We start from the raw sequence: 53,720 nt of genomic DNA on the forward strand, positions 1-53,720 counted from the left end.
TCCCTTTGGACATTTTTCAGCATCCCTAAAAGAATTTTTTAAAAAATAAATCATTTTATTGGGGGCTCTTAGCACTCTTGTACCAATCCACACACCAGTCATATCAAGCACATTTGGACCTATGTTGCCATCCTTATTTTCTAGACATTTATTTTCTATTGATCGCTTGGTGTATCCTCTTTCTTCTTCCCACCCTCCCACCCTCATGGACCCCTGATAAACCCCTCCCTTCAGAAGGGTCACAAGGAAAGATTGAGACAGCCAGGGTGCAGCACACAACTTTCCTCTAGTTCTTTAATGCTCCCCTACCCCCCACTATCATGACCCCAGCTTTACCTTACAAATCTGACTAGACCGGAGCATGTACACGGTACAGATATCTCACAACATAAGGAATCCAGGACAGGTAAGCCCCGCAGGCACAGCAGTGGGAGTGGCGATACCATGAGGGCAGGGGGACGGCGGGAGAAGGGGGAGAAATGGTGAACGGACTACAATGACGTATACCCCCACCTGCCCCAGGGGATGAACAATAGTGATGTGGATGAAAGGAGACCGCGGGCAGTTTAAGACCTAAAAGAATCTTGTAACGTGTTCCTGACTGAACTACTGTATCCTGAGCATTTCTTACTTGCATTGCAACCTGCTAATGTCTGTCATAAACCCTTCTTGTGGAGTGAGCGCCATGTGTCCTGAGATAGGGCTGGCTGATGAACACAGGTGGGATTAGTTGAAGGGCGGAGAGATAAGTGGCTTGGTGAGCCTCACCCTTCTGGTTCTCTGGGCTCTTGCTCTCTGATGGCTGGAGCAGGGTGCAGCTGCCTTTGCTGGCAAGGCTCAATTCCTTCCAGACATCCCTGAGGAGCCACATGGATCTACCCCGATGCAGCCCTGGGTGCTGGAGCAGGGGTGTGGAGACCCCTGCCAGCGCTGAGATACTTACACCACGACTGGATTCAAACTCTTTCTACCCACTGGCCCGTGATCCTCCTGCATTTGGTGTCATTGTGTGTTTTGTGAGTTTGAGGAGGAATTTGTAGATCAGTGTTGGACATACGGGCTTAAGTTGGACTTCTGGGCTTGGACTAGACTGGACTGGGATGCTTTCTGAATGTACAACTTACCCTATATATAAAACTCTCATACCTATGTTTCTGTGGATTTGTTTCTCTACCCAGACTAACACATGTCCATCGCAAGAACCCAGAGTAGAAGGCAGAGCATGTTATGACACAGGTGAGTCATTGGGAGGGGGGGAGATTGTGGGGCTGCCCAGCCTAAAATATTCCCTCTCCGGGTGTTGACGACTGCTTCCATGCTTCCATTGGAGCAGCAGTGCAGAGATTAGCCAGTGCATTGCCCCGGGTAAATCTGCGGCCCACGGCCAAGGCTTGCCTTCACGTTGAAAAGCACGGCCCTTTGAGGACGAGGGTGCACTTGCCCTGAGGTGTGGGGTCCTCATTCCCGCTGTGCCTGTGTAAGTGGGACCCTGAAGACCAGGAGAGAAACCAATGCACGTGGATGGTGGCGCTGATGAAGGGTATTGAAAGTACTATGGACTGCCAAAACTGTGGGATTATAGAGACTTTTCCCCAGTTTTGTCTCCCCCAAAGATATGCCAAACATCAGAGGCTGTTTGCCAGCACAGGGTGGGAGGTCAGATGCTTAGAGACGTCCTCCCTGAAGGCAGTCAGTTGCCAGACTATTGTCTGGTCCCACCACGAGAGGGGTCCACTCCTGGCTGTTAAGGACAATGGGCTACTTCTCCCTCAAGGCCTGCAGCCATCAGTCTGGCCCCTGCAGATGAGGTTTACACCCTTTTGATAGTGGTTTCTATAGTGAGCCAGAGAACAGATCCAACCTGCTCAGTGACATCCAAGGTTAGGTTGTCATCCTGAATCTAGGATCCGCCCATCCTGTCACGTGTGTCCCAATCCCTCCCCTTTGTATTGCGTGTATGTCCCTAGATTGTCCCCCTCTCATTGCTGTATAACCTATAGTGCAACCCCTTCCTGTGATGTACGTCTTTACCTGTATGTAGTGGGCTTGCATGCCTCCCAAAGATATATAAGCCTGGGTTAGCAATACAGATCCCCTTTGGCCTCTCTCCACTCCTCCATCCTCTCCCCCCAGGTCCTCGCTCCCCTCCCCCTCTACTGCCCTCCGGTGTCTCATCTCCACGTGGACCACCAAGCGGGGCTGAGGTGAGCACGCTACCATGAAATGTGTCTGACTCCTTTATTTCAATCTCCCCTCTACCTCTCATGCACTTTAGGAGTTTATTATAATCTTTATATATTTTAACTGTAAACTGCGCCTATCAAACCTGCGACTAGTTGCGGGGGGGGTGGGGGGGGCTGGCCTTTCCCCAACACAAAAGCAACCAACCAACCTACCAACGAACCCGGATCTGTGTTGGAGGAAGTACAGCCAGTCTGCTCCTTAAAGACGGCAAGACTGTGTCTCGTGTACTTTAGACATGTCAGGAGAGAGCAGCCCTAGAGCCGGACGTCAGGTCTGGGTAAAGTGCAGGGGCAGCGAAAAAGAGGAAGACCCTCGGCAAGATGGCTCGACACAGGGGCCGCCACCGTGAACAACTGCGAGGAGGGCGCAGGACTGGGGTCCCTGTTTTCATGGTTAGTGGACCCCCATGAGTCGCTGGGGGAGGGGAGGGGAGGGGTGGGAGGGGTGGCTTAGTTGACCTCCAGCACAGGCTGGACAGTCTCAAAGCACGTCTCCCAGACACCCTCACAGCCGGGAGTGTGGGCAAAGAATCTCAAACTGGCCAAAGCAAACTCATAGCCGCAAGTGGATTCTGATTCACAGCGACCCTGGCGGGCAGGGTAGAACTGCCCCTGTGGGTTTGAGACTGTAACTGTTTTTGGGAGTAGAAAGCTGGTATTTGACCCGAGGAGCGGCTGGTGGTCTCAAACTGCCAACCTTGTGGACTGCAGCCCCATGAGGAACCACTATGCCTCCGAGGCCCACAGAATAGCTTCCAAGAATTAGACAGTCTCCTGTGAGACACGGGTGGTGCAAGGAATACTGGGATCCCGGCCATGACGGGCCTCCAAGGCATGATGCCCTGGTGGGTCGGTCCAGGGCTGTCAGGTCCTGAAGGCTCAGCCTAGAGTCCACTCCTCCAGCCTCTATCCATTTTGCAAGCCAATATCCTGTATCAAATTCCTTGTTTCCATCACCTGGTGTGGCTGTCCTTCTGCAGTTCCCGGAAGACTGGTGGCGGCGCTGCTGACCTCAAGGTCTAATGGGAACCCAACAGCCTGGGATTCGCAATCAACTGGAGGACCTGAGACAATGAGGCATGGACTCCTGAGAAATACTTATTTTAAAATGCTTTTCGGGATTTCCATTACAGAATGAAAGCTCCATGGCACAGACCTCTTGGGTGTATTTGTCAGAGGAAAATGAAAAACACGGCGGTCCGGAAGCACGGCGGGGCTTGAATCACTTTCCAGTGCTTCGTGCATATCGACGTCGTTTCCAAGGCAATCCAGGGTTCTTTAGATCGGAGCCAGGAGTGGACATCAGCAGCTTGCTTAAGTCACCTCTCTCCTCCGCGGAAGGGGCTGGCCCACGGTGAGCCGCGGTGGGGCATGGGGTGGGGTGGGGGGTCCTTGGCCCCAGAACCAGTCTGGGGGCAGCCCCCCTCCCGCGTGCGGTTCACGTGTGCTGCTTCCGATGCCGCAGCACCTCGGTGGGCGTGAAAAGAAAGTCCTTCCCGCAGGCCTCGCAGTGGTACGGCCTCTGCAGGGCCGAGGTCTTCTGGGGGGGCTCAGCAGCTGCCTCCTCAGCCCCTGTGGGGGGAGAAAGGGGGGTGTGGGTATGTGTGGGGGCGCTGCCCTATGAAGCTCAGATCTCAGGCCCCTGGGGACTCGGACTTCCCCCCTCCTCCTGGAAGTCTTCCTTGGTTACCCCACAGGCCGGCCCCTCCTGTGTGCTCAGAGGCAGAGCACCTACAGGTTGCCCCAGCCAGCCTGGCGCCTCCAGAGGTTGGGGTGGGGGGGTGCCCTGTGGTGGGAGCTGTGTCCAGTCGGTGTGGCCAAAGCAGAGGCGCTACAGAACGGACCTAACAGTGAGCCCCCCACGACCGAGACAGAGAAACGGGCCCAAGGAAAGGCGTGGAATCAGGAGCAGACATGGGGCGCGAGCTCCTGGGGGGAGGGGTGTCGCTGTGGCCCCAGCAGGGGATTGAGGTCGTCAGTCCCCACGCACCTGGGGCGCTGCCCTGCGGGGCGTCGGGACAGGTGTTCTCGTGGGCGATTCGCTCCAGGGGCGTCAGGGGCATGTGCAGGCCGCAGTGGGGGCAGGTCCAGAAGGTGCGGAGGCAGTCACTATACAGGTCAGTGTCACTCTGTGGAGGAGCAGGAGGGCAGGGCTGGGCTTTCGCCTCGCCTCCCTGCCCCCAGCCTGGGGCCCTCCCAGAAGTCCTCGGGGCTGACAGGCACCTCTTCGTGAAAGGATCCTTCAAAGCCCACCCCCGGGGGGCCCTGGGGTTCGGCGCTCACTGTGAGGCAGTTGTAGGTGAGGAAGTCCGTGACTGTGTAGCCCCCCTTGGTAGGGTGAGGAGATGAGGTTGAACTGCCGAAGAGGCCAGGCAGGCTGGGGGCAGCAGTGACGGTCTGGGGACCCACATAGAGGTTCTGGACTTCCAGCCCTGTGAGCCGTCGGAGTCTGTAGGGAACCTGAAGAAAATGGAATGGGGTCAAACCCGGGCTCTGGACCCCGTCAGAGCTCCTGGATCCAGCAGAGCCTGAAGTCCTGCTCTTTGCTATCTAGGTATGGGCACATGGGCTCAGATGCTGACGGACACTGTCGAATGTCCCTCCTCCTCCATCCCGACTGCCTTCCCCAGACCCCGCCCTCATCCAGGACCTCATCAGAAGCTTGGACTCTGGCCCCCTGGCTCCTCCATCCCAGCTCTCTGGGCTGCCCTGTGCCCCTGCCTGCTCCCCACCTGTCTTCAAGCCCTGTCCTGCCTCCAGTAAGTCATCCAGGATTGCACCCTGACCTCCACCCAGTTCTCTAGTCCACATGTAACGGGCTTGCTCTGGCTAGGCCTTTCCACTCTGTCCCCAGGGGTAACTCCCGACCCCCTTCTGCGTCCTGCAGCCCCAACTGCACTGCGGGGCTGTGCTCCACTCCCACAGAAGAGCCTTGAATCTGAGGGACACGGGACAGGCTGGCTGTGTGTCCTGGGAGGACTCACTCAGTCACTCTGGCTTGAAAACCCCGGAGGTGCTGAGGTGGGGAGGCACCCACAGCCCTTGGGTCTTAAGTGGTCTGCGGGTACGGGCTGTCCCGCTGGCCAGTGGTGGGCACCTTGGAGGCCGTGAAGTGTAGCAGGTCCCTGCTCAGGGCTGCCACCTCCTTGCGGTCCACAGTCGGGGACTCCTCCTCGTCGTCATTGTCCTCCAGCCGCCGCCGCCGCTGCCGGGTACAGTGGGCCAGCTGCCGGTCCAGCGCACTTTCCCAGCGGGTACGGAGCCGCAGGGCAGCAGCCAGGAGCCGGGCAGCACTCTCGGGGTCTGCCAGTTGGAGCTCCAGCCAGCCATCGGCCACCAGACGGGAGCAGTCACCATTGGTGTCCAGGGACCGGCTGAACAGCAGGAGGGACTGGGGAGGAGGAGGGAAACAAGTGGGTGTGAGGGCAGGATGCCTTCTTAGAGAGGCCCCACTGTGCATGGGTTCCTGGCCATTCATCCTCCCCCCGCTCACTCAGCCAGCCAACCCTACCCTTCTGTTCATTCATTCACCTACTCATCTACCCACATCCACCCATCCACCTACCCACCCACCCACATTCATCCACCCACATTCATCTATCGACCCACCTACTCAGCCAGTCAGTCCCACCCATTTGTTCATCCACCCACCTACCCCCATCCATCCACCTACTCATCTACCCACATCCATCTATCTACCCACTCATCTATTCATCTGTCTATCCATCTACCCACCCATTTATTCATCCACCCACTTATCTTCCCATTCACCCACTCACTCATCCAACCATCCACTCATCTAGCCACCCACCTAGGCTCCTCAACCACCCACACACCTATCCAACCGTCCATTCATTCATCATCTCCCTGACCATTTACCAATCTACTCAGGGTAGCCATCCGGCCCCCATGGCAACAGGCACCCAATCCGTCAGAGTCCTGGGGGGCGTGCGTGTGCGTGTGCGTGCACGCACGCGCGCATACCGCCTGGCACTCCGGAGTTGAGTTTGAACTCACAGAGGCCCCACACGGCCCGGCAGGACTACAGAAGCAAGATCACCAGGTCTTTTTCCCGGGGAGCTGCGTGGGGGTGGGGACCTCCAGCTCGGGGGTTCAGAGTCGAGCACTTAACCATTGAACCATCTGGGCTTCAAACAGTTCACGGGAACATGGGACTGAACGATTATCCAGTCTTTCCAAGGGCGTTTCGAAGCCCCCTTGTGTCACAGACCAGCAGTCCAAGGCTAGGCCTGTGGCCAGCCCAGTGGAAGGCGGCTCCCACCTTACTCAGCCCCACAGAGGGATGGGCACTCACCTGGAGGGCGGGGATGCGGACGCAGTTGACCAGGTACGGCTTGTTGGTCTCCAGCAGGGAGACGAAGGTGAGGAGCTGGTGTTTGCTGCTCATCTTGTCCTTGTCCTCTGGGAGGTTGGGAAGACCAGTTCAGTCCCCCAGGGGCCACTGGACCCACCCCCGCTTCATGTACACGTCCGATGAAGACGGCTTACATCTCTCCTGATAAAGACCTGTGATCTGGTTTCAGAAGACCCCCCCCCACCCCAAATGATTATGCATCAGGGCAATCTACGATATGCAGGTGCCAGTTTGCTTTGTTAGGGATCAGAAGGCACGGTGGTGATGTCAAGGTGGGACTCCTCGCTGTTCTTCCTGACTGACATGGTGTCTCGGGTCTGCTACAAAATGCTCCAGTAAAGCCCCGGGGGGGGGGTGTGTGTGTGTGGACTGGGGTTACACGTTGGGCTGCTAAACACGAGGTCAGCAGTTTGAAACCACCAGCTGCTCCATGGGGGAAAGAGGAGGCTTTCTGCTCCCGTGAAGAGTTAGTCTCAGAGCCCTGGGAGGGGGGGGGGAGAAGAAGAGGGCGCAGCAGTCGTACATGGTCCTTCGGGGTCGCCATGAGTCAGAATTGACTTGAGGGTAGTGGGTTAATGGGGTTTCTTTGAAAGCAGCAGAGGGGATTCAAGAATCAGGAGTAGACTCAGCCCATCTGGAGGCAACTGGACATCCCCTCACAGAAGGGTCACAAGGAAGCGATGAGCCAGTCATCGTGCAGTGTAGCACCGGTGAAACACACCTTTCCTCTAGTTGCTGAATGTTTCTTTCCCCTACCCCCTCCAGTATCATGACCCCAATTCTACCTTACAAATCCAGCTAGACCAGAGCATGTACACAGGTACAGATAAGAACTGGAAACACTGGGAATCCAGGACAGATAAACCCCTCAGGACCAATCAGTAGGTACCAGGAGTGTAAAGGGAAGGTGGGGCGAGAAAGGGGGAACCCATCACAATGATCTACATACATCCCCCTCCCAGGAGGACGGACAACAGAAAATTGGGTGAAGGGAGACATCAGTGTAAGGCATGGAAAGAAAAAATAAATTATCAAGGGTTCATGAGGGAGGGTGGAGGGGGCAAATGAGCTGATACCAAGGGCTCAAGTAGAACGATAATGTTTTGCGAATGGTGATGGCAACACATGTACAGATGTGCTTGACAATGGATGGATTGTGATAAGAGCTGTACAAGCCCCCCAAAAATTTTTTAAAAGTCCAAAAAATGGCAACCTAGATACAAATGTGCCTGACACAATGGATGTATGGATTGTTACGAGGGCTGTGAGCCCCCAATAAAATGTTTAAAATCATGAAGTAATTTAAAAGTAATTAAAGGAGCAGAAAGCCTCATCTGTCTCCAGCAGAGCGGCTGGTGGTTCTGAACCGCTGACCTTGCGGCTAGCGGCTCAGAGTGTAACCCGCTCCCTCCCTGGGGCTCCTTGTGGGCAGGCAGCTATCAGTTTAAGGAGGCGCGTTCCTTTTCGCTACAAAGAAGAGGGCGGACGAGCTGCGTCCTGAAGCAGAGCCTGACGACAGAACTCCGTTTGGGTTGCAGGGTGAATGGGACCTGGTTTCTGTGTCTTTTAGTTTCTAGTTCTTTTGCTGCCTTCTGGACCTCGGCCCAGAGCCTCCCCTCACCCCCCGCACCACAGTCATGCCACCCACACAGCCGGCAGTTCATCAGCCCACAGGCCAGGCCTCCTGCAGACGTTTCCCAGCTTGCCAAACACAGCGCTGAGTGCACGGTCAGCCAGCTCCACCTGTGATGGTGGACCAGCCCAGGGGGGTGGGGTGCAGGGGTCCCTGCAGTCCCCAGGGCAGCAGCCCTAGCAGAGGGGGGAGTGTGGAGGGAGCAGGAGGGGTCTCCTGGCACGGTGATCGCTGCACCCCGACACTTAAGACTCCCAGTACCTTGGTTCCCGTCGCCAGCCCTGCTCTCCGGCTCCCTGGGATGCAGCACCTCGGGGTTGCTGGCGAAGACGCTGGTCGGGTGCAGCACGGTGCCCTGCTTGGTCTGCGTGTGGAAGAGCTGGGGAGGCAGAGTGGATGCTGGGCGGGCAGACTCAGACCTGCTCCCCCAAGGGTCTTCCACCTTTAGGAAGCCCTCCCTGACCTCCATGGCCCATTCCCCCAGAGTTCCTCCTTCCCCAGGCCCCTCTGCCCCTCCTTAGTCTGCTCCCCATTCTGGAGGGTGGGGCCAGGCTGCGTTGGTCACCACTGTGCCCCTGGTCCGGACTGTGGACTGGTGGGAGGGGCCGGCACCTGGTCCGAGTCCTTGCGGCCACTGTTGAAGGGGTCGGGGATGGCCAGCTGTGGGTAGAGGCCGCGGCCCAGCACCAGCTTGAGCAGGGCCAGCTGGTCTCGGCTCAGGTCCTGGGCTGAGTTGGCGGCTGCCTGCAGCTGCTCCAGGTTGTGCCGGAGCTTGAACTTCACATCCTGGGGGAACACGGGGGGTGGGGAGGGTGGTGGGTGTTCCTGGGTAGCCTGCCGGAGTCTAAGCCTATCCACCCACTGATCTGTATCATGAGGACAGAACTGTGTCCCCTGGGAACCCAGGGCAGGGGGGTGCTCCACAGACCAGAGCCATGTCCCATCAGACCCCAGGGCAAGGCTGCTCGCCTCTGATCCGCAGGCCTGTGTCTTCTTAAAACCCAGGGCAGGGGACTGACCCATAGACCAGGGCCAATGGCCCTCGGGCCCCAGGAACAAGGCCATGTCCCCTCAGATCCCAGGGCAGGGCTGTGTCCCTTCTGACCACCCAAGGCAGGGCTGTGTTCCCCTCTGGTCCCCCAGGGCAGGGCCATGTCTCCCTCTGACCCCGGGGCAGAGCCAGGTCCCTTCTCCGTAAGCCCCTCCCTGCGCCCACACCTGGATGTCCACGCTGTCACCGGCCGTCCGGCCTGTGCCGCTGTCCTCATCGCTGGAGCCGCCGTCCTGTCCCTCCTGCAGCCGCAGCACCTTGGGCCTGCGTCCCCCGGCCGCCTCGTGCTGGCGCTTCAGCTGGAACAGCTCCCGGCGCTCCCGGTGCTGCCGCAGCCGGCCGTAGCTGTCCCCTGGCCTTGTCTGGGGCCCGGCCAGCAGCCCGTGATCTTCCAGCAGGTCCTGGGGCAGAGGCATGCGGTACATGTACTGAGTGAGGCACCCTCACCCTCCACCTCGTCACCTGCCTGAACCTCCATCCTCCTCAAAAGGAACAGAGAACGTGACCCACCCTTTTCCCCACCCCGCGATCCTGGAGCCCTGGTGTCCCCATGGGCTCAGGGCTGGGCTGCGGACCATGAGGCCGGTGCTCAGGGTCCCTGAGGACTAGGAGGCGTCTGTCTGCTCCTGTAAACACTCTCCTTCTCAAGAGCCCCCTGGGGGCCGTTCCCCTCTGCCCACGGGGTCCCTCTGGGCCGGAAGCCACTCGGAGGCAGTGGAGGTGCCCAGCGGCACGGTGGCCACTTGCCACAAGGCCGGCAGGAGGAAACCAGTAGCCACTCCATGGGAGAGACGTGAGGCTTTCCACTCCTGTGGCCGTCCTGGAAACTCACTGGGGTGGCTCTGCCCTGCCCTGCAGGGCCGCAAGTCTGGAGAGCATGGGGGGGGGTCTGAAGGCCCGAGCAGTGCAGCCGTGAGGTGCTGGGTCCCCGGTTCAAGGCCCCCTGTGGTAGCTCCCCAAAGAGACCCAGTGATTGGCTCCTGGAAACTGGGCAGGTCAGTAAGCGCTCTGGGGCAGTCCGTCTGTCCTGCCCTCCCCCCGGATGTTGGGGTATAGGGAGGGGCTTGGCACACCTGTGCTCTCACTGCCCCTCCCCTGCCCAAGCCCCGCTCACCTTGAACTGGCGCCGGAGGTTGGCCATCTCGTACAGCCGCTGCTCCTCGATGCCCCGGCGGCGGCACCACTTGCGTGAGTTTCCGCCGCGTTCCGATTTCACCTGCATATGCCGGAGGTGGGGTGGGGGTGTCAGTTCTGGGCGCTGACCAGCCGACCTCCAGGCCCAAAAGCAGGAGGGTGACTGCTGCTCGCTGGGAGCAAGCCAGGCAGGGGCAGATCCAGCAGGCCCTCCTTCAGGGAACCTCCCTTTTCCCCTCTCTTCTGGGGGCTGTGTGCTCAGTCCTTAGACCCCTCCTCCAGGAAGCCCTCCCTGCCTGCTCAGTGGCTTCTCTGGACTCTGGGTCTAGGGCCATGCCCACTCTGGGTCACTATGTCCTGGGGACAGCTGTCTCTTTCACTGGACTGGGAGGCCACTGAGGGCAGTCAGGCTGTTTAGCTCACCCCTGGGTCCCTGATACTGCCTGTACAGGACCAGGCTCAGAGCAGCGGGCTGGATTCTGGCAGGGCCCACACTCCTGGTGCCTCCTATCCTAGACCTCTGCACGTGCTGCCCCCTGGGCCCAGAGTGTGGATGGCAGACAGTCTGGGGAGGGCTCGGTGGCCCTCCCGGTGCCAGGGGACCACCGGGGGAGGAACCATGGCCTCGAGGCGGCCCGGATGCCACATGGGACAGCAGACAGACGGACGGACGGACCTGCACCCAGGCATTGAAGACGTTGAAGAGCGTGAAGGGGTCTCCCTGGTCGCTGTCCAGGGGCCGCCGCGTGGCCGCACACTCGGGGTTGTTCTGGGCGCTGCGGGTGAAGGGCGACTGGACGCTGAGAGCGGCGGCGATGGTGAGCACGGGCTCAGCCAGCTGCAGCACGGAGCCCAGGATCAGCATCTTCCCTGGGGGTGCACGAGGGGGGTGCTGAGCCTCGGGGCCGGGGGTCCCACCTCCCTCACCTCTCGGGAGTCCCGTGCCCACCCCCCTCTCCCTCACTATTAAGTTTCCAAGGCAGTAGTGGTCAACACGCTGGGCTAACTGCCAGGTCAGCAGTTCAAAGCAACCAGCCACTCCTTGGATGGAAGACTTTCAACTCCTGTACAGAGTTAGTCTGAGAAACCCACAGGGGCCGCCCCGCCCCGCCTTGTAGGGTCGCTGTGTGTCGGAGACACTCGCTGGCTGGGAGGGAGGGGCATTCTCTGGTAGGGCCCTGATGGCGCTGCGGGTGATGAGCTGAGGTGCTCATAGCAAGGAGACAGCGGGTAGCCAGGGTGCAGGGGAGCCGCCAGGGGCTGGGTGAGCGGCATGGGCGGGGTTCTCCCACAGGCCCTCGGAGCCTCAACAGAGCAGTCCTGATTGGGCTCTGCATGTCTGGCTGTAAGCTGCCCACCTCTGGCGCTTTGCCCCGGGAGCCCACGCAAGTTAACCCCAAACCAACCAAACTCAGCCATCCAGTTGATTCAGGCCCACAGCGAAGCTGCAGGACAGGGAAAGATTGCCCCTGTGCCCCTCCGAGGCTATCAGTCTGCATGGGAACAGACGGCCCCCCCTCCCTCTCATGCCTGGGGGGTTGGAAGTGCTGACCATGCGCTTAGCAGCAGAGGTCCTTCAAAAAGCCACCCCTGGGGCCATCGGCAGCCCCCACCTCCTCTCTCACAGCCTTCCCCAGAATCTCTCTGTTTCTGAGGGCCCCCAAACCACTGCCAGCGAGGCGGTCCCCACTCTTCGTGACCCTGTCAGGCAACGTCTTTTCGGTAGTGGTGGGCGGTCTCATTTTCCTCTCACGGAGCTGGTGGGTTCAAACTACCGACCCCAAGGTCAGCATCGCAGCGCGGCCTGTAACCCACTGCGCCACCAGGGCTCCCCACCTGGTTCTCTGTAAAACCCGCTGCCCTCAAGTCAATTCCCACTCACGGTGACCCCACGGGGCAGGGGGGCACGGCCCCAGCGGGTCTCCGAGGCTGCTGCCTTTATGTAAGCAGGCCGCCTCGTCTTTGTGCAGCCGAGCGACCGGCGGGGCTCGGACCGCCAACCTGTTCTGTTAGTAACTGAGAACGACTGCACCCACCCCAGGACCTCCATCGAGTCGGACCTGACTCCTAGTGATGGCAGGTACAACAGAACACGACACGGCCCGGTCCTGGGCCGCCCTCATGGTCGCTCTCCCGTCCGAGCCCACGGTCGCAGCCCTCCTTGAGGGCCTTCCTCCTCCTCGCTGCCCCTCCACTTGCCCCAGCATGACGTCCTTCTCCAGGGACACATGGACTTGGACCTACCCTGTACACGGTCTCAGTGACTGTCGCTCTTCCTGACTGCAGGAGTCGCCGGGTGGGTGGCAGAAGCCATACACACCACTAGGTTGTTAAAAGAAAGGTCGGAGGTTCCCGTCGCGCCCAGAGGTAAGCCTCTGAAGAAAGGGCTGGCGATCAGGTTTCAACGAAACCAGCCACTGGGAAAACTCCGCACAGCACAGGCCTCTGACACCCTCGGGGGCCCTGGGTGTTGGGACGCGAGTTCCCGGAGGGCAGGGGGCTCCCGTCTGCTTTATGGCTTCAGCCTCAGCACCTGGGGCCGCGCCTGGCACAGAAGAGGCGCCCACCAAGTATCTGTGAGTGAATGAGAAGAGGGCCCGGAGAGGTGAGTGGTGCCCACGCCCTGCCCCAGGCTGCTCACCGATCACCACGTCCACAGGCAGCTGGGCCAGCAGGGAGCCGATGGGGGTGAGCGCCTCGGTGCTGTCCAGGGCCCCCTGGTCCCGGAGGTAGAGGATGGCCGTCTCCAGGCTGGCTGGGGGTGGGGGCTCAATGAAGGGGAAGGTTCGGGGATCCCCCACATCCATGCTCTTCATCTGAAAAGACCACAGAAGATGGGGTGCACATGAGATCCTAAGGGGCATGGGAGGGGGGGATTGGTTAGAGTGCACATAGTTTTGATCCTTAATGCCAAATACCAAGGTAGTGGGATTAGTCCATCACGCAGCATGGGACAGACTATGATCTGTCTGTCCACCCAGCTCCCTGCTCCACGCCCAGCTGGACAGCAGTAGGCACATGATGTACAGGATACAGGACACGGGAGGAGAAGTCCTGGTGGTGGGGTGCTTACACACTGGACCGTGAGCCATTTGAAACCATCAGCCGGCCGCTCCTTGGGAGGAAGATGGGCCTTCCATGCCCGTCTGGGAAACTCACGGGGGGCAGTTCTCCCTTCCTAAGGGGTTGCTAAGGTTGAATGCACTCGATGGCAGTGAGTTTGGTTTGGTTTGGGGCTTGCAGGCTGGCTACGCGTTGGACTGCTACCCGAAAGGCCAGCAGTTCGAAGCCACCAGCCGGTCCTTGGGAGAAAGGAACGACTTTTTTTTTTTTAACCTTCAAGGACATGTATTTATCAATCATGTGCCTATACATTTAGCATTTATCTTCATATAAATTCTTTATTATTAAAATATCTTTTTATTGGGGGGGCTCTTACATGTCTTTTAACAATTCATACATCAATTGTATCAAGCATATTTGTACGAAAGGAAAGACTCTTTACTCCTGTACAGTCTCAGAAACCTGCAGGGCAGTTGTCGCTTGCTCTACAGGGTCGTGAGGAGTCGGAACCAGCTCAAGGGCAGTGGGTTTGGTTTTCTGTTTTCCTTTAAAAAAAAATAGGCTGAACCAATCACAATTCCTCAGCCCTTGTTGCGGCTCTTGACTGTACAGGACGAGCAGGTGACCTGAGCTGGGCCAATCAGAGCCCTTCCCTGAGACGTCTAGCTGGGAGAGGATCCCAGCAGGCCGCCTGGTTGGGTGTGGCTAGGGTGGGTGCTCAGAGCTGCTGCCAGGGAATTTTTTCCCCCTTACCTCCTGGAAATTGGTGCATCCAAAGCAGATCAGGTCCCCGAACTGTTCCTAAGCCGGAGCCCCCACCCGCCCAGTGGCTACCCAGATCCACAGAACCCCTTGTTCTGTTTAAGAAAATAGTGTGTGAAATGATTACCCTCCCACCCCAGTTACAACCAAAAGGATCCCAATTCATTTAGAAAGACAGAGGGGCAGTGGGTCATGGGGCAAAGGGGGTGACATCAGGAGCCCAACTTAGGGCCGGGCCTGGTGGCTCCAGGGATGTGAGGACGAGAAGAAAACACGAAGGGCCTGGGGGCTCCACCTGCATGCGTCTCCCATGTTCTCCCCCCAAAACACGTGTGCAGTGAATACTGACCCTATACGCCAGGGCATGATCCTGGGTGAGATCGTGCCAGGGATGGATGGGGCTTCAGCCAATCCCCTTTGAGATACTGAGAGACCTGTGGAAGCTGGAGCCTGTGTGTGGTGGGGAGAGGGCAATGGCCAAATGCCGAGGCCGGCAAGGACAGGGCGGTCCCATCCGGTCCCGGCTCTCACAGGTTTGATGGAATACAAGGAGCAGGGTAGTCCTGGAAGCAGGGAAGGCATGTGGAGCTCTCTCCATGAGGGTCCCCAGGGAAGCAAGGCCGAGAAGCGGCAAAGAGGCAAGGCTTCCCCCCTCAAGGAGCAGAGGGCACCTCCCACTAGAGCCAGGGCTCTGGGTGCCGACTGCCAGCCTCCCCAACCGAAACAGACCCAAACAGAGGGTCTATGGTCACCAAGGACTGAGGTGCCCCTGACTCAAGCCATGGTATTTTCAATCGCCTCATAGGCACACAAAAGGGAGGTGCTGAAGAAGGGATGCCTGTGGATCCGGGTTTGAATCCCACCTCTCAGCCTGGGACTCGCTTAATCTGGCCTAGTCTCACCACGTGGACACGCCAAACTCCCAAATTCACTGCCATGGAGAACGACCCGTACGTATGACAAGACAGAGCTGCCCCTATGGGTTTCCCAGATCGTTAACTCTTGGCAGGAGTAGAAAGCCTCATCTTTCTCCCAAGGATCAGCTGGCAGTTTCAAACTGCTGGCCCGTGATTTGCAGCCCAAGGTGTAACCGACCCACTACATCTGGTCTGTAGTACCATGTCTTTTGTTGGTTTTCATTAAGAACACGCCCACAGACAAAGTATGGTGTGGTCTGGGATGGGGGTATGTGTGGTTGGCAAGAACACTTAACTGGCACGTTAATTTGACAAAAGTAGGTGCTAGATGAGGGTACTAGGTAGGATTCTAGGGGATCAGGACATCAACAATATTGAGAATCCCGAATCTGGGGGCTACTGCTTGTTGGGGTGCTGACCACATTCTGGTTGGGTGGCAGCCTTCTCCCCCGCAGCCTTGGGGAACAATTCTCCCCTCCACAAGGAGGCTGACTTTGGAGGTGAACTCAGCCTCACCTTTCCCTGCTAACCACCCACCCCCACCTGTGCATGGCTTGGCCTCCCCTGCTGTGGCCACCCAGTAACCCCGGGCCTGGCTGGCACTGGCGGACAGCCCTGCTCCCTCTCACCTGCTCCTCACCTGCAGCACCAACGCATCCAGGGCTACCCTGCGGATCTCCGGGACGGGGTACGGGGCGAAGGCATCGTAGTCCGATTCAGCATAGAGGCGGAAGCAGACGCCGGGCCCAGTGCGGCCAGCACGGCCCTTGCGCTGCTCCGCGCTGGCCTGGCTGATCCAGAATTCCTGCAGCCGCTGCAGTTTGGCCTGCGGGTCGTAGCTCATCTCCTTCACCTTCCCTGGGACCAGTCACAGCGTCCATTCAGTCACCAGTCACTGACTCCCTTCCACCCGCAACCCCCGCAGTGACCCCCACAGACCCCACACCACATGCTTCCTGCCTCGATCTCTGGACCATCTCCGGGCCCACTGGGTGGGGGTGGGGGCAGTGGCAGGTGGGGGAGCCCTTACCGGAGTCCACGACGAAGCGGATACCATCGATGGTGACCGAGGTCTCTGCGATGTTGGTGGACAGGATGCATTTCCGGACTCCCGGAGGCGCCACGTCGAACACCTGTGGGAGAACGCGGGCTTCACTCATCTCTGTCTGAGGCCTCCTGGGCACATCCTGCACGTCCCCCACCCCCACTCCGGGGACACCTCATGCCCAGGTGCCCACTACAGCGTCCCAGGACCCCACTGCTCACCCCCTTCAAGGTGCGCTCCCCCCTCCACTGGGGTGAGACACCTGAGCTGTCCTGGGCCCACCCTCCATGTACCCACACACCTAACAGCCTCAGCTCCATATAGATAGCGGCCCCGGAGCCCCCAGGGGCAGTGTACTGTCACCCGGGGTCACTATGACTTGGAATCAGCTCACCAGCATCTACACCAGGTCCCCAGGGGGCTCAGAAGCTCCCTCAACACCTGCAATGCCTTCCTCGGTGGCTCCCCCCACCCCACATCATCTTCGTCGGTCAAAGCCCCAGCCTCAAGGCCTTCTGCCTCCCCAGGGAGTTCTCCCCGCCCCAGTGGAGGTGGGTGACCCCCACCCGTGTGGTTATGCCGGCCCCCTCATGGGCGCCGGCGGGGCACCTTGTCCTGGCTGGCCACAGAGAGCGTGCTGTGCAGCGGCAGCACCACCCAGCGCTGCGAGTGGGTGGCGTAGGTCTGCGCCGCCTCCAGCACGGCGCTGATCTCCGCCAGGCCGCTGAGGAAGACCAGCAGGTCGCCGCGCTCCTCGGGCGGGTACTTGTTGTCGATGGCCTCCAGCACCCTCAGGAAAGTCCGGGGATCCAGCTTCTCCGACTTGGCCGGCATCGGCTCCACCTCCGGGGGCTGGTACACCACCTGTGGGCCAGGCAGGGCAAGCTGGTCACCCCTCCAGCTGCTGGAGGATGGCAGAATGGTGGGGAGGGTGTGGGGCCAACAGAGATCAAGTGAGAGCCCTGGCAGCGGGATGCTTATGTGTTGGGCTGCTAATGGCAAGGTCAGCAGTTCAAAACCATCAGATGCTCCTCGGGACAAAGGGAAGGCTTCCTACTCCCGGGGAGATTCCTACAGAGTTGATATGAGTCCCGAGTGGATGCCGGTTGGAAGAGGAGGGACCAGCCCCAACTTCCTAGAGTAGTACTTGACTTGATGGCAGGAGGTGTGGTTCGGCTGCCTGGAGCTCTCATTCTGCTTGGTAGTTGGTCCTTATCAGAGGACACCAGCCTCTGACAACCGCAGGGCCAGGAGGCCCAACTGTACAGCAGTGATAATGATGACAGTGAAGTCAGAGGATAGGAAAGAGGATGAAATGATGGAGGCAGACACAGTCCATGGAAGCATGCTCACCTCAGCACCTCTCGATGGACCACGTGGAAGTGGGAGACGCGAGGGCGAACCTTTCCTAACCTGGGACATTTATAAGTAGCCATAACACGTGCATGTTCAGTAGGTGCATGCACGACAAGGTGGGTGGGAGCTACATTAAGGTCTCTGAGCTCACAGGTGAGGAAACCCAGTACCTGTATTGAGGGAAGGGGTGAGGGGGGGTAGGTGACACACGGCGGGAAGAGAGAGCAGCAGGCTCATGTCTGCTTCTCTAGGGAGATGGAGTCAACCACGTGCTCACTTTAAGGCAGCATCACTGTTCAGGGGAGAATCTTAAATGGCAACGATACTTAAAGCGGGATCATGTACTTGGATTTTGCCTCTAACTGACCCAAGAGGAGGCTTTCCTACCGTGGAATGCCGGTTGTCCAGGCTGCCTCTGTGAACAGTTGGGAATGTAGTAGGGTTGGTTTCCCACAGGTGGGATAAGTGTCGTCTTAATGAGGCAGGATTAGGGCAGGGCCCATTTCGAGCCCATCTCTGAAGGGGCTTCTCTGCAGTGTAATCCCGAGTGCGGCTCGGGGTCACCGCTTCTGACAGTTCACATTCACCCTGAGCCACACTCGGGGTTACCGCCAGGGAGGTTGAAAAATGTAAGGCAAAACCAGACTCACTGCCGCCATCAAGTAGATTCCGACTCACGGCGGCCCCATGAGGCATGGCAGGGCTGCCCCTCTGGGTTTCTGCCACTGGAACTGCCGCCTCGTCTTCCTGCCAGGGGGTGGCGGGTGGCTTTGAACTGCTGACCCTGTGGCTAGTGGCCTAACGCACAACTCACTAGGCCTCCAGGGCTCCTCGTAAGGCATCAAAGGAACCAGGTTAAGTGAGCAGAGATATAGAAGAGAGAGGTTCAGCCATGGGGAACTCTCCAAGGAGGTAGGAGCTGAAAAGACAGAGACCTGCTGGTGTGGGGACCTAACACTGAGGGAAATAGGATGAGAATTATATTCCCTAGCTTATGACAGAGGGACTCTAGAAAGCTGGTATTCCAGGGTAGGAAAGTCTCCGCCACTTTAATAAGTTAGAGGTCAAGTCCAAGCACACGATCCTGCTCTACTTATGCCCAGACTCTCCCCTTAACAGCTCTGCTGCCTTAAAGTGAGCACGTGGTTGCTTCTATCTCCCTACAGAAGCGGACATCCTTTTCTCTCTTCCCACCGTGTCACCCAGCCCCCTCATACCTTCCTCCCATGCAGGTATTCCGTGTCCTCACCTATAAGCTCAGGGACCTTAATGTAGACAGCACCCACCTTGTGGCATCTGAATATGCGTGGCTACCTATGAATGTCCCAAGATAGTCCAGGGGCTGTCTCTTCCTCCAGTTCCACGTGGTCCATCGAGAGGGACTGCGGTGAGCATGTCTGCCTGCTTTATGTAATCTCTCTCCTATCTTTCCTATCCTGTATGACATTACTATAAGCTTTATATACTGTTGCCATACAATTGCGCCTCCTGGCCCTTCTGTCGGAGGCTGGTTTCCTCTGACACGGCTGGCATCCTGAATTAGACTTCTAGCCTCCTAAACAAGGAGAGAACCAACCCTGGTTATGAAAACCACCCACTGTGGCCTTTCTGTTACAGCAGCACTAGAGAACTAAGAAAGTCAGGGCATCAAGGTAGCTGGATGGGGGACTAGGGGTGGTGGTTGTGGGGTGCTGGCATTGTTTAATTCTTTTAAAATAACATTTCATTGACTTACCAAATTAAAAAAACAATCAAATGTCACCAGCTAGCAATTACTCTAAACCAAAGATGAGAAGGTAAGGGGGTAGGGAAGCTAGATGAAGGGAAACGGAACAACCTGAATGGTGATCATGATGGGAACCACTTCACCGACCAACTTGCGAGGCGCTGCTGAACGGCGAGCTTAAATGGCTGTGCACACCTCCACTGAGAACGCAAGATGACTTTTCAAAGGACAGAGAAAGATGAAAACAGCAGCAGAGGGCAGAAGGGCTATATCCAGGCGGGAGGCAGGGTGCGTGTGGGAGAGGTGACTGGCGCGTATGCATGTGGGAGGTGGCCAGATGGGAGATGGGGGTGGAAGGTAGGTGTCTGCAGGGGTAGGAGGCAGGCGTAGATGTGCAGTGTGGGAGGTGGGGCATGCCAGTGGGCAGTGAGGTGTGGGGTGTTGGGGAAGACTGTGTGTGAGGCATGAGCGGGGAGTGGAAATGGGGTATAGGGGGAGAGTGTGGGTTTATGGGGAGGGTGTGCAGTGCAGGGGAGCATGTGTGGGAGAGGCAGTGTGTGTGGTGGGAGGTACGGTTTAGGGGAGACAGTGTACAGGGTAGGGGTGTGTGTGGGAGGCATGGGTGAGGAGGAGCTATGGGGCATGGGAGGCGGTAGGCACAGGGGTTGAGAGGTTGGGGGGTTGTGTGGGGGGGGCAGGAGGGTGGAGGAAGAGTGTGTGTGAGATAACTGGTGTGAGGACAGAGAACTGAATGTACGGGAGTCAAGGGGGGGTGGTGCGCGCACGCATGCGCACCCAGCGGGATAGGTGTGCGGGCGTGTGCAGGAGCCAGTGGGTAGGGTGGGAGTACGGGGTGAGTGGAAGGCGGTGGGCACCGGGGTTGGGGGTGTGGCGGACGGGAGGGGGGGCCTGGGAAGCACTGACCGTGATGGGAAAGAGCCTCCCGGGCACCTGTACCACGGGGGCGCCGCCGAAGTAGCTGGAGAAGAGGGCGATGTTGATGGTGGCCGACATGAGGATGACCTTGAGGTCGGGCCGCCGCGGCAGCAGGCGCTGCAGCACGCCCAGCAGGAAGTCATTGTGCAGGTGTCGCTCGTGGACCTCGTCCACGATCAGGACCTGGTACTGGGGCAGGCCGGGCTCCCGCTGGATCTGCCGCAGGAGCAGCCCCACCGTCAGGAACACGATCTTGGTGGCTGCCGAGCGCGTGCTCTCGAAGCGGATCTGGTAGCCGACCTGCCATGGACGTGGGGAGGGTGTCTCCGTTACCTACCCGTGAGTCCACTCGGCGAGTCCACACATACACACACGGACACTGGGGTGGAACTGCCCCGCAGGATTTCCAAAGCTGTCTGGTTTCTCCTGTGGCGCGGCTGGTGGGATCGAACCGCCCGCCTTTCCGTTACCAGTCCAGAGCTTTGGAAACCCTATGAGGCAGTTCTCTGCCCTGTAGGGTCGCTAGGAGTCAATATGGGTCGCGAGGACTGCACAGGAATGGTCTGTGGTTTTATCTGCGGCTGCATTTTGGGAATGGGTTTTCTCTGCTATGCGAACGAGGCCATCTTCCTGCAGTGTGTATCTTAACTAATCTCTTCTGAGATACAAAAGGAGCAGGCAGGAAGAGGGCAATGGAAGGCCACACGGAGACGACCCAGGAACCAGGGCATTGCCTGGAAGCCGAGGAGAAACCAGGGCCTTCCCTGAGAGCGAGCCTGAAGGTTGGTGTTTATGATCTGCAGAAGGAAGATGGGGCCCTTTGCGCCCGTGCAGTGGGCAGCCTTGGAGAGCCCCGGGGCAGTTCTCTGCTCTCTAGGCTCCTGATAAGTCAGCCGTGGGCCTATTTGGTTTGTTCTGAAAACCAATTTCTGTTCTGGTGCTGAAGTTACAGTAGTGACTAAAGAGCCCCAGGGTTTAAGTATTGGGCTGCAAGGTCCACAGTTCGAACCCACCAGCCGCTCCACCGGCGAAAGACCAGGCGCTTTCTACTCTTGTAGGGAGCTGCAGTCTCAGAAACTCACAGAGGTGATGTTACCCTGTCCTAGAGGGTCACTATGAGGAAGCAGTGCCTCGATGGCGGTGAGCTGGGCTTTTGGTTTGGTCTTACCTTGAGACGGCACAGTGGGTAAGCTCTGTAAAGTCAGTGACCCCCCCTGCCGCTGCTCTGCTGGAGGAAGATGCACCTGTCTGCTTTCGTGATCATGTCGGCCTTGGAAACCCCACGGGCCATGCTGCTCTGTCCTACAGGGTCACTGTGAGCGGGGAGTGGCTCGGGATAATAGGTTTATGGACCCTGGTGAGCATGACCCCCCCTACCCCCATTTGCAAACAGGAAGTTCTTTTGCTATGTGTAGCAAGGTCAGACCTGGAGCCGGTGGGTCCTAGACCCAATCACTTCTGAGCTAGACCAGGATCCACAGACAGACACAGAGACAGGCAGACATCTGAGTTCTGTCAACAAGCAGAGGCACAAACAAGGGTCCCGGCGGACCGAAATGAGGAGAGAGTCCCACAGGACGGATGGACACACAGCCCCCTATGTTGGCGTTTTGGTTACCAGAACTGCGAGAAAAATGCCTTCCTGTTCATTCCAGCCACCCTCCTGTGGTACTGCCCGGTGGTGTCTCAATGACCTTATGTTGTGTGGCAGAGAGACCGCATGTGGGGCTTTCCCAACCAGAAATGTCTTCTCTAAGTTTCAGCAGCTGGAAGTCCACATTGAGGGAGCTGCCGTGGGGCTTTCTCTGCCGGAAGGGCCTGGTTTCTAGGGAGTTTTTGATCCTCGGCAAGCTTCCTGTCTCTGCCTGCTGGCTTGGTTGCCTGTTCAGCTCCTTTTATGCCTCAAGTGTGACTTCCTACACTATCAGTATATTAGTATGCTAATATTAGCCTATGATTATACTGATATTCTTAGCTCACTGACATATGAAGCAAAAATGCCCACGGCCTACAGGTCGATTCCTATGCGGAGCGATCCTGTGAGACGGAGTAGAACTGTCCCGGGGGTTGCTGGGGCTGCCGCTCTTTACGGGAGCAGACAGCCTCATCTTTCTCTCTCGGAGCAGCTAGCAGGTTTGAACTGCTGACTTCTCAGTTAGCGGCCCAGTATGTTACTCTCGGGCCACCAGGGCCCCTTGACCACCAGAAATCCCATTGCCAGATAGGGTTCTAACCACAGGTATTACACAACGTAGTACAGGTTTGGGATTTATGACCTAATTCAATGTCTGGCAAGGTGTCCAACCCTGGGAAGGGGGAGCCCTGCGTGTGTCCCCCTCACCTGGGAGCCGTACTGACTGAGGCTCTCAAAGCCCACGCGCTTGGCCAAGGAGATGCAGGCGATCCTCCGGGGCTGGGTGCAGGCCACGTGGCTGAAGCCGGCCGCCAGCAGGTACTGGGGCACCTGAGTGGACTTGCCACAGCCCGTGTCGCCCGCCACCACCACCACCTGGTGCTGCCCCAGCGTCTGCAGGATGCGCTTGCCGTACTGAGCGATGGGCAGCGCCGCCCGCTCCCGCTGCAGCTTGGCCAGACGCCCGAAGGCCTGCTTCTGCCCAAAGTCCAGGTAGTGGAGCAGGGCCTGGCGGAACTCGGCCACCCTGTCCGGGGGCAGGCGCCGGCCTCGCTCCCGAGAGGCCCTGGGGTCTGGGCCCAGGATGGAGAGGTTGATGCGGTAACGGGGGTCGTAGGTGTGGGGAAGGTCAGCCAGGGCAGGGAGACCCGGCTTGGGGTCCCCAGGTGGTTTCTTCTCCTTCTCCTCCTCCTTCCGGGCTGGTTTGAGAGTCTGGAAGCGCTGCAGGCGTTCAAAAAAGCTCCAGAATTTCTGGCACTCCTCGGAACCCTGGCGGATATAGTCCTCGTCCCCAAAGAAGGCGTCCTCAAAGAGGCGACGTGTTTCCGGGCTATTCCAGTCCCATTTCTCCGGCGCCTCTTCCTCACGGGGCGCCCGGTGGTGGTATCGGGGACCCTTGCCCTCCCTGGTTCTGGGAGGCGGCATCTTTTCAACTCCCCGCCTCAGTTCTCACCAGGACCGGGTGTTCTCCATCCCACACCTGAAAGCTGGCCTGGAGAGGCCAGCATCTGCAGGTATGGAACCACTTCTGCAGACAGCCAGGCTTTCCTCCTTGCCGAGGTGATGGACCACCAGAAAAGGGACTCAGGGGCCAAGCGTCTGGGTCAAGCTGGCGACACCCAGAGCACCTCAGTATTTCTGGAGTGAATCTCGGGGTGGGGGCGGACACAAGATCCCCAAGTGCCTGGGGAAAGGGAAGAGAAGGCAGTCATTCCTTGCTTCTTAGGAATCTTCACTCAATGCCTACTCAAGCGCTGGGCTGGGGAGAGGACCAGGAGTGGCCCGCAGAGAGCTCATGGCCCAAAAGGAGAAAGACAGGCCACCAGAGTATGACAATCCAGACGGAGTAGGTGGTGAGGGAGGAAAGCCCAGGGAGGGTCCCTGGAGGAAGGGATGTTTGGTGTTTGTCCTAAAGGGAAAATGGGAGGTGGCTGGGGCTCCTAGCGAGGGGTTTTGGGGAACTCTTTGGATGTGAAATGTAAAATAGGGACATCAGGAGTTAAAATGGACTTCACGTCAGCGAGTTTGTTTTGTATGCTAATATTAGCATATGACTATACTGATATTCTTAGCAGTCTTAGCTCACTGTGGTTTTTATTGGTCTGTGTACGTGTGCATGTTATGAATGGGAGTCCCGGTGGTGCCCGGAGTTGAACGGTGGGCTACTAACGGAAAGGTCAGCAGTTCAAACTCACCAGGTGTCCTAGAGGTGAAAAAAAGGTGAGCTTGTGCTCGAGCCAATGGATGTATGGATTGTTAGAAGAGCACCCAATAAAATGATCTTTAAAAAAAAAAAGAGGTTGTGTTTCTGTCAAGATTCATCGTGTTGACACCCTAAGGAGCCATTAGGCTCATCCTGCAGGGTCTCTCGGAGTTGGAATTGACACCAGTGTCTTTGGGAGTGTCATGTATGTGCCGTCTTCACGTGCCTGGCACACGCCGTCTCCCTTCTGATGACTGTACTCACATTCCATCAGAAGGCAGTCCTTTCCCATGACTCCGATGGCCTACAAGGCCAGAGAAGCCCTACTGGCTGGACAAGTTGACACCCTCCTCCCAAATTCAAGGCAGCCCCATGCACAACAAAACGAACCCCCACCCAGTCCTGTATGTCACGGGGGTTGGGGTTGGCTGATTTTTAGAAGTTCGGCACAAGCCTTTCTTTCTAGTTTGCCTTAGTCTAGAACAGTGGTTCTCAACCTGTGGGGCCAGACCCCTTTGGGGGGGTCCAACAACGTTTTCACAAGGGCCGCCCGATTCGTCACGGTAGCAAAATGACAGCAACTAAAATAATGTTATGGTTTGGGGGTGGTCGCCACCACATGAGGTACTGTATGAGAGGGTCACGGCGTGAGGAAGGTTGAGAACTGCTGCTCTAGAGGCACTGATGAAATTTTCAGAATCAAAGCACCATGTGAGCCTCTGCAGACACATGGGTGGAGCCTGTGCACAAAAGGCACATTGGTAGGGAATCGAACCCTCTCTCCACATGGAAGGCGAGCATTTGATCAGTAAGTTACCACTGCCCCCCGTCTAAAGGAGTGGACACATGACCCAAGCTGGGACGAGGGCCCGTGTCTGACATTTATACTTGGACATGGAAAATCGTACTCTAATTGTATCCAATGTGGTTAGGCACTGAACTCCAAAACCAACCTCTAAGCCAAGGAGTCGATGCTGACTGACAGTGGCCCACTGTGGGTTTCTGAGAGTGTGATTGTTGCTGGGACTAGAAAGCTGCTTGGAGCTGCTGGTGGTTTCGAACTGCTGACCGTGCGGATTGCAGCCCGGTGGAACTACTGCACCACCAGGGCTCCGTGACTAGACACAGATGGGATAAACGTGGAGCTGTCTGCCGTAGCTCTTGAATCTGACCGTCTTTCCAACAAATCCACCCCAGAGACACCGACCCGTGGGCACAGTGAGGTGCGTTCAAGGACAAGACGATGGAGAGACGTGGAGGGGGGAGGATAGAGTCCATCACACAGGCCTCGAGTCTTGGTTCGCTCCAATCCTCCACTTCTCAGAAAAACGTCTTTGCACTTAGAGTGGGGTTTTGACCCAAGTGAAAAAGTCCTATCAAAGAGCACCCCTTTGTCTGTGCCGTTTTCTGAAAGTCTAAGGGGTGATGACTTTCAAAAGAGTCCCGAGTGTTCCTTGGTGCTTGCGTCAGTCACAACGATCGGGCTTGGAATAGCAGCTGCCCCATCCGTCTACTGCGTGTCTGACCACCAGTAAGTTGCCTGTCTCTGAAACGGGGCAATACCCATCTCAAAACACTGCAATGCGTCAGCCAGCCCGGTCCAGAGAAGCTAAATGGTCACCCATATTCTAGTCCAGGAACGTCCCCACTGTTAGCAGGGGTGGCAGAGAAAGTGGTGAGAGGAATGAGGGCCTGTAACCTGGAAATAGACTCAAAGTCCCCAGTTCTACTTCACAATGATATTAATAGATCCAGCCCGTGGCTGTCGAGTTGATTCCAACCCATAGGGGCCCTATGGGTTCCGTTCTGTTTTCTTGGCTATAATCTGTATGGGAGCCGATTGGCAGGCCTTTCTTCCACAGTGCTACTGGATGGATTCAAACCACCAACCTTTAGGTTAGCTGTGGGAAACAAAGATTTCTCCCAAGTCCTCTCCCCCAAATATGTTAGACCTAGGACACTGCTTGCAGCTAATAGTAAATGATTGTCAAGTTACCTCCCTGAAGACTCCGGCCATCCAGAGCAAGCAGACACCATTGTCCCTCCCACAACAGGCAGGGCTCACTCCCTGCTGTTAGGGACAGTGGATGGCTTCCTCTGAAAGCTCAGGCTAACTAAAGTCTCCAGCTCTAGGGCAATCGAGGTTAGGCCGCCATCATGAATCTAGGGTGTGCCCATCTTGTCACATGTATACCCTTAATCCCTCCTCTTCCTATAGCGTATGCTCCCCTAGATCATCCTCCTCCCATTACTGTATCACCTATAGAACAACCCTTTCTTGTGACGTATGTCTTCACCTGTAATTAGGGGGCTTTCACGTCCCCAGAGTATAAGTTGTGGTTAGCAACAAATCTCTCTCCACGAGGGCCATCAGTGAGGCTGAGGGGAGCATGCGACCATGAAATACATCTGACTCCATTATTTCAATCTCTCATGCTCTCTGTGACTTTACTATAATCTTGACTTATTATCGCTATATAATTGCGCCTACCAGACCCGTAATGCTGTGTTAGGGGCTGGCTCCCCAGACACTCAGCAGCTGATTGCAAACCACTTGTACCAGCCACGGACCTATACTTTGATGCCTTTGAACTGTGGTGCTGGAGAATATTGAATACACCATGGAGGGTGAGACGTGGTAAATTAATACAGCCCTTTCCGCTATAATCCCTGGTGTTACAGTGGGTTATGCACTGGGCTATGATCCACAGGGTCAGCAGTTTGGAACTACCAGCCCCTTTGAGGGGAGACACAGCTTTCTACTCCTGTAAAGATTTACAGTCTCAGAAATTCATAAAGGGGCTGTTCTACCCTGCGCTATAGGGTCACTTTGAGTTGGAATTGACTGGACAGCAGTGAGTTTTTGCGTGGAGCCATAATCCCTGTATTGTAAATGCTAGCCTCTATGTCTGTGAATATAATCCCATTTTGGAAGGAGTTCTAGTGGACAGGACTAGGTGGGATATATGTTGACGCTCCACCCTACTAGAGGGTGTGAATCAAATCACCACCCTGTTCCCGGAGGAGATGGTGGGCTGATCTACAAAAACCACGCCTCCATGAGAGCAGCTGATACACAAAAACCACACCTCCATGAGAGCAGCTGATCTACAAAAACCACACCTCCATGAGAGCAGCTGATACACAAAAACCACGCCTCCATGAGAGCAGCTGATACACAAAAACCACACCTCCATGAGAGCGATCTCAGAAGCAGAGTTAGTTTCTGGGCCTATCAAGGAAGGAGAGTCATCATCCAGGCATGTTAGAAATGCCTGCCTGAAGTGGTGGAGACAGCAGACACCAAGCCTGCCAAGACCTGACAAAGCAGAGGGGCACCAAGGAAGCTATGAGGCACAGCCACAGTCTTAGTCCAAAGGGCCAGTGGCTGGAGACCAAAGAGACTTTGCTACTAAGGCTGAGGCTGTATCTTTACTGTAGTTAAAGGATCATGACTTGATAATCTGCTCAACTCCCCTAGTAAACCGCCCCCACTCCCACTTGTGAATTGTGTGTCCATGACAACAGATTATCAAAGCCAGTAGTGCCCAAGGGGTGAATGGTTGGTGTCAGAATAGTGTAAAGAACTGATACAGGGTGCAGGCTTGTGTGACTTCTGCCTTGGGGCAATAGGCCTTGGGCTGGTGAGGAGCTAGTCCCCTCCCCTGTATTGACAAAGGTCAGATATGATCTCCCTGTTACCACAGACTTGACAGACATCTTCAAAACTATAGCCCGAGTGGTGAGACTTGACTTGTTTGAGTTCATCGGGCATATTGCTAAGGGAAACCAGTTCCTAGAGGTCAGTGGTTCCTAGAGATCAGTGGATGGTCTGGGTAAACGAAAGATGGTGGTTGTAACAGTGGACTCAGACGTGGCAACAACCATGGGGGAGGCACAAAACCGAGGTGTTTTATTCTGTTGTAGGCAGGGTTGTTGAAACGGACTTAATGGCAACTAGGAACAACCTTAAGCTCCCAGGCACCTCAGGGATCCTTAGAAAGCAAATAACCCTGGTCTAATCACGTTCCACATATGCCTTTTCTTCTTGTTGAAATGTCTAACACAGGCATCTCTTGTTTTACTGACCTTTTCAGTTAGTACTTTAAGAAAAAACCATGTTTAAAAAAAAACAAATGGAAAGTTCATGGCCTTGAACAAATCTACAGGTACCATTTTCCCCATAGCATGTGCTCACGTTGGGTCTGTTTGGTAACTCTCCTAGCTCTAGTACTACATCAAACATACTTCATAATGCAATCTCATACTTAGTAGACTAGCGCCCCCCCACCACCAAAAAAAAAACAAAACCCGCCAGTCACTGTCATTGAGTCGCTTGACTCATAGTTAACCTAACACAACTTCTAGATGCACCGGGGAACCAAAAGGTCACGGTTACTCGCGTTATTGCGAGTATTATTATTATTTCGGTGGTCTGAAACCGAATCCACGATATCTCCGAGGGATCCCTGTGAGTCAAAACGCCCAGCATGACAACAGTAAGGTATCCTTTTACCCGTTTTGGCTTCCATCTCCCAAATTCACGGTGCGACCCCATTTCTCTCCGCCCCGCCGTCTCTGTGAACCTCGCTCTCGAGGTAACTCGCAGCACCTTGCTCTCCGTCGGTTCAGGATTCGGCTTCCTGACTCCCTCAACCTCCCTTCGCGTCTCGGCGCTTCTCTCCCGACCTCCAGGCCTCTGAGTCCCAGGCTCTGCCAGGTACACTCAAGCTCCCTCGCATCCGCCACTTCCGGGCCCTCCACCTCCCACATTACCTCGGCTCCGGATTTCCCTCCACCCCTCACCTCGACCCAAGCTAACCCGGGACAGGTAACGGGTCCGACGCCGGCAGCCCCAACCCCCTCACCTCACTAAACGCTGCGGACGCCTCAACTTCCGGTCCCACGTGCCGCTTCTCCGCGTGTGGGCAGTTCTGCGCATGCGCAACGCATCCTCCCACCCACCCCCGACTCAGAGGAACTGCCCGTCTCGGAGCTGCGCGCGCACGCGGCCCGCCCCGCGCCTGCGCACAGTGTTCTAGCCCCGCCCCGTTTCCGGGAACGCTTCAGAGGACACTACGCCCTCTAGGGAACGACACAGCCGCTGCGCCTGGAACTGGGAAGCACCTTCTACCCCTTCTAGGGCCTCCCCTCTTCCAGCGTGGTCACCCGCAGCACCCCGGTATGGTCTTTGAAATTGGATTGAACCCAAGCAGGGAATTTGTTGCTTTTATGGTTAATACTTAAGTAACTGACTCCTAGTACAACCGAAGGCGACAACGTCCGTCCTTGCGACATCCTCAGAATTCTATTGTCAACCGCTGTGTGGATCCATCTAGTCAGAGGGTGTTCCTCTTTTTATTTTTACCACGTTTGATTTCCTTGTCCAGGGCCTGGTCTCTCCTGATAACATATCCGAAGTGTGTGAGATGAAGTCTCCCTATCTTCACTTCTTTTATTATTTTTATTATTTATTTACTCATCTTCATTTCTCAGGAGCATTCTGGCTGTATTTTTCTCCCAAGACGGGTTTGTTTGTTCTGGCAGTCCACGGTCCTTCCAGTATTCTTTGCCAGCACCGTGATTCAAATGCATCGATTCTTCTTGGGGCGTCCTTATTCAATGCCCAACTTTCACATGCATAGGAGGCGATTGAAAATGCCAAGGCATGGGTCTGGGGCACCTTAGTCTTCAAAGACAGCCTTGCTCTCTCGCACTTTAAAGATATCTTGTGTAACAGATTTGCCCAGTGCAAGACGTTACTTGATTTCTTGACTGCTGCTTCCATGAGCATTGTGGATCCGTGCAAGATGAAATCCTTGATGATGTCAATCTTTTCTGTTTATTATGACGCTCTCTATTGGTCCAGTTGAGAGGAGTTTTTGTCTTCTTTACTTTGAGTTGCAATCCATACCGATAATTACAGTCCTTGACCTTCATCAGCAAGTGCTTTGAGTCTTCCTTGCTTTCAGCAAGTAAATTGTGTCCTCTGAGTTTGAAAAGTGGTTAATAAGTCTTTCTCCAATTCTGATAATGCTCTTCTTCATATAGTCCAGCTTCTCTACTGGACTTTCTACTCAGCATACAGATTGAGTTAGTATGGTGTGTTAGTCTGGGTGGACTAGAGAAACAAATCCACGGAGACTCGTGTGTGTAAGAGAGAACTTTATATAAAAGAGCAATTGTATATTGAGCAGACACCCCAGCCCAGATCAAGTCCCTAAGTCCGATATGAGCCCATATGTCCCATACCAGTCTATAAATCCCTCTTCAGACTCACGCAACACATGCCATGACGTCGAATGTAGGAAGAGCACAGGCCAATGGGTCAAAAGCCTTGTGGATCCAGTGGTGGTGGAAGCATCTCAGTGCTGGCATGGGTCTCTACCACATGGCTCCTCCAGCTCCAGAGCTCTGGCTACCATCAGTGTAGTTCCATGTGGCTTGTCAGCATTAAGACCAAGCAGCGAGAGAGTGTGTCCTGCCTCTAGGGAAGAAGACAGGAGTTCCCAGAATCCTCAGAAGAAAGCCATGCCCACACAGAGACCTCACTGGCTGCGACCTGGTTGACAGGATAGACTCCACCTCTTCACTCAGGTTGACGGGAGATTATGTAACCGCCACGTATGGTAACAGGCTACAACCATGATGTACACCTTTCCTTATTTTAAACCATGCAGTATTCACTTGTTCTGCTCGAGCGCCTGTCCATGTATAGGTTCTGCATGAGCTCAGTGACATGTTCTAGAATTCCCATTAAATATTGACTATTAAAACAAGCCTGATGAGAATGATGATGGCAACAAATGTACATATGTTTTTGACACAGTGGATGTAAGGTATGGATTGTGATAAGAATTGTACGAGCCCCCAATAAAATGATTAAAAAAGAAAAGCCTGAGACCACCCTCTTAATGCACTATTCACCCAATCAACACACTCTTAAATAATTCACCTCAATCCTCCGGTTTCCTACAGGCAGGGCCATTCGCCTTGTGTTCCCCAGAACCCACAGGGCCTGACTCAAAGCAGATGGTCCGTAATGTGCTGTTGAAGGGATGAGGAAATGAATGAGGAAAGTGGGTCCCCTGAAGTCCTAGGCATGCTAGGTATTTCCGCCCTGAGCCTCAGCCTCCCCATGCCCTGTTATTGCGGGCATGTGAGTTGCCGTGCAATAACTTGCCTGCTCTGACTTAGGACAGCCCATTCACAACAGAACCAAACATTGCTTTAACTTGCCCCGTCTTTCATGATTTTTGCATCGTGTATTTTGACTGCCTTCCGATGTTGGGGCAGAGAGTGGGGGGCGGCCTCCTCTTCTAGCACTATACCAGGGGGTTTTGTTGGCTGGTTTTCAGAAGTGGACTTCCAGGCCTTTCTGTCTAGTCTTAGTCTGAAAGCTCTGTGGTTGCTCGTCCCCCACAGGTGAGCGCGCTGATGTCCAAGTGCTGGGAGCATAGCTTTCAGCATCCTGGTGACGCACAAGCCCCCACAGTACCGCAAGATAGCTGGAGGCCCCCATCGGTAACACAAGGACTGATCTTACTCTTCAGGATTGCTAGGAAGAAGACACGAGATCGTGTGAATCGAGTGCCTAAATGCCGCTGTGGTCACCAGTAGACATAGGCTGTTGGCACTGCTGTTGCTAAAAAGCCTGTGCGGTCGATTCCAGCACATGGAGTTAGGTGTTGTGTTAGTCTGGGTACTTTAGAGAAACAAATCCACAGAAACTCATGTATAAGAGAGAGTTTTATGTAAAGGTTAAGTGCACATCAAGGAAACATCCCAACCCAGTGCTGCCCAAGCCCACAAGTCCAACATTAACCCATTAACCCATATGTCCAACACCAATCCACAAAGTCCTCCTCCATCTCACAAAACACACAGTGACGCCGACTGCAGGAGGAAAGCCGAGTCAGTGAACATGTAAGCATCTCAGCGCTGGCAGGGATTGCCACATGACTGCTCCAGCACCCAGGCCGGCATCGGGGTATGTCCCAATCTGCGGGAACATCAACGCGGACCCTGGAGGAGGGAGTGGGAATTGGGGGGATAAGAGACAGGAGAAATGGAGACAAGACAGTATCCTGACCAAGTCTCATTTATTGAGTAAAAAGCTACAGCTTATATGGGGAAGAAAGGAGGGAGCAGGATGCAGGTGCTTATCTAAAGAACATCACACCTTGTTTGCTTAAGCTTTACAGGCTGGGTACTTCCCAGGAATGCTGACCACAGAACAGAATCGTACAGACAGATAGGGACTTCCTTATCTATGTCTGGCAAGATAAGTATGCCAAACACAGCTGCAGTGCTCTGTCACGTAGGCTGGGGTAGAAGAATATCCAGAGCTCAGGCTAATAAATTCCAAGTAATGGCCGGGCCTCATGGCTCCAGACAGGGGTAGGTCCATGTGGCTTCTCCTCGGGATGTCTGGCAGGAAGTGAGCCTTGCAAGCTGAAGTAGGGAACTGGCTATGGCAGCTGCACCCTGGTCCGACCATCAGAAAGCAAGAGATCTGAGAACTAGAAAGGCAAGGCTCACCAAGCCATTTATCCTTCCGCCCTTCAATTAACCCCACCTGTGTTTATGGGCCAGGTTGGCACAATAAATTAACCACCTCAGGAGTTGAGTTGTGTCGTGCTCCACCTCCAAATTTGGATTCTGACCCCTAGACCCTGAGTCTGTGAGCATAATCCCATTAGTTGTCTTTGCTAATGAGGCAGGACCCAAGGGGTATATCGTGAGTCCATCTCTTCTGAGATCTAAGAGAGGAAACCAGCAAGCAAGAGAAACAGAGAGGGGGTAAAATTAATGTCAAGACCCATGGAGATCTCCTGGGGACCAGGAAGCTGAAGCTGAAGAGATAAGGTCCTTCCTCCAAAACGGACAAAATGACACGGTCTCACCCCAGAGGTGCCGCTCCGAATGTGGACCTCCAGCCTCCGCACCGGTGAGAGAATACACTTCTGGTTGGCCAAGCCGCCACTTAGTTCCTGTTATTGAGGCACTCGATAATTAAGATAGGGGGCTGGTCACCCCATGTCTCACAGGGTCACATGCTCCACAACCTACCTATCCCCAGGCCAGAGGTGCCACTAGGGAGGTGATTTCAGTGGATGGCACAGAGAGTGGAGCCCAAATGGCAGCCTATAAAATTCTTGTGCCACACTTTAGCAGGAAGGAATTCTTTTAAAAGAAAGTTATCCTTGTAGTTAAAACAACAGAGCCCCCACCCACCCCACAGGCTCATCTTATAAAGAAACAAACTCACTACCATCAAGTCCATGCTGACTCATAGCAACCCCCCTGTGTGTTTCCAAGACTGTAACAGTTGACGGGAGTAGAAAGCCCAGTGCGTCTCCCAAGGAGCTGCTGGTGTTTTTGAACTGCTGACTATGCAGGCCCCAGTCCAACACACAACCACTGTACCATCAGGGTTTCCAGGCTCATCATAGGAGAATTACTCTCTCTACAGGGCTGAAACCCCATGATAACTTACTTTCTAAATGTTCTATGGTGCTCAGGTCAGGGTTGTCGCTATTACCCAATGACAGCCATGTGGTTTCACCCGCGTGTGCCACAAGCACACCGTTGCGGTTTTAGTGGACGTCGGTGTTCTGGGAGAAAACCTGTCCCAACTTTTCATGGGTGTTGGCACAGTACTGTGACAGGTAATCTCTGTGAGCCTCTATCAGAAACTTTCTTGAGAATGAAGACGTCGTCAGGAAAGGAAAAGGCGGAGAAAAAAAGCAACAACCACAACAACAAAGGCTTCCACTCGGCCACCAACACTGTTGTAACGTCACGTTGCCATTCTATGTAGATGGAGCTTATAAAACAATTTCATTGCCCGTGTTTCTGTAATCTAAGAAATATTGCATTTAAGCAATTGATGGGTCTGTCCACCACATATCAGTCTGTGATGAAAATGGGCAGTAAGCTCCAGTAGGTATTCTGTAGAGCCCGGGCCCAGAGTAGCTCCATTGCGGGGACGGGCATGGGGACACCATGAGTTCCTGAACTGGGTGACACCACCCCTACGGATGTCGTTCATCTGAGCTATTGGATCTGACCATGTTAAAGTAGCATCGATGTTTTGGGCTTTGTTTTTCTTCAAATGGTACGTTCCACAGTACCGCTTGATGAACTATATATCTTGTTTTAGCGATCTCTGTCTCACCCACAGCATGAGTTCCAGCAGTGCAGGGACTTTGTTCTATTCCCTATGGTTTCCGAAGTGGAGAGCTGGTGATGCCGTGGGTTCCTCACTGGGCCGTTAAACCACAAGGTCGGCAGTTTGAAACCGCAGTCGCTCCTCTGCGGAAAGATGAGGCTGTCTCTCCCCCACCCCCGCTGCAAAGATGTGTAATCTCAGAAACCCACAGGGGCAGTGCCATTGTCTAAAATCACTTTATTGTTGGTGGTGGGGGGGCTCTTACAGCTATTATAACATTCCATACACAAGAAGCTCCAATGCACTTGAACAAAGACGGTGGAGAGCGCCGCGGATGGTCAAAAGGACTGACACACCTGTCTCGGAGGAAGTACAGCAAGCAGACTCCTCAGAGGCCAGGATGGCGAGACTTGACGCACGGCTTTTGGACGGTTGTCAGGCGAGACCAGCCCCTGGAGAAGGACCCCATGCTTGGCAGAGGGGCAGCCAACAGGAGGAAGCTCCTCAAACAGATGGGTCGACCCAGTGGCTCAGACACCAGAACAATTGTGAGGATGGCCCAGGGTTCGGTCTATTGCACCCAGGGTCGGAATTGTCAATGGCCCCTACAAACATGTATCTGAAATTCCAATTCAGTGGTGCACCTACATTTTTTTTTACCAAGCAACCGTGGCTCAGAACGCTCCCAAGGTTCCCTGGGACCGAGAAGGCTGTCGGTACCTCGTCTCTCTACCCTTCCCTTTTACCGCTCTTCCCTTTCCCCGTTCAACTCCCTCCCCACTGGGCTCTTTGCTGTGTCCGTGGCTAGTGCTTGGCACCTCAGGATCTTTGCCCCTGCTTTTCCACCGACTTGGGGCTCTCCCTCCCCCACCCCACCTCCCCGGATTTCCAGGATGGATTTTCTCTTCCCTCCTTTGCGTCAGATCTGGGCTCAAATATTTTCCCCCAAGGCACCTTGCTTGGCTGACCCCTATCCCTGCCCCAACCCACCCGCCAACGCCTTGAGGTGGCTGAGCCCACACCGGGTCCTCACACGTTCTACACATCTGTCTTTATTTGCTTCTGGTTGCCCTCTAGCTCCATGAAGGTAGGGATAGTGTGTCTCTCCTGTGTCCCCAGAGCCTGGCACGTCGCTGGTGCCCAGGGGATGACTGCTGAGCAGAGGAAGGCCTACAGGAAGATGCTGTTGAGCCCTTAGGTGATGTAGTGTTACAAGTTAGGCGGCCAATGGCGAGGTCAACAGTTTGAAACCAGCAGCCGCTCTTCTGGAGAAAGACGAGGCTGTCTATTCCCATCAAGAGTTTACCGTCTCAGAAACCCACAGGGACAGTTCCGCCCTGTCCTAGAGGGCCTGCTCTAAGTCAGCATGGGGTCAGTGGCAATGAGTTCAGCGCCAGGCTCCAGTGCTCCCCGAAGCCAGGTTTGTCAAGTGGAATAATGGCATGATGGGAACCCGCCTACACGTCCAACTCCGAGATCGAGATCGGGTCGTGGCTGGTGGATTTCTTGCTGCCCGCACTCTGGTCCCGGTCCTGGGACTCTCGCAGGGCCCAGCGACAGGCGGCTGGCAGGGACCTGCGGAGCTGTGCCCGCCCAAAGTACAGGAAGAGCGCGGGGTTGAGGCAGCTGTGAGCCAGGGCGAGGCCGGTGACCAGGGGCTCAGCCCGCAGGGCCCTGGCCAGGAGCACTGAATGGGGGGCAGCGGCAGCGAAGACGAGTCCTAGCACGTGGTAGGGGGTCCAGCAGATGAAAAAGCCCACGACGACAGCCGTTCCCAGTGGCCAGCGGGTCACGCGGCACAGGAGGGTGCCGTGGCAGCTGGCCACAGCCAGCAGAGGCACCAGGAAGCCCATAAGGAACCGGACAGCGGCCACCGTACCCTCGGCCGTGGCCGAGCCCCCGTAGTCGACCACGCACTCCAGCCGGGGTGGGAAGTACTCTTGAAATAGCCGGCGGTAGAGGGCGGAGGGCAGGGTCAGCAGCCCAGCCAGGCCCCAGGCAGCCACACAAGCAGCCCTCACACCCTGTGCCCGCCAGCCGGCAATCCCCCAGGCAGGCCTGAGGGCCAGCAGGCAGAGGTCCACGCTGAGGGCAGCCAGGAGCAGGACGCTGGCGAACATGGACAGTAACATGACACAGGGCAGGAGCCGGCAGCCGACGGCCCCATAAGGCCAGTGGCCTTCCCAGGCAATGGGCACTGCCAGGGTAGGAAGAAAGAAGCAGCAGAGCAGGTCGGCCACGGCCAGGTGCAAGAACCAGGTGGCCCCGGCACGCTGCCGGGCTTCCTTCCCGGCCACCCAGGCCACCATGGCGTTGCCCGGCACGCCCACGAGGAAGATGAGCGTGTACAGCAGTAACGGTAGCACGTGGAAGGGGTTGGTGTGCAGGCAGGAGCCATCTGGGCAGTCCACGGGGAACCCCGGGAACTCACTGTAGTTGGCATAGTCGTAGTTCAGAGTAAAGTTCTCCATCTGGATGCTGGGCACCTGGGCAGGAGAGAAACGGGGTAAGCCAGGAAGGCACTGAGTAATTTCTTTCTTTCTTTCTGAAAGGGCGAACAAAGTACCTGTCATCGAGCCGATTAGGGCCTGGGGTAGTGATGTAATCATTTGTCAAGTTGCAAGGCTGACCCGTGAAGGGGTGGAGGCTAGCCTGTCAATCAGGTCATAGCCAATGAGGCATGGCCTTCTCCTGAGGATTCAAGGAACGCCTGTCTTCCTCCTTGAAGGGGGGAGGCCCTCTCTCTCTCATTCTGAAGGCCCCCTGGGAGACATTGCAGCTAGCAAGACACATGGAACTATGCTAGTGCCCTGAGCTGGACAAGCCACGTGGAGACCCCTGTCAGCACTGAGATGCTTACAACACCACTATTGGATCCACAAGACTTTTCCACCCACGGGCCTGTGATCTTCCTGGATTCAGCGTCATTGCATGTGTTGCATGAGTCTGAAGAGGACTTTCTAGATTGGTATTGGACCTAGGGGCTAATATCAGATTTGTGGACTTGATCTGGACTGGGCCACGATTTGTTTTCAATGTTCAATTCCTCTCGTATAGAAAGCTCTTTCTTGTACATATGAGCGTCTCTCTGAGAATGTGTTTCTCTTGTCTACCCAGACTAACACAGCGCCTAATTCCCGGATCAGAGCATTCGATCACTCAGTCCCTGGAGAGTTGTATAGTTGAGGCTGTACCTCTGTCCTGGAGGAGAACGCCTCATCTCTCTCCCACAGAGCGGCTGGTGGGTTTGAACAAGCAACCTTGCAGTTAGCAGCCCAACTCATTGTTAACCCACACCACGCCTGGCCTCCTTGAAAAGGGGCCAGTAGGCCCGACAAGTCTGGAAAAAAACATTTTGATATACTGTTCTGGCCATTCTGCAGAGGAGTTAGGGAACTTACCTGGGATCCCTTGAGCTAAACAACACAGCCGGGGCCTGGGCTACTCCAGCCAGCTGGTCCCAGGGATGGTCTCGTCCACACACCCTGGACTCTGGAGAGCAGAAGTCTGGGCAGCAGTGGCCACTGGACCCAGGTTCCTGCAGACTCTGTGGGGCGTAAGAGTCAGCCTGGGGACCCTCTCTCGCTGGTCTGGGCAGGCCTAAAGGCATGAAGAGGTAGCACACAGCAAAAGCTCAGAAACATGGGAGCTATGGATGGGACAGGCCCCAGGGAAGTTGTCCCCACCCCACATCAGAGCGGCCAACCCTGCCACCCACAGGCTATTATGGGTTGGCTGGCACTGCCCCGAATCCAGTCCCTGCTGGGAATGACTCAATAACAGGAAGGGTGGAGAGGAAGTTGTTGGGACGCTCCCCACTGCCCCCACCCGCTGGTCCTGTCCAGGTAGTCGCTAAGAGGCCAAGCGACTTGGTGTCTGCGTTTGGGCACTCTGCCTCTGGATCTTTCTCATCACCTGAGTGAGATGTGGGCAGGCTTTAAAGCCAAATCCTCACCTGCTGCGTGGCCTCCGGCAAAGTCACTTAAAGTCCCCGTGCTGTGCTTCCCTTTCTTGACGTCCAGCCACCTAAGAGGAGGTCACGGGAGCCCCGGTTCCTCGCCGAGCTGGGAAACTCAGAGTCCGCAGTTAGAATCCGCCGCCAGCCCCTCCTGAGGGGAAAAGTGAGGCCGCCGGGTCCCGTAAAAGGTTCACAGCCTCGGGGACACCTGGGAGCAGTTCAAGTCCGTCCTATAGGGTCCACGGACAGAAGTGGTTTTTGTGGGGAAGCGGATGTCAGAGGGAGTCTGGGTGGAGCAAGTGGCTTGCACTCAATTGCCATCCTAAGGGGTGTCAGTTCAAACCCACCACGAAGCTCCTGGAAAGAAAGGCTTGGCAAACCCGCTTCCGTCAAGATGACGTAAATAGATGAATGGATGGACGTCTATTACAGCCCAGAAAGACACCCTCAAAACAAACAAACAAAAACAACTTCCCCCTTTCAGAAACGATAACTGTTGCTGGGAGCAGAAAGCTCAGGTTTTCCCCGCAAGGAGCGGAGCAGGAGCAGCCTGCTGTCAATGGGCCCTGTGACTCAGGACTGACTCGGTGCACGGACTGGAAATTGCTGGCTTTGGGTCTGGGTTTGGTTTGGAGAGTGTTAGGCAGCGCATGGATGTGTGGATTGACATAAGTGCTGGGAGAGCCCCCGATAAAGTGACTTTAAAAACATAGAGTGTTACGGGAGATGGTTGAGTTAATAGGAGTGATGTGCCGAGCACGGTGCCTTTCTCACGGTGGACGTCACCTACTTACGGTTGTGGCTGCGATACCAAAGGTCCGCAGTTCGAAACCACCAGCCGTCCGGCAGGAGGAAGCTTGGGCTTTCTACTCCCATTAAGAGGGAGACATGAAAAATAATAATTTATAAGTTATCAAGGGTTCATGAGGGAGGGAGGGAGGGGAACAATGAGGAGCTGACACCAAGGGCTCAAGTAGAAACAAACGTTTTGAGGATGAGGGAAACAAATGTACAAAGGCACTTGACACACAATGGATGGATGAATGGATTGTGGTAAGAGCTGTATGAGCCCCCAATACAATGTTTAAAAAAAAAAAAAAGGTTGCAGCCTCAGAAACTCACCGTAATTCTTTATAGGGGTAGCCTCGTTGTTCTTCAGAGTAGCGGCTGGTAGTTTCGAACCGCCTATCTTGCAGTGAGCAGGCCAACGTGTAACCGCTAGGCCACAGGGTTCCTTTTTCATCCCCGGGAGGACAGATGAAAACAAGCTCACTGGACCCCAAGTCGGTTCCAACTCCCAGTGACCCTCAACGACAGAGTAACACTGCCCTTGGGCGTTTCTGAGGCTGTAAATCTTTTGGGGGGTAGAAAGCGTCACCTCTCTCCCGTGGAGCCGCCAGTGGGTTTGGGCTATGACCCCAGCAAGCCTCCAGGAAGCAATCACCTCAGTAAGTAATGCTATAGAGGAGAGCGGCCCCCACTCCTACGCGGCATTTGTCTGTTTCTATACACTAACGTTCGTAGTGATGGAAAGTCTACACAGCGAATTGGCTTTCCCGTCAGCAAGGCATACACAGTTTTGCTTGGCGAAGCTGGTTATGTGGGCCCCCCAGATGGTAAGAGCCCTCTTGCTAGTTCCTGTGTTTCCTGCTTCTGTGTGTCCTTCGCAATCCCTTCCTGCGGTCTGAGCTGTTCTCCTAGGGCTGCCTGCGTCCTCTCTGGTGTTACCGCTCACCTGATCAGCCTGCCCACTGGTGGGCTGCCACGGAGCGTTCCTGGCGGTGGCCTTTAGGAAAGTCAATGGTCAGGCCTCTCTGGGCAAGTTCGAACCTTGAACCTTATAGCCCAGAGAAAGCCTTTTTTTTTTTTTTTTGCTGCCTGCCAAGGGACCCTGGATGAACGCGATTGACTAGTCACGAAGCAGAGTGTTCACGACCACAGCCAGACATGGAAAGGTAGGCGGGTTTCCACCCATCGGACGCTGCTGGGTGGGACGGAGCCACAAAGGGCAGTGTCCAGAAAGGTCCCACTTGTGTCGAGTTAGAAAGCAGGCGAGAGTCAGAAGGCTGACTCCCGTGGGGTGGGTAGGGCCGTGACTAGGGTGGAGAGGAGGCTCTAGGCCATTGGTTCTCAGCCTTCCACCACCCTTTCATCCAGTTCCTCATGTGGTGGTGGCCCCCCTCCCCCAATCATCAAATTATTTTCGTTGCTGCTTCATCACTGTCATTTTGCTACTGTGATGAATCGGGCGATCCCTGTGAAAGGGTCGTTCGCCTGCCCCCCCCCCCAAAAGGGTCAGGACCCACAGGTTGAGAACCACTGCTCTCGGGACTGGTTCTGTTGTGTTTCTTTACCTCTTCTTCTTTTTAAATAATTAAAATCACTTTATTGGGGACTCGTACAACTCTTATCACAATCCGCACATCCATCCGTTGTGTCAAGCACATTTGTACATTTGTCGCCATCATCATTCTCAAAACACTTGCTTTCTGCTTGAGCCCGTGGTATCAGCTCCTCATTTTCTCCCCTCCCTCCCTGCTTCCCTCCTCCCGCCTGTTGTGTTTCTTGACTCAGGTGTTGGCTACGTGTGTGTGTGTTCATCAGGTGAAGACTCTGAAAGCTAATGTGCACATGTTTCTGTGTGTACAGGATACAGCAGAATACGGTTTATCACATGCACGAGTAATGCCTTTTCGAAGGATCAAGATACGGCTGGTTCCCGTGAGGTGGAAGTTTAAGACATCCCAAATATCCAGTTTCTCCCAAACTGCTGTACCGCCCCCATTCCTACTCTCAGCTGCTCCCCTCGGTGCCCTTCCTCCAGTTTAGGGCGGTCTGTAATTCACTACATCTCACAGGACTCTCAGTCTGTCAAGGAAAGGGCTCATGAGGTTGTGAAAGGCTCGCGAGGGCCAACTCGGGCTGTGAGGGGAGCGGGTCAGGCACCTGTCGGACGTACTCTCCTCACTCATGTGGCTGCACAGGCTGAAGGACTCGATCCAACAGGTCAGACGCCAGGCGGCTGGCGCAAATCCAAGGACCGGAGATCTGATGCAGACAAGTCAGAGCAGGAGCCAGAGCCAGCACGTGAGCTTGGCCAGAGCGTCCCGTGTCTCCGACAGACGCATCTCCAGGGAGACAAAGGGCGGTGACTCGAGTCACATGCTCTGGTCAGGCTGGGTCTCAAGACACGCCTCCCTCTAATCCTGCCTCCTTATCGTTTCTTTTTTTTATACGTTATATATATATATATATATATATATATATATATATATATATATATATATATATATTTAAATTGTTTTGTTTGTAACATAGTAGGGACTGCATCGGAGATTTTTCTTCAGCGGCAAGTGAGGCAAAAGATAACAACCCTCTCTGATTCCTAAGGAGAACCTCGGAATCATCTGTCTTTTGGAGGAGTCAGTTTCTTTTTTTTCTTTTTTACATTTTATTAGGGGCTCATACAACTCTTATCACAATCCATACATACACATACATCAATTGTATAAAGCACATCAGTACATTCTTTGCCCTCATCATTCTCAAAGCATTTGCTCTCCACTTAAGCCCTTTGCATCAGGTCGTCTTTTTTTTTTTTTAGGAGTCAGTTTCTTGCGGCGTCTACGGTACTGCCCAGGAGGACACTAACGGTGCTTCGTTGTAAAGAACATTTTCTAAGTTGCTCTTTCCTAGGCCCTTGTTCAAGGGGCTGGTCTTTCACGGCTAATCGGGTTTCAGCACGCGATCATGTGTTTCTTCACTGTTCTGTAGAGGATCTGGCCGAGGGGTAGGTTTTGTGTGTTCATATGGAACGTCCACAGAAGGGTGACAGCATACTCCTGCCCTGCCATCTGAGGCCACAGCAAGCTCGACCGTGCAATGATAGTCAGCTGGGAGAGGCGGTGTAGACTGATGACAGACACTGTCTAAAAGTCCATTTCGAAGGGATAAGGCTGCTGCTCCTGCCGGGATGGACCGAGATGCGTGCATCAGACGGCACAGCAAAAGATGTGACGAAGCAAACCTGCTCGAAACATCTGCTTCCAGACACATCTATTTTCATCCCTTGTCAGCTCCTCACAGCAAAACCGCCACGGTGTCTCCTCGAAGTCATATCGTACACCATCCGCTATCTCCCTTCACCCACATTTCTGTGGTTCGTCCCCGTGTGTGTGTGTGTGTGTGTGTGTGTTATACATCGACTCCTAGTGATCACACAAGGCTGCTGGGCTTCGTCCATGTGGGCTTGGTTACTTCCCTGCTGTCTATCATCCTGCCTCTCTAATGGAAGGGACATCTCACTTCGACATGTGACCATGACCAAAGGCATCTCACTGCCCTGGGACCCGTTCCGACTTACAGAGACCCTGTGGGACAGCGTAGAACTGCCCCCCTCGGGGCTCCAGACGCCACAAGTCTCTACACAGGGTGGTCCGTGGTCTCAAACTGCTGACCTAGTGGTTCGCAGCAGCCTGGTGCATAAGCCAGGACACCAGCAGGACTCCGTAAGCACGGGCCTGAAGGCTAGGGTTTAGGACACAAAGAGGACTTACAGTTAGAGGAGCCAGATCACAGGATCCATCGCGCCACACACGCTTCCTTACAAAGATCCCAAAGCTTGATGGAAAACTCTAGCCCAGCTAACCGAGACAAGACCCACAGAGGGACGGCACAAATGACTAGTGTCAGGAGTGAGAGAGGCCGTCACAATGAACCCCCATGGCCCTCAAAGGCTAACAAAGACATGTCACAAACAAGCCGTCCGTAGGCTCAGCTGCTAACTCAAAGGTTTACAGTTTTGGTCCACCTTCCAGAGGTGCCTCGGAAGAAAGGCCTGGTGATCCACTATGGAAAAATCAGCCCCAAGAAACTCCATCGACCACTGTTCTAAAACTCCGACTCGCTCGGGGCGGTCATGGGTTGGAATCAACTCAACACCAACTGGTTTTGGATACCCAGTGGTGCCGACCGTTAACCCACTGGACCGCTCACTGGAAGAATGGAGGTTCAAGTCCCCACAGAATCCCCTCAGAAGAGAAGCTTCCCCCCAAATCAGCCACTGAAATCCCCGTGGATCACAGTTCCACTCGGACACAAAAGGGTCAACGTGAACTACCAGTGTTTCCATGTGCGTGTGTGTGCGTTGTTACGGCTGTTGTTTGTTTTACACACAACGCTACGGCCCCGACCTTGGCGACTCAGATGAGATCAACCAAACCCATCAGCTTAAACTCACTCCAGGAAACACCTTCCCTTCAGAAGTTGACTCACCTGCGTTGCACTTCCCTCGTTGTGTGAAACACTCCTGTGGGTGTGCCAGCCGGCCCGGCTGTCCAGCTTTGAAGGCACCAGGGCCCTCTCCGCCCCGGTGCTGCAGAAAACGTTCCGGGTCCTGGAACGAGAGGGTCTTTTGCTTGTCTCCCCAAATCCTCCTCGAGAGTCTGCAAGCTGGCGTGAATGCCGGCCCAGCAGTTATAAGATCCCAGCTCTCAACTGCTGGCTCTGTGGACCCGATTCTGAAAGGAATGGTCCGTGGGTTTGATGAATATAAGGTCGAGGGCAGGGAGCCAGAGAGAACGGAGACAGCTCCATGCCTGTCAAGTTCAAAGACTGGCAGGAGGACTCTGTGGGTGCTGGCAGGTGCAATTCTCTCTCTCTCTCTCTCTCTCTCTCTCTCTCTCTCTCTCTCTCTCTCTCTCCCTCCCTCTCTCCCTCTCTCCCTCTCTCCCCTCACACTTACCTGCTCCTGTGGGCAGCGCTCCAATCTGGACCTCACTGGGGTCCACAGCCAGGTTCCTCAGAGGTCTGGGGTGTCTCCCTCACGACTGGCAGAAGAGGGATTCCTGGAAGGAGGCCTGTTTTCCGACTCGCTGGTATCAGACTCGAGGCAGGGACGGCACACGGGACGACAGACAAGCCTGCCCGGCCAGCCAAACCCCAGAGTGGCCTTTTCTCAGCTGGGTGTGTTTGTCCTGTACTGTTCCCATGATTCACTTGTCTCCAAGGGTGGAGAGCTGACGCCTGGTCCGCAGCCACAGCCTGTGTGGCCAACTTTCTGGGAGTCAGACTCTGGTCTGTTTGTTTTAAGGGTTTCTCTGCCCTCCGCCTCCCCCCAGGAGTGAGTTTCACGTTGGGCTGCCAACCTCAGGGCCAGCAGTTCGAATCCACCAGCCGCTCCGAGGGAGAATAATGAGGCTGTCAGCACTCATAAAGATTTACAGCCTCTTTCTCTCTCTCTCTCTCTCCCTCCCTCCCTCTCCTACTCTCTGGTTCCAGGCTCCACGGGAGAGCTCCCTGGCCTTTCCTATGGGAGTGACTTCTGATGATTTCATGAAGCAAGCATCTAATCACATTTTATCCCCCCCACCCCCCAGGAAAGAAGCTGCCGGAGTAGTTGACTGAGAATGTCATTACACTCAGAAGCAAGCTTTGAAGTCCATCTAGTTTGGAAGCCTTCTTCAGCATTGGAGGGTCTGAGAGATGCTGCACATGGATAAGGCTCTAGTGCTGGTCATCTGCCCTGGAGCCCTGGTGGTGACATGCTTGCGGGCTGAGCTGTGAACCACGAGGTCAGCAGTTCAAAACTACCAGCCCCTCTACTTGAGAAAAACAGAGCTCTGTACTCCTGTAACACGCTATGGTCTTGGAAACTCTCAGCGGGCAGTCCTACCCTGTCCTATAGGCTCGCTATGGTTTAGTTACTGTTTCCAGCCATGCCCATGTGAGAACCGAGAAAAAGTCTTCTGGGCACACACTGGCCACCCTTGTAACATCAAAGCTCATTCTGTGTGGGGTACCAGCCCCCACGATTAAACGGGCCCAAGGGGCGGCTGTGTGATTGAGGGATAAAGTTAAAGAGACATCAGACAAGATAAAGCATGCATATGCTCACCTCTGGGACCATCCTGACCTCAGGAGCCAGATCCACACGGGGAGAGGGAAGAGGTAAATGTCCAAGCAGGGCTTACACTCAGGGGGTGCGCCAGTCCGCCTAATTACAGGTACCCACATGCCTCACTGGGAGGGGTTGTACAATAGGCATACGTGTGACAGGTAGGCACCCACATAACAAGATGAGTGGGCTCTAGAGACAAGATGGCAGCCTAACCTTGGTCATCCCTGAGTTGGCTTTGACCTTAGGTGTCTTTGGGCTCTCCTTCAGGGGAACAATCCATTCTCCTATCAGAAGGGAGTGAACCCTATTTAGAATGGGACAGGCTATAGCAGTGGTTCTCCACCTGTGGGGCGTGACCCCTTTGGGAGTCGAACGACATTTTCACAGGGGTCGCCCGGTTCATCATAGTAGAAAAATGACAGCGATGACGTAGCAATGAAAATGTATGGCTGGGGGGGTCACCACCACATGAGGAACTGGGTCTGCAGTCTACTTTGATGAGCAAAGGCTGGGGCCTTCAGAGCTTGCCAACAGCCACCTGAGGTGCAACTCTTAGTCTCTCCATGCGCGGAGGGAGGGAGCATGGTGAAAATTAAATAGATGCAGACACGCTTCGTGCTGTGGACCAAGCGGCAGCGGGAACATCGGTCTCCCGACCCTGAGACCAGGACTAAATGGTGCCCAGCTACCGTTACCAACTGCTCTGAGAAGGATCACATCAGGACAGCGGTTCTCCACCTTCCTAACGCCGCGACCCTTTCAGACAGTTCCTCATGCTGTGGGGACCCCTCCCCCCACCATAACATCATCTACGTTGCTACTTCATCACTGTCATTTTGTTACTGTGATGAATCGTCATGTAAATATCTGATCGGCAGGATGTATTTTCATTGTTTCAAATTGCATATAATTAAAGCAAAGCATGGTGATGTATCACAAAAACAATGTCATTCTATATTATGGCATATTTATTTCTAATGACAAATCAATGAAATTGTGTCTTGTAGGTGAGCGTATCTGCATATGGGCAGACCCGCCTGGAGACGGATAGAGGAGCGGTGTCTCGGTTCCTAAGACTATTGGAAATATATGTGTTTTCCCATAGTCTTAGGTGACCCCTTTGAGAGGGTCATTCGACCCCCAAAGGGGTCTCGACCCACAGGTTAAGAGGCGCTGCATTAGGAGGTCCTGGATAGAGTGGGAGAAAAATACGTAACAGAACTCAAATTCATAAAAGAGACCAGATCAGGGGGAACCGATCACAATGATCTACATATAACCCCCTCCTAGGGGGATGGACAACAGAGAAATGGGTGAAGGGAGACAGCGGTCAGGGTAAGACATGAAAAAATATATATATAAATTATCAAGGGTTCATGAGGGAAGATGGGTGGGGGTGGGCGGGGAAATGGGCTGATACCAAGGGCTCAAGTAGAACAAAAATGTTTTGAGAATGATGAGGGCAACATATGTACAAATTTGCTTGACACAATGGATGGATGGATGGTGATAAGAGTTGCAAGAGCCACCAATAAAATGATTTTTTTTTTTTAAAGAGAGAGACAAGACTTACTGGTCGGATAGGGACTGGCGGGGACCTCACCCTAAAACTGTTAGGTTTCCTGTGTGGTCTATACCTCGGCTCTTGGTTCGAAACGCTGAAAGAATTCATGAAGCAGAAGCACTTTGGTAAATCCAAGTGACTTTTTATGCGGAAAAGGGAAGTTTCAAGTATTCACAGGAAACCCCCAAAGAGTACCCTGTTAGAGAGGCCTGAGAGGGAGCTGGATGGGGCTGGGGGGGCGTGTGTGCACCCACCCTCCGACCTTTAAGATCACACCTGTCGGAAGAGGACTCAAAGAGGCGTCGCCTTCCTGGGGCAGGCTCTCCTCGCCTCCAGCTGGGGAGTCGTGGCTGACGGTATTGGCTGACCTCATGGACTGGGTTAAGCGCACCTGGGTAATGTCATGGGGATGGGCCTAGTCTGTGCACCCAGGTGGACCTCCCACCTGAGCCTAGGGGGCTTGCGTCTGAGCATGCTCAGTTTGGATCTTTCCACAGGTGTCTAATGAATGTGCCTGATTTCTTTCCAACCCCTTTGCTGTGGCCCGCGGCAGACATTGGGGAGACCACCCCCCCTCCCTGGTCTCTATTCCGGCAGCCTAACAAAACTAGGGCCTTTCTTCACCCTCGAGGTCTGGAACTGAGCTTACTGCTGTAGGAGACTAATCATTCTCTGAAGCCCCAAAGGGCAATGTGTAGCCAAGGACAAGGTTCAGAAGGTTAAGAGAGAAAGAGGATTAGAAACAGGACACACAGAGAGGAAGTGGCAACAGAAGAGTTGAAACAAGATATGTGTGAAATGGGAAAGTGATCGCGGGCTCTGTAAACCTTCATCTGATTCACCAGAAAGTTTCAAAAACACCAACGCAGGCGTGTTGCCAAGGAGTCCGTGCTGACTCCTGAGAGCCCATGAACTGCTTCCCAGGATGCTCTTGGCTTTCACCTTGACCGAGCGAACCCTGGCCTGAAGCACGGGGTCGCTCACCCCCAGGTCAGCAGTTCAAACCCACTAGCAGCTCCTCGGGAGAAGGCTGCACCAGCCGGCTTCTATATAGATCACAGCCCTGCAAACCCTGTGGGGCAGCTCCCTGTCCTGTAAGGTCGCTATGAGCAGGAATCGGCTGCACAGCGGTGGGTTGTAGGGATCCCTTTATGGAGCAGGTTGACAGATCCTTCTTCCCAGGCACTGCTGGGTGGGTTTGAACTGCCGATCTTGAGCAAAGCATCACAGTCAAAGCCATTTGTTCCGTGGAGGGTGCCACGGCAGGGGGGTGTGGGCAGCAGTGGTCCTCAAGCACCTCCACTTCCGGCCTAGCACAGCCAGAATGTCAAAGCTCTCTTTCCGGATCCACGCATGATCTCCCCTCCTACCCCACCCCACCCCTGTCCTATCTAAAAAGGAAAATTAATTGGAATCCGCGCTCTCTATCCGAGGATGAGATTTTAGGTGCAGTCGGGTCGGTTCCAACTCATAGCGACCCTGTGAGCGTGCGACAGAAGGAAACACGGCCCTGTCCCAAGCCCTCGATCGAGGTGATGTCAGAGCCCGTGGCTGCAGCCACTGGGCCCGTCCATCTCGTCAGGGGTCTTCCTCGTCCCCCTGCCCCTCTGCTTTGCCAAGTGTGACGTCCTTCTCCAGGGACGGGTCTCTCCTGATAGCGTGTCCATCGCACGTGACGGGAAATCTGCCCACTTCTATGGAGCGCCCGGCTGCTGTTCTTCCAGTCGGATGTGTTAGCCCTGGAGGCCGACCCTGCTGCGTTCCAGTCTTCTCCAGCACTGCCGCTCGAGGGCATCAAGGACCAGGTGCTATTGAGAAATTGAGTTCTCTCTGCTATGTTCCTTAAGATCCTGGGTAAACCCTGTACTGCTAACTATACACCCGTGGTTCAAACCCAGCGGCCACTCAGCAAGAGAATAAGGCTGTCTGCTCGCAGGAAGATTTACAGCCGCAGAAACCCTATCCGGGTTCGCTGTGAGTTGGAATCAACTCGATGGTGGTGGGTTTGGGGTTGGGGTGGCGTCGGGGGAACAGCCTAAAGGTTCGTCCTCACCCCTCGGCATTGCGGAAGAGAAGCCTGGCCACGTGCTTCTGTAAAGATGACAGCCCAGAAAACCCCAGGACGCACAGTTCCGTCTGTCACACCTGGGTCTTTCCCTGAGTCGGAATCGCCCCAGCGGCCATGGCTTTAGGGTGGTGTTAGGTTGGTTAGATCAGACTCGAGGGGCGTGTGCTAGGTTCTTTGGTGGCAACATGGCACACGTAAGAAGAGATGGGTGGGGTCTAGCCTGTCAATCAGGCCGCAACCTGTGGCCTCATTTGGAGTTGCCACCTTAATAAATAGCTTGCTGGGGGGGAGGGGGGTCATTCTCTCTCTCTGTGTCACCTTTCTATTGGCAAGTCCCTTGGAGACCTGCCAGACCCCTGTAGATGCCTCCATTGCCATTGGATCCACAAGACTTTGTGCCCACCAGCCTGTGCTCTTCCTGTATTCTGCATCATTCCATGTGGCTGCGTGAGTCTGACTAGTCTCGGACTTAGAGACTTGAGCTGGCCTGGGCTGGGATGTTTTCCTGATAGATAACGACTTCTCTTACACATATATGAATGTCACTGAGTTTGTTTCTTTAGCCAACCCAGCCTCGCACAGAGGGTGAGTTCTAACTGGAATCCCTCTGACTATTTTTTTTTTAGTGAGTCACTAAGTCCATTTCCATTTCACTTTTCCTCTTGACTTCACAAGAACCGATGAGTAACAGAGGCATGCGCACGAGCAGGGAGGCAGGTACGTAGGACAATCCCCAAGGACTCCAGGAACAGACCACAGGACCAGGGTCCTGATTGGGATGTTCTTCAGGCTCTAGAACTGAGTAAACCTCTGTTTCTGTTCTTGCCAGCTCCCCTCCCACCCCCCGTTTGTGATGAGCTCCGCTATCGAAACACATGCCAAACTCACTGCCATCAAGTGGATTCCGATGCACAGTGACCCCATAGGATGGGGTCGAACTGCCTCTGTGGGCTTCCGGGACTGTGGCTCTTTACCATAGGAAAGTCTACATCTTCCTGCACGGAGCCGCTGATGGTTTCCAACTGCTGACCTCGCAGCCGATGGCCCAGTGCTTCACCCACTGAGCCACCAGGATCGATACCTTTGTCATGGGACGTCACCCCCACCCCCAAGCGTCACTATGAGTTTTTCCCCAACCCCACCCATGACCATCCAGGCCATTCTGACTCAGTGCGCCCTACAGGACAGAACAGGACAGTTTCCCTAGGCTCTCCAAGGTCCTGGGGTTTCCAATGTTGACAGCAACACACTGCCACCTCTCTCCCGTGGAGTGGCCAGCGGGTTCAAACTGCCAACCTTTGGCTTAGCAGCCTAGGACCTAACTCACTGGTCCACCTGCCTGCTCTGCCATTGAGGCTGGGTGAGTGTATTTTAAAAGCCCCCAAGCAATGCCTGGCAGGTAGCGTGTGCTTTGTGAATGTTTGAGGAAGTAACTCAGTAACAGCCAAGCAGGAAGAAGGGGCCCCAGCTCCAGCCCTTTGTTCAGCAGTTCTCGGTGGTTGCTTGCCCTTCCCTCTGAGCATGTGTGTGTGGTTCGGCACATGCATGTCTGCCTTCCTTCTATGGTTCCTTCACTCAGGCACTCACTGCCCATGTGAGTCCGAGCAGACTAGAGAAACAAATTCATTGACACTCACGTATCTGTGAGAGAGAACTATATCTCAAAGAGCAATTATAAATTAAGAACACATCCCAGCCCAGTCCAAATCAAGTCCATAAATCCCATATTAACCCATAGGTCCGATACCAGTGTATACATTCCTCTTCAGACTCACGCAGCACATACAATGATGCCAAACGCAGGAAGTTCACAGTCCAGTGGGTGGAAAGTCTTGTGGATCCAGTGGCAGTGGAAGCATCTCAGCACTGGGTCTCCATGTGGCTCCTCCAGCTCCAGGGCTCTGACTCCATCAGCGTAGTTCCATGTGACACATGTCTCAGAGCAAGTGTGCTTCCCACCTCTAAGGAGGAAGACAGGAGTTCCCAGAATCCTCAGAAGGCCACGCCCACACAGAGGCCTCATTGGCTATGACCTGATTGACAGGCTAGACTCCACCCCTTCACTCAAGTAGACAGGAGACTATGTAACTGTCACACTGCCATTGGGTCAGAGGACAAAGAACTGCCCCTGTGGGTTTCTGAGACCGTATCTCTTCTGTTTTTTTTTAAATAGTTTTATTGGCACTTCATCCACACAACATACAATTCAATCATTCGATCCTATCGAGAAGAGTTGCGCAATTGTCACCACATCAATTCCAGAACAGCTCCTTCTTCCTTGTCCTCGCTGTTACTCATGTAATCATTTGGCTTAATTGTGGCCCCCCCAAAAAAAGATACACAAAAAAGCATCCCCCAATTCCAGGTCTACATATGTATCATTCAGTTCCATGAGTTATACTCTTCATGTTGTACAAATATGATTGATGTGCTTTTCCAAATTATCCCACCACCAATAGCATAAACTCAATGCCCCTAAGCGGCAACTCTAGCTCCTTCACCTAGGGTAACCATTGGTCAAGTTTGGTTTCTTTTTTTTCTTTCCTTTTTTTTAAAACATTTTATTAGTGGCTCATACAACTCTTATCACAATCCATACATACATCAATTGTGTAAAGCACATCTGTACATTCTTTGCCCTCATCATTTTCAAAGCATTTGCTCTCCACTTAAGCCCTTGGCATCAGGTCCTCTTTTTTTCCCCCTCCCTCCTCACTCCCCCTCCCTCATGAGCCCTTGATAATTCATAAATTATTGTTTTGTCATATCTTGCCCTGTCCGACGTCTCCCTTCACCCCCTTTTCTGTTGTCCGTCCCCCAGGGAGGAGGTCACATGTAAGTCTTTGTAATCGGTTCCCTTTTTCCAACCCCCTCTCCCTCTACCTTCCCAGTATCGCCACTCTCACCACTGGTCCTGAAGGGATCATCCGCCCTGGATTCCCTGTGCCTCCAGCTCCTATATGCACCAGTGTACATCCTCTGCTCTATCCAGACTTGCAAGATAGAATTTGGATCATGGTAGTGGGTGGGAGGACGCATTTAGGAACTGGAGGAAAGCTGTATTCTTCATCAGTGCTATATTGCACCTTGACTGACTCATCTCCTCCCCTAGACCCCTCTGCAAGGGGATCTCCAGTGGCTGACAAATGGGCTTTGGGTATCCACTCTGCACTTCCCCCTTCATTCACTATGGTAAGACTTTTTTGTTCTGATGATGCCTTATACCTGCTCCCTTCAACACTTCGTGATCGCACAGGCTGGTGTGCTTCTTCCATGTGGGCTTTGCTGCTTCTGAGCTAGATGGCCGCTTGTTTACCTTCAAACCTTTAAGACCCCAGAAGCTACCTCTTTTGATAGCCTTTTTTTTTAAAAGTAGTCTTCTTGTGTCAGGGGAAGCCAGCCCCTAACACATCATTACGGGTCCCGTAGGTGCAATTATACAGCAATAATAAGTAAAGATCATAGTAAAGTGATAGAGAGCATGAGAGATAGAAGTATTGAAATAATGGAGTCAGACACGGTTCATGGTAGCATGCTCACCTCAGCTCCGCTTGGTGGTCCACGTGGAGGGAGAGAGCAATCTTTAATGCTAGCCTGGGCTTTTATTTCTCTGGAGACCTGCAAGCCCCTAATTACAGGTGAGGACCAACATCACAGGAAGGGATTGTGCTATAGGTGATACAGTAATGAGAGGGGGTGGTCTAGGGACATACATGCAATAGGAAGGGGAGGGATTGGGGGTACACATGTGACAAGATGGGCGGATCCTAGATTTAGGATGGCAGCCTAACCTTGGTCATCCTTGGAGGGGTTTGACCTCTGTGGTGTCTCCTACAAGGAAACAGACAACTACTATCCTTATCAGAAGGGAGTGGGCCCTTCTTGTGGGATAAACAGTGGTGTCTGCTTGCTCTAGATGGCTGACAACCCTTAGGGAGAATGACCCCTGACCTACTTCTGATGACCTCCAAGTGCATAGTCATTCACAAGCAGCTGAGTTTGGCATATATTTGGGGGAGACAGCTTGGGAGAAATCCTGTTTCCCACATTCACATATCATACACGACCATAGTTAAATAGCTATTAAAAGGAGGTCCAGATACATCATCACAATCAGTTCTAATGCCTCCCCACTGTCAATGTTTGCTCCCCACCCCCCTCACTCCCATCCCCCACGTCCCTGGTAAACCACCGTATCAGTTTACCACTGTATCCGTAAACCACTGTATCTAGGCATCTACCCCTGTGCGTCATAAATGACTGTAACTCTTTATGGAGATAGAGAGCCTCATCTTCCTCTGTTGATTGAGAAATAATTTTTTTAAAAGCCACACGCATTTCCCATGAGTCAATTCTGACTCAATTGGGACACTACCCCAGAGAATTTCCTAATCTGCAATTTTGTTTCCTGTCCTGGAAGAATATGTGAAAGGACCTTGGACTTCCAATTGTGATCCAAATGTTATTTGATGAATGTTCTTTTAACATTATGAAATGTTTTCTCTTTATATTTCATAATACCCTTTATGTTGCAACTTCGTTCTTAAAAATAGTATTTGGGCTATCATTTTTCATTCTTTTACATTCAACTTACCAATTTCCTTAAGTTATGGCCCTAATAGCTAGAAAATGGTTAGGTCTTGATACTAAATTTTTAAAAATCATTTTATTAGGGGCTCATACAACTCTTATCACAACCCATAAATACATCAATTGTTTAAAGCACATTTGTACATTCACTGCCACCATCATTCTCAAAACATTTGCTCTCCACATAAGCCCCTGCCATCAGCTCCTCATCTCCCCCCATTGCCCCCTCCCTCATGAACCCTTGATCATTTATAAATTATTATTTTGTCATATCTTACACTGGCTGACGTCTCCCTTCATGTCAAGCCAGTCCCTAACACATCATTTCAGGTCCGGTAGGTGCAATTGTACAGCGATAATAAGTAAAGATCATAGTAAAGTTATAGAGAAC

At 54.2% G+C, this 53,720-nt stretch overlaps 2 protein-coding genes across 5 annotated transcripts; both read right to left on the reverse strand.

Moving 5' to 3' along the window:
- Window positions 1–280: 280 nt before the first annotated feature.
- Window positions 281–29,044, reverse strand: DHX34 (DExH-box helicase 34). 4 transcript variants are annotated; one of them, XR_012780908.1, is made up of 18 exons: window positions 28,946–29,044; window positions 22,583–23,558; window positions 20,230–20,541; window positions 16,833–17,087; window positions 16,209–16,311; window positions 15,819–16,036; window positions 13,078–13,252; window positions 11,113–11,306; window positions 10,417–10,518; window positions 9,470–9,703; window positions 8,864–9,037; window positions 8,513–8,630; window positions 6,559–6,665; window positions 5,341–5,634; window positions 4,527–4,703; window positions 4,234–4,372; window positions 3,400–3,815; window positions 281–3,307 (listed from the first exon to the last, which is right to left on the reverse strand). XR_012780908.1 is itself a non-coding variant. In XM_075537976.1 (17 exons), the coding sequence occupies exons 2-17, from the start codon at window positions 23,297–23,299 to the stop codon at window positions 3,682–3,684; spliced, it is 3,453 nt and encodes a 1,150-aa protein (XP_075394091.1). In that variant the 5' UTR covers window positions 23,300–23,558; window positions 28,946–29,044; the 3' UTR covers window positions 281–3,681. The 4 variants fall into 4 exon arrangements, 3 of the variants coding, with proteins under 3 accessions (XP_075394091.1, XP_075394092.1, XP_075394093.1); XM_075537976.1 differs by having other exon boundaries at window positions 281–3,815; XM_075537977.1 differs by lacking the exon at window positions 28,946–29,044 and adding an exon at window positions 28,594–28,928 and having other exon boundaries at window positions 281–3,815.
- Window positions 29,045–35,304: 6,260 nt separating this feature from the next.
- On the reverse strand, window positions 35,305–36,722 carry C5AR2 (complement C5a receptor 2). Its single transcript, XM_075537436.1, has one exon. It carries the CDS (start codon window positions 36,720–36,722, stop codon window positions 35,709–35,711), a length of 1,014 nt encoding a protein of 337 aa, XP_075393551.1. The 3' UTR covers window positions 35,305–35,708.
- Window positions 36,723–53,720: the final 16,998 nt, after the last annotated feature.

This window comes from Tenrec ecaudatus, chromosome 18 (genome assembly GCF_050624435.1).
Source record: "Tenrec ecaudatus isolate mTenEca1 chromosome 18, mTenEca1.hap1, whole genome shotgun sequence".
Taxonomy (NCBI): domain Eukaryota; kingdom Metazoa; phylum Chordata; class Mammalia; order Afrosoricida; family Tenrecidae; genus Tenrec; species Tenrec ecaudatus.

What these genes read in the sequence shown, in the direction of transcription:
- C5AR2 (XM_075537436.1), bottom strand. Translation starts at nt 36,722, where the DNA reads ATGGAGAACTTTACTCTGAACTACGACTATGCCAACTACAGTGAGTTC.
- DHX34 (XM_075537976.1), bottom strand. Translation starts at nt 23,299, where the DNA reads ATGCCGCCTCCCAGAACCAGGGAGGGCAAGGGTCCCCGATACCACCAC. An exon ending in GGAGGCTCTTTCCCATCACG is followed by an intron (nt 17,088 to 20,229) that starts GTCAGTGCTTCC and finishes CCTGGCCCACAG; the next exon opens with GTGGTGTACCAGCCCCCGGA. An exon ending in TCACCTACAACTGCCTCACA is followed by an intron (nt 4,373 to 4,526) that starts GTGAGCGCCGAA and finishes GCTCCTCCACAG; the next exon opens with AGTGACACTGACCTGTATAG.